Here is a 71,687-nt window from a genome sequence, read left to right on the forward strand (position 1 = left end):
TCTCGTGGTGTCATTCAGTTGTGGCTCCGATGTTCTGTGGAATTCATACGTATAACCTCTTGTTTCTGTCTCTACATGGGAGCTTGTCATTTCTCCGCAGCTGGGTTCCATCGTTGCCTGTACTCACTGTGACATATGGACCCCGTGATCAATAGACCCAATGGATGTACAAGAGCTGATTCGATATCAGTCAGCTGGAGGTGAGGGTGCCTTCTTTAGTCAGTTTATATCCCAAGACTATGTTCTGAGTGTCCCAAGTCTACGTTCAAGAATTTTTCCATGTTTCTGTGCATCGATAAGTTTGTTAGTTCTCCTATGGTATTCAATTTTTCCAAATTTTATTTGCAATGTCCTGAGTTTACCAGTCCTGGCTCAAGACTGTCAGATCTGTTTCAAATTTTTCCATCCCCATCTGAAGAGCATCAGACCTGTTTCAAACTTCTTCAGCCCTGTCTTGAGAGCATTAGGTCTGTTTTAAATTTTTTCAGCCCTGTCTCGAGAATATCAAGCCCGTTTCAAATTTTTCCAACCCTGTCTTGAGAGCATTAGGTCCATCTCAGGTATACTAGCCCTATATCAAGTTCCCCAGGGCTCCCTAGGCCATCAGGTGCTGCCCTTAGGGAGGGATGTATTGTCATGAGCTCTACAGACCTCTACAGTGTTGCGTGTTGGAATTCTAGGTTTCTCGAGCAACTGCATTTACTAATTGTCATTACATTCGGATATGGCCCAAGTGCGGAGTGTGAGATGCTGAAGCAGGTCAATAGATCTTAGGCTTTAATGCGAGCAGAGTTAGAGGGAAAAAACGCAATAAATGCTAGGCCAAACAGGGTTGTTAACTAAAACTCTCAAATGGAAAGTGAAGCCAACACTACAGCTGAAAGGAGCAATTAAATATAAAACGAATACTGCTTGTCTCCAGAGTCAGTTGACTTGACAGCCCAATTTCTCAAGCGAGGCCAAATGCAAGCAGGCAGCAAAATATTGCTGTGCTTTACTCAAGCCTCAACATGCACTATGACAAAAAGAATGGAGTTAAGTACCATCACAATAAAATCATCATAATTAGCTGAAAACTGCATATTCATGAACATAATTGCTGTATTTACTGCACTGCTGAATCTATGGTTGTGACATAACGAAGTTCATTAAGCCCTGGTGCTTTCTGCTTAATCTTGTTAAGTTAATTGTGACTGGCATTCTGCATTCTGTGATATAGATAAAGTGGACTCCTGCAAAGTGCCTTTTGTGGGGTCCTTGTGTTAAGAATGATTTGACTTGCAGTGTTGCTCATTCGAGCCGCCAATGTTCAGTTGGAATTCCTATGTATAAACTTTTGTTTCCATCTCTGCATGGGAGTCTGCCATTAGTCCGCACCTTGGTTCAGTCATTGCCATTTGGCAAGGATTTAAAAACACATCCTCCAACGTCACGTATTCTTGCAACCGTCCAGCTGGTGCACAGTCAGTGTTCTCTGGGGTTATAAAAAGTAATTTGCCGCTTCATTTGGCAGGTAAAGATAATCATTGTGCATCATTTATTCTGAGTTCGATTCAAAGAATCAGATGACATTGTATGACCGTGCCAGCAAAAATTTTTACGCTTGCCATGGGAACACCTACCCTCTGTGCACATGGCTATCTAGGATTCCTATTTCCAAGTTATTTAACTCTTCTCTCCATTGCCACGCCCACCTGACTATCCTCAACCTTCTCCATGATGAGACCAAACACAAGTTTGAAGAGCGGGACATCCCATCTTCTGTTTGGGAGCTACTAACCAATGGTATGAACATTGAATGTTCTAGTTTCAGCTAGCCGTGCTTTGTGGGCATGCAATTTAGGTGATGGAAGCATGGCAACACTTGCACACTGACTCCAGCACATCATTTGCTGGTAAAAATTATGTACTTCACTGTATGTTTCCATGTAAAATGACAAAGAAAGCAAATCTTTATCTTTAAAAGACAGCTGTCAGATGCATAAATAGGAAAGGTTGAGGAGATTATGGGCAAGATGCAAGTAAATGGGGCCACCTTGGATTGGAACTCTGGGCTGGCACGGACAATTTGGGCCAAAGGTCCTGTTTCCTTGCTGTATGACTCTATGATTCTATTAGACATTAATAACAGCTTTCATGAGTTAACCAGAGATAATAGAATAGAAATGTTAAGAGAGATGAAACCAACTCACCATCATAGTCATTGTCACAGTCACAGTCATAGTCATACTTTATTGACTGTAACTGTTTTCGTTACAGTTGCATCATAAATAATTAAATAGTAATAAAACCATAAATAGTTAAATAGTAATATGTAAATTATGCCAGGAAATAAGTCCAGGACCAGCATATTGGCTCAGGGTGTCTGATCCTCCAAGGGAGGAGTTGTAAAGTTTGATAGCCACAGGCAGGAATGACTTCCTATGACGCTCAGTGTTGCATCTCGGTGGAATGAGTCTCTGGCTGAATGTACTCCTGTGCCCACCCAGTACATTATGTAGTGGATGGGAGACATCGTCCAAGATGGCATGCAACTTGGACAGTATCATTTAACTATATTGCAAAAAGTTCATCTTTGTGTGTGTCGAATATCTCCCCACCACTGTAGTATTGAATGTAACAGAGCTTCGATTTCCAAGACAGGAACACAACCATGAAAGTGCAAAACTACAGTGGGAACATGAAAGTTTGGTGAACACAGGGGTGGGTCTCGTGAAGGGTGGTGACAGGAGATGATTAGTTCTGATTCAGTGGTTTGAACAGGCACTGTGCACATTGATCCACTTACTGCAGTGTTTCATATCAGTGGGGACGGTATAAAAACAGAACATTCGGTGGAGCTTGGATGCAGTACTTTGAGGCCTCACCAATGGGTGTGAATAGCGCCACAGATCAAGCAGGAGCTGTACTGCAGGTGAGGAGGAGGGCCGAGCACAGCCAGGTATGTGGTTTAATACTTCACACACACACACAAAAGAAAAAGGAACTGGAACTCTGGTAATATGCATCTCATGATTAAATTTTATTCAACATTGTTACGAACTATTTATAGATATATCCCACAGGGTAGAGCAATAGGCTGTGTGATGTTCAGCTCACATTTACATCAAATAGATTTCACTCCATGAGAAAGGTTCTGGAGTGAATCACTAGAACCCACAGCTGAAGAGGAAAATCAGGAAAGAAGAGAGGAAAAGTACTACACAATCTGAGAAGAGGCATAATTACACGATGTCAATATTTGCATATCTAGCCCAGACCCAAAATTCGTAGATTGGTCCTTTAAAATCCCATCCTGGCTGGGCGTTTTTTTCAGTTCTCCCGCTTTTTGCATTTTCCTTTCAGTAAAACCCCAGCATTCAATAGGGTATCTTCACCTTCAGGATTCTGAAAGTGACTCCCTGATCTTTGATACTGACGGGTCAGATGAAAAATCAGATGGCTTAAGTCAACCTGCAAATACGAACTTGGATGGACCTTCAATGGGAACATTCAGGGGCAAGTTAGACGGCCTTAGCCAATCCCACTCGGTTGTTTCCTCTGTCGAAGATGGAGTAATACTCTCTAATGAAGACATCTCCCAGAATCCAGAGGTTTCCACCAGTGCCGCTAAATCCACTGTCGCAGCTATTGTAATCCATCTGGAAGGAAATGGAGAGCAATTAACACCAGGTCAAGTGTCCACTCAATAAATGATCATTATAACATGTGTCATTAATCCGTGCAAAGTTAATGAATGTATCCCTTGAAATTCTCATCCCCCATATGTCTGATGAATCCCGTACCTTCAGTGTGTAGGCTGAGGCAGGAAGAGTGAAGTCATATCCATTGATGGTGAAGACCACATCAGGCATATTGCCAATGTTGTTGCAATTGATGGAGTACTGTGAAAGAAGAGCAACAACATTTAGACTATAAGACATAGGAGCAGAACTCAGCCATTCGGCCCATCGAGTCCTCTCTGCCATTTGATCGTAGCTGACTTATATTCCCTCTCAACCCCATTCTTCTGCCTTCCTCTTAATCAAGAAACTATCTACTCTGCTTTAAATATACCCACAGCCATCTTTGGCAAAGACTTCCACTGATTCACCACACTCTGGCTAAAGAAATTCCTCTTCTTAACGGTTCTAAAAGGACATTCTTCTATTCTGAGGCTGTGTCTTCTGGTCCTAGACTCTCTCAATATTGAAAACATCCTCTCCATATTTTTTTTTAAATTAAGTGCATTGCCTGTTCATTATGTGGCCTCATCTACACCAGAGAAAGCAGAGGCAGATAGGGTACCCACTTTGCATAGCACTTAATTCTAACTGTAGGGATGACCCTAAGTTCCTGGATAGTTGTTATTTTAAATTTCCATCCCATTCCTACTCTGACTTTGTTTTCCTTCACCTTACAACAGTAAGACTACATCATCCAATAATTAGATTTGTTGCAGTCCTCAGAAATCATCGGTGAAATCACTCATCTCTGATAGACAGACTTTCCAGAACTGGCCAGTTCTGATGTAAAGTCATTGATGTGTATGACTACTTTATTTCTCCCTCACTCAAAATGCTGGGGCAACTCAAATGGTCAGGTAGACTCAATGGAGATGAATAAACAGTTGATGTTTCAGGCAAAGACGCTTCATCAGGATTTTCAGCATCCAAAGGCAGTCTTTTCTTTATTTCTCTCTCCACAGGTGCTGCCTGACCCATTGAGTATTTCCATGGTTTAATGCTCTTACTACTAATAGAGAAAGGTTGAATGTACAATGAGGATAAAACACAATAAGTTATTTCCAAATAATAGTGCTAATCTAAATGTTTATTCTTTTCGAAAGAAGCTGCCCGGCCTGCTGAGTTCCTCCAGTGTTTCGTGATTGTTACATTGTGAATGGAGATGTTAATCCTAGCTATTTCTAACAGAATGCATTCTTTCCGCAATTCCTGCTGCCTGCATGACATATAATTTCATTAACTCAATGTGCTGACTGCATAATGCATTAACAGCTGCCAGCTGAGTATACACCACTGGTCAGTCAGCCCCTACCTGGCCATAATAATTTGGAGTTGCTCCGATGCTTTGCTGAATATTGCGGATGTAATTTCCGCCAACAGCGATAAGAGAAGTTCCAGTATCAACGATGGCAGGGCAACCTTGAGCGCAAGCCACAATCTCGCCGTTGACTGTCACTCTGAGCGAGAAACATCATAGTGTTCACCAAAAATGCTAATTTGGATTTATTGCCAAAATCAGTGTCAAATTAAATTTATTATCAATGTACATATATGTCACCATGTGCTGTACTACCCTGAGATTCAGTGACAGACAAATAAAGAAGCTCAATAGATATTATGAAAACTATCAATAAACCAAGACTGACAAACAACCAATGTGCAAAAATGACAAATTGTTCCAATTACAATAAATAAAACTGAGAATATGAGTTGTAGAGTCCTTGATGGTGATTCTGTAATTGTAGAATCAGTTCAGAATTGAGTCCAGAATTCAAGAAAATAATTCAGAAAATCTGGCCTTCAAGCTGAAGTATTCATCATGTCTGGTTCGATTGCACTTGGAATATTGTGATCAGTTCTGGTTGCCTCATTATAGGAAGGATGAGGAAGTTTTAGAAAGTGTGCAGAGGAGATCTACCAGGGTGCTGCCAGGATTAGAGAGCATTCTACAATTTCTAAAGCTTTGAAAATTAATTTACAACCTAATACATTGACTGTTCTATTTGGAATAGTTCCGCATCATATTCAGGGTATTTTATTTTCAAACCAATATGTAATTGCATTCGTTACATTGTTGGCAAGAAGAGCTATTTTATTGAAGTGGAAAGATACCTCTGCTCCAACACTAACTCAATGGTTTTCCTAAGTAATGTTATGTCTAGTTTGGAAAGAATTAGAATTAGAACTTTCAATCCTCAATTTGTTTTTGAGAGAAGGTGGTTCTCTTTTGCTAAATATTATCATTTAATTTGAATCAATTTACATGGTTTCCTTCCAATTTTATGTTAAATAAATGTGATTTGGTGGTTGTTGTTTTCTTTTTCTTTATATATATATATATATATATATATATATATACATAAATGATTGTAAGATGTATCGCTCCGGGAGCTGATTCTTAATGGGTTTTTTTTCCTCTTTTTTTTATATAGTTAGTGGGTTTTTTTAGTTAGCTGGGGTTCTCTTTTTTCCTTCTTTTTCTTATATAAATGTTTTTTCATTAGCATATATGTTTTTTTCTTCAGCTTTTTTAATTATATATATACTAATTTCTTGAATTTCTGTATTGTATAGCTGTAGATGATTATATTAATAAAAAGATTTAGAAATGAAATGAAATGAGAGCATACCTCATGAGGTAAATTGAGTGAGCTAGGGATTTTCTCTTTGGACCAAAGGCGGATGAGAGATGACGTGTGAGATGTAAGGAGAAGAGAAGGGGTGAGAGGGGAACCAAAACATGTAATGGATAAAGAGAGAAGGGGGAATGGGGAAAAATTATCGGAAGTTAGAAAAATCAATGTTCATGCCAGCAGATTATGGAGGCTGCCCAGATGGAATATCAGGTGTTGCTCCTCTATCCTGATTGTAGCCTCATTATGACTGTAACAGTTGTTTTCTCCTGTAAGTTCTAACTATATAACTGGTTCAACTCACTGAAAGTAAATCTTCAACGGCTGAGAATACCTCAGATGGAGATACCACTTACCTCTCGACCTCAATCTGCCAGTAGGCCTCATGGGTAACAGGGAGCCAGTAGATTGGGCCGGTGTAGTGGTTTGAGTCAACTCCACCAAACAGGACTTCACTTCCAGATTCACCATTTGTCCTGGAAAACAACATTCAATAAGAATATCTCAGACTTCAACACTCAAAAGACATTCAGATATTGATTAGTAAGTTGTAGGCATGATGTGCTGTCACCAGCAGTGTGGTGACACTCGTAGGCTGTCACCAACACATCCCTAAAACAAACAGCAAGTTTCAATATACATGAAACTAATAAAGCTCATCTTTCAATCTTTAAAGGAATAATTTCATGAATATTGCAAGAAAAACGTGCATTTGCAGAGTTAGAGTCTCACAGCATGGAAATGGGGCCTTCAGTCTAACTCATCCATGCTCACCATTTACACCAATCCCACCTGCCCCGTTTGTTCCATGTCTTCCTAAACCTTTCCTAGCCACGTATTCAAGTCATTCTAGACCTTAAATGAGCTGTGCAAGCTGAAGTAAAAATAAAACTCTGAGAATGATGGGCATCTTTATCAGACTGGAGACCAAAATATCTTCAAGTTCCAGTTCAATTAATGGCATCAGCACTGACCTGACATGTTGCACCTGACCCGGTAAATTTCATCTGCTTTTAAGTTTTCAACATTATCGTTATTTTGTATTCATGATTTAATTCCTAGAATCCCATTGAACTACAATAAGTAACCAGAATCATCAGAAGAAGAAGCAATGATGGTACCAAGCAAATTAACAAGCGACATGACAGATTCTCCAGTAGTGAAGGAAGGTGTTACAACGTGCTAACCTTGTCAAGTAGACAGAAAAGAGTGGCTGTGAAACCAGATGCTGAGACATTATGTTGTCGAAGACTGTAGTGGCTCCTTCTGCCGCAAGTGATGGGTAGCCCAAGCCCAAAATACCATCGAAATTACAGTAGGTAAAGAAACTGCCGGGTTCAGTCATACTTAATCCAAACTCTTGTCCATTGATCACAAGATTAGAAAGCTGGTGAGACAGATTTAAAGAGAAATTAATCAGTTACTTATCCCGTCAGGCTGCACATGGGCACAGCTCATGGAGCTGCTGCCTCACAATGCCAGTGACCCAGGTTCAATCCCGGCCTTTGGTATTCCCCGCATGACGTTTGCAGATCGGCCCCTGTGTTCAGGTGGGTTCATTCTGGGTGATCGGATTTTCTCCCATTTCCCAAAGACATGCTGATTGATTGGTTAATTGGTCACCGTCAATTATCCTGGTGGTAGAATCTGGAGGGTGCTGACAAGACTAAAAGATGATTCATGTTGGACGAATACGTGGTCAGCATGGTTTGGGCCCAAAATTCGACTGTCATCTTTCCCTAGATGCTGCCTGGCCTGCTGAGTTCCCCCAGCATTTTTTGTGTGTAACTTTTTATTCTGTTAATTTGTACTACTTATTTCTAATTAACATTAATAAACATATATAAACTGAGAGTAACACAGTTCTTTCTCCCTAGATTTATTCATCATGTATTTCATTGCACCACCTCTGTAAACTGAACAATTTTCACAATGTATGCCGGTGATATTAAATCTGATTCTGCTATGAGGTGATTTCGTTAACTTTCTGTTAGCAGTACAATGGAATACATAATAATAGAGAAGAAACTACAGATTATAGTAAATGTGTATGAGTTAAATTAAATAACTAGTGCAAAAAAATAGTATTAATGCAAATTAGTGAGGTTGTGTTCATGGGTTCAACGTCCATTCAAAAGTCGGAAGGCAGGTGAGGGGAAGATGCTGTATTGAAGTATGATTCCAGCCTAATCATCGCAGATAATGATGCTCGGAAGGAAGATTTAATCTGAATGTGGGGAGAATACAAAGAGTAGATCAAGGTAGGCAGAGACTTAAATGGTTGTTGATGCACCAAGGAGCCTGTGTCCATGCTGTAAAGATTTGTGGTGAAAATCATGATTGGACCTAATTTCCTAAGCATAGTTTCAATGATTGTGTGATATCCGGTGGCAGGGGCCCCAGATCTCCAACTCCACAGAGGTCAAAGGTGGCCAGTCCTAGGGAGAGAGGGCTGTGTGTTTGTGGGTGTGTGGGTAGGAAGGTGGTGGTGGGGGGGGGGAGGAATGGAGCTTCTTTCACTGTTGCTGCATGTTCTGTTCAGATTGTCAAGCTCTGTGTTTCTGTGGATCTGCTATGTTGGCACAGGAATACATGCCCCCAGTTCATCCTTGGGTACGTTCATTTGTGAACACAAACAAACCATTTCAAAACATAATTCGATATACAGGAATCCAAATCTGAATATTTACAAATATGCCATTCCATATCCACTTATCAGTTTCATTCCCTGAGATTCATTTTCTTGTACGCATTCAGAGTAGAACACAAATTTAACGGAAAAAAACTGCACAGAAAGATGGGCAAACAAGCAATGTGAAAATGAGGACAAGAAAAGCAATGCCAAAAAATAACAATAAATAAATACATCAAAATAATATTGAGAATGTTTATCAGTTAGGATCTCTAAGTTTTGGAATACAGGTATTAGTGTGGTTTGAGTTATAAGGGTGAAGAGTTCACTTACTCTCAGAGTATCGTATCCCAGAATACCGGTCATACTTCCTGTCCCATACTGGATGGACAGATACTGATAATTCGTGCTGAAGGTTGAGGACTGGGATGGGTTGAATCTGTTGTGCTTCTCTGCAAAGAAACATCCATTTCATCAACGAAACAAAAAGTTTCAACATATCACCCTGCGCCAAACAAGCCCCTGCCAATAGTTTCCTAAATCTTGTCAAAACACACCAAGCATTGCAAGGCTGGCAGACTCCTAGATTTCTCCTTGAGCCAAGTTGCAAATGTTCTACCCCTCACCAGACCAGTGCCCCGGTTTCCACCCACCTTCCAAAGACATGAGGGCGACTAAGTTGTGGTCACGCTACACCGGTGGCAGAAGCAAGTCAACACTTTGCAGGCTGTCCGCTGCACGTCTTTGGAAGCGACACATTTTAACGTATGTTTCAATGGTGCGACACTCACATGACATATAATATACACTGAGTCCCAGCAACATGCATAGAGTTGAAGGTGATGTGTTAACAAGGATAGAGGATCAGTTAACTAATAGAAAGCAGGGAGTTGGGATACAGGGGTGTTACTCTGGTCAGTAATCAGTGGAGAGTGGTGTGCCACAGCGGTCGGGACTGGGCCCGTAAATGTTCATGATCTACATTAATGATCTGGAAGAGGGGACCGACTGTAGTGTATCCAAGTTTGCTAATGATAATAAATTGAGAAGAAAGACAAATTGTGCAGAAGATGTGGAGAGCCTGCAAGAAGATATAGTTTGGTTAGGTAAGTGGGCAAAGGTCAGGCAGATGGAATACAATGTTGGTAAATGTGAGGTCATCCACTTTAGAAGGAAAAATGAAAGAGCAGATTATTATTTAAATGGTAAAACAATGCAGCATACTGTTTTGCAGAGGGACTTGGGAGTGCTTGTGCATGAATCACAAAAGGTTGGTTTGCAGGTGCAGCAGGCTGTCAGGAAGGCAAATGGAATGTTGGCCTTCATTGCCAGAGGGATTGAATTTAAGAGCAGGGAGGTCATGCTGCAACTGTACAGGGTACTGGTGAGGCTCCACCTGGACTACTGCGTGCAGTTCGAGTCTTCGTACTTGAGGAAGGGTAGACTGGCTTTGGAGGCTCTGAAGAAGAGGCTCACCAGGTTGATTCCAGAGATGAAGGAGTTAGTCTATGAGGAGAGATTGAGTTGCCCGGGATTGTACTTGCTGGAATTCATAAGAATGAGAGGAGATCTTATAGAAACACATAAAATTATGGAAGAGATAGATATGATAGAGGATGGAAAGTTGTTTCCACTGGTAGGTGATACTGGAAATAGCCTCAAAATTCGGGGGTGTAGATTTAGGACGGAGATGAGGAGGAACTGCTTTACCCAGAGGGTGGTGAATTTGTGCAATTCTCTGCCCAAAGAAGCAGTGGAGGCAACCTCAGTAAATAACTTTAAGGCATGGTTGGATAGGTTTTTGAATATTAGGGGAATTAAGAGTTATGAGGAAAAGGTAGGTAGGTGGAGATGAGTCCATGGCCAGATCAGCCATGATCTTATTGAATAACGGAGCAGGTTCAATGGGCCAGATGACCTACTGCTGCTCATATTTCTTATGTTCTTTTGGGATATGTGAGAGCTTCAATGTATTTGAGAGCAAGGGAACATGTTCTTACCGCATGGTGTCTGGTCGCAGTAGACTGACGGGACCCAGAGGTTGGATGAGCCAGTATCAAAGACGACTGTGAAGCTCTGTGGGGGGTTACCGAGGCTGATGGCTCCATAGTATGACAGCTGTCGGCAAAAACAAAATCTCCTTGGTTAGTCTGATTTAGTGTGATTGCCTTCATGATGACTGGAGAGGAAAGGGGACAAGACAGAAGTAAGAGAGTGGGGGGAGAGTCTGGAGTACAGACTAGCAGGTGATACATACGTCCAGCTGAGAGGGAAGGATGGTGGGTGGGCGAATGAGCGGGGATGAAGTGAGAAACTGGGAGGTGATAGGTGGAATTTTACTAATCGTAAAACAATTCACCATGTTAGCAATTGACCACTTCTGATCACACCACCCTCTTCCCAGCAGGAACCGGCGTTGGGTTCCTCTTGTCCTCAACCTCCACCTGACTAGCCTCTGCATACAATAGATCCTACCCCATCATTTCTATCAGTCTCCACAGGATCCCTCCACTGGACTCATCTCCCCACCACTGCTCCCCCTATCAGCATTCTGAAGGGACTATTCCTTCCGCACCTCTCTGTTTTTCCCTTCAAATAGGAACTAGCTATAAAAACAATAGAAATATTACAGCATTTTCATTACGAAGGTCAAGAGACCCTTCACCCAACGTTTCGGCTCATAGCAGTCAAGAATTACTTACATCCATGTAGTTGGTCATTGGCTCCAGTGATGCCAAAGTTCCAATGGAACAAGCACCTTTGAACTTTGTGCAGGGATCATAGGGATGATTCTTGAGGTAATCTGCCAACAATCCCTTCTCCCGAAGAATATCTCGGGCAGATTTTCCTTTATATAAAGGAACTCTGTAAAGTGGGAAATGGGTTAGGAATGTCATCATCTGTTATTGTTCCTTGGGGAGAAAACTTACTTGCTACAACTGTTAACTTTTGGTTAAACTGTTCCTACCTGGTCAAGGCGGCATCAGAGAGCTGGATGCATACGAAGGCGAGGAGTAACCACTTCATGTTGAATCGATTGGATTCCTTTCAGAATCTGACATCGGGCTTGTGAGCCCTAATACTTATACTCAAGGAATCATTGTCACGTGGACACAGAGACAATCATTCCATATGAAAAGTAAATATTCTGGTACTCGTGATCAGTTTCTCTCTGATAAAATACATTCTATTAAGGACACCCTTCAATGTAGAAGTTGATAACAAAGTATGTTAAGTGCTGTGAAATTAAAGATAATTCTTATCATAGATAACACAATCTGAAATTAGGTTCAAAACTGTTTTATCAAATGACTGAGACCTAAACAGTCCTTCCAGGTGAGGTAGCCCTTTACTTGTGAACCCACCAGTGTCATTTATTGTATCTGGTTTTCCCCTTGAGGCCTCCTCTACATCAGTGAGACCTGACACAGAATGGACGATGGTGTCATTGACTGGCTACTCTGTCTATGTCTCTCATAATTTTGTGAAGTCCAACTGAAGTTCAAAGACCAGAGTATATTTGAATATCCACTGTTTATTCACTTCCACAGACGCTGCCTGACCTGCTGAGTTCCTCCAGCATTTTAAGTGTGTTGCTTTGGATTTCCAGCATCTGCAGACTTTTTCATGTGCAGTGAAACCCACATGGTCACGGAGAGAACGCACAAACTCCTTACAGACAGCGGGGGAAATCGATCCCTAATTTACTGCAGGTTCTGTAAAGCGCTGTGCTTACCACTGCATTACTGTGCTGCCCGACATGTGCTTTCAGCATGTTGACCTTCATAAATCAGAGAACCGGGCTGTTATCTCGAAGTTGTCTCAGACGTGCGTGAGGCCAAATTTGGAGTATTGTGTGCAGTTCTGGTCACCTATCTACTGGAAAGATATCAGGAATATTGAAAGAGGACAGAGAAAATTTACAAGGATATTGCTGGGACTTGAGGACCTGAGGTAGAGGGAAAGGTTGCATAGACATGGACTTCATTCCCTGCAGCGAAGGAGAATGTGAGGAAATTTGATAGATGTGTACAAAATGTTGATGGGTATGGATATTGTCAATGGAAACAGGCTTCTTCTGTTGAGGTTGGTTAAGACAAGAGGTACAGGTAATAGGTTAAGGGTGAAAGATGAAATATTTAAGAAAAATTTGAGAAGAGACCACCATGACTCCGAGGGTGGTGAGAGTGTGGAATGAGCTGTCAGACGAAGTGGTGAACTCCAGTTTGATTGCAACATTTAAGAGAAGTTTGGATAAGTACATGGATGAGGAGGATCATGGTCCAGGTGAGAGTCGATGACACGAGCAGTTCAGCCTGGCCTAGGTGGGCAGAAGTGCCTGTGTCTGATCTTGCGGGAATGGAACCCACTCTAAGGACCTCACGAACAGCCGCTTATTAATATCCCCAAGGACACGGCTTGGAAGACGAGCGTGCTTACAGGGTTCCAGAGATTTCATGGCTCTGGGGACATGCTGATTCCAGGCCGGTGCCATAAATTGAAGCATCGCGGGAGAACGCGGAACATCGGGAGCAGCGGGTTGGCTGCCAGGGGTTGTGTGCTCGGGGAGCTGCAGCTTTTTGCTGCCAAATCTCTGGGCGCAGAGCTCAGAAAAAGCCAAGCAACAGACTTTTAACATCGTAAATCAGTGAGTTGTTTGTTATGTCTCCTGTCTCACTGTGAAATGGGACACCCTTTTTTCCCTTATTAAGGAGAGTGAGAGCCTGTGGTATGTCAAATTATCGGGTGAACGAGTAGTCTTTGGGGTACTGCAAGTCTGTGTCTTTATTGATGCTTTGCTGCATGCTTGAGTGCTCGGTGGGCAGTGTTGATGCATTTTTGCTGGTGGGGGTGGGGGGCTGGATGTTGCCTTGTTGCTGCTTGTGCAGGGGAGGGGGAGTTGCGGGGGGGAGCTTTGGGGCTCTAAGTTTTAACTGTCAATCATTCCTTGGGGCACTCCTCTGCTTTTGTGGATGTCTGCGAAGAAAATAAATTTCAGGATCAATGTATCGTATACATTTCTCTGACATTAAATGCACTTATTGAAACCTGTTGTAGTGTTCTGTAACTCTGACTCCAAACCCATCCTATTGTTGTACTTGTCTAATTGTCCCTCCCTCCACCACTACTTCTGGCAGCTCATTCCATGTACCCACCACACTCCATGGGGGAAAATATTGCCCCTCAGGTGCCCTTTAAATCTTTCCCATCTCACCTTAAATCCTTACCTTTTATTTTTAGACCATGAAAAGGACTGTGACCATTCACTTTATGTACACAGCTCGTGATTTTATAAACCTTGAGAAGGTCACCTCTCAGCCTCCTTCACTCCAGGGAAAACAGACACAACCTGTCCAGTCTCACGAACCAACAACGAAACAAAAAGAACCGTAGCAGGATCATCAACCCCTAAATACCTACTCCCCGCACGCAGAAATGGACAAAAATGGAGCAGTCACATCAACCTCCAAATCTCCCTCTCCACACACAACGAATGAGAAACATCAGGCAAAAAACACAGAATATAAAATACTGTAAGACTGACCAAAAATCTACAGTCCAAGTCCAAATCCAAAACGCAGAAAACCTGGGTAAACCAGCCGCTGTCCTTTCCCTCTCTGACAGCAGCGTGATCCCACCAGTGTTCAAAAGGCAGTATCCCTTCTCTGACAGCGGACAATCCCACCAGCGATCAAAAGCCTGGCAGTGGGTGTTCACCTTCCGTTTTCACTCGATATTTCACCCTCTCTCCTTGTTTTAATCGGCGAACAATGGAAGCTTTAATCCACAAAATGGAGCCGAACATCGGCTTGAGGCCCATGCTGCAGTCTTCCCGCCACGATCCTCTCAGAGACTACAGAGCATGAAAACACCCTGACGATTTCCAAAATGGAAATCACAGGCTCAAACAGTCTCAGAATCACATTCAAGACAAAAAACAAACATAAAAGAAGCGAAATATATGGTTTCATAATCTATCCACAGTCATGAGTCTAACTGTCATCGATACTGTGGATACTGAACTTTTTACTGTTGGACTTCGGCCATATTCCACTGAGATACAACACTGGGCGGCAGGGAAGGTCGGTCCTGCCTGTGGCCATCGAACTTGCAGCTTCTCCTGTGGAGGGTCAGACACTCTGAGCCAATAGACTGGTCCTGGATTTAATTTCCATCTGGCATAGTTTGCATATTGTTTGATTGTTTGTGGTTTTTGTATTGCTATATTTATGCTCTATTCTTGGTTGGTGCGGCTGTAACGAAACCCAATTTCCCTCGGGATCAATAAAGTATATCTATCTATCTATCTATCTATACTACGGTAGGAAGAGTCATAAGTCCAATTGTCATTGACACCACACTACAGTCATGAGTCTGATTGTCATCGACACTACAGTGTGAAGAGCCATGAGTCCGATTGTCATCGATAGTACTCTACGAGGAGTCATGAGTCCGATTGTCCTTGACACTACAGTACGAACAGTCTTGATTCCGATTGTCACCAACACCTCAGTACGAGGAGTTATGAGTCCGACTGTCATGGGCACTGCAGTACCAACAGACATGAGTCCGACTGTCATATACACTTGTCTTGAGTCCGATTGTCACAGACACTACAGCACAGAAACAGGCCCTTCATCCAATCCAGCCCATGCCAGTCTAGTCTTCTGTCTGATTCCAGCTCCTGCGCCCACATCAATGCCCTCTGGAACCCACACATCCATATACCTATCCTAACCTCTTAAAGACTCACTCTTAACAATTTAAGAACACCTTCTTCCTCTTCACCGTCAGATGTCTGAACAGTCTATAAACCCATGAATGGCAAAGCACAGGAACATTCTCTTCAGCCTTCAATGTTCCCTTGGGGCTCATTCCAAGCATCTAACACTCTCCATGTAAAAAACTTGCCCCACGCATCTGCTATAAACTTACGCTCTCTCAACTGAACTGCATGCCCTCTGGAATTAGATAATTCAACCCTGGGAATTGAACTGAATTGAATTGACTTTATTACGCGCATCCTTCATATACATGAGGAGTAAAAATCTTTACAGTAGGTCTCTGTCTAAATGTGCAATAAGCAATTTATATAAATTTATAATAAATAGTATGTACAACAAATATAACATGGAAATACAGTTGTATCAGCATGAATTAATCAGTCTCATGGCCTGGTGGAAGAAGCCGTCCCAGAGCCTGTTGGTCCTGGCTTTTACGCTGCGGTACCGCTTCCCGGATGGTAGCAGCTGGAACGGTTTGTGGTTGGGGCGACTCAGGTCCCCAATGACTCTTTGGGCCCTTTATACATACCTGTCCTGAATAGTGGGAAGTTCCCATCTACAGATGCGCTGGGCTGTCCACACCACTCTCTGCAGAGTCCTGCGATTGAAGGAAGTACAGTTCCTATACCAGGCAGGGATGCAGCCAATCAAGATGCTCTCAATTGTGCCCCTGTAGAAAGTTCTTTGGATTTGGAGGCCCATACCAAATTTCTTCAACTGAAAGAGGCGCTGTAGTGCCTTTTTCACCACACAGCCGGTATGTACAGACCATGTGAGATCCTTGGAGATGTGTATGTCGAGGACCTTAAATCTGTTCACCCTCTCAGCTCCAGATCCATTGATGTCAATAGCGGCTCTACTGTCTCCATACCTCCTGTAGTCCATAACCAGCTCCTTCCTTTTTGTGACATTGAGGGAGAGGTTGTCTTCTTGACATGATTGTGTCAGCGTGATGATTTCTTCTCTGTAGGAAGCCTCATTATTATTTGAGATTAGGCCAATCAGTGCAGTATCGTCAGCAAATTTAATTAGCAGATTGGAGCTGTGAGTGACGACACACTCGCCAGCTATCTATCCCTCTCATACTCTCAGAGGCCTTTTTATCAGCTACACCCATGCACCTGCTCATTAATGCCAATCATGTAGCTGCCACTCACTGCATAAAAGCATGCAGACATGGGCAAGAGGTTCAGCTGTTCTTCAGACCAAAACTCAGAATGGGGAAGTAAAGTATTCGGACTGTGTTGGTCATTGACACAAACAATGCATTTCACAGTATGTTTCAATGTTTCCATGTACTGTCTTTGTGACATATAAAACTGGTCCGTCTCTTCAAAAACTCAGTGAAATTAACCAAGACCTTCAGAAATACAGGATGAAACATGGAACAGGACAAATAATTTCAAGCTATTTTTATAATAGTTTCAAGGGTATTCATACCTGGGGAATTGTTCAATCAAATGGATAATAAGCAGATTTGTAAACATATTAAAAATGCTCTGTCAACAAAAGAGAATCAGTAATAAGTGCCTATTATTGACTATTAATTGATAAGGTGAGCAATTAAACATGACTTCTGTTAATAAAATTAACCTCTTGTGTTTCGCTTTGCTCTCACTGCTGATCAAAGACAACAGTGAAAACAAATTCAAGTGAAAATCTTCAAATTCTGGAAATCCAAGCAACGCACACAAATTACTCGATGATCTCACAGGCCAGGCAGCGTTTATGGAAAAGAGTACAATCGATGTTTAGGGCCAAGACCCTTCATCAAAACAAAATATTTGCCCGCAAGAATGCCCTCGGTTCCATTTCAATTCTGAAGTCAATTGTAGACAGTCAGCACAATCATGAGTACTCGCCACCGTAGTATCTGTGACGTCTTGAAGAAGCCGAGCCTCAAAGGCTGTGTCCATCATTGAGGACCCCCACCACACAGGCCATGCCCCCTTCTCATTGTGACTGTCAGGAGGAGGGACAGAAGCCTGAAGGCACACACTCAGCAATTCAGAAACAGCTTGCCATCCAGTTTCTAAATTGACATTGAACTTATGAACACCACCTCACCACATTTGTATTATTTATTTCCATTTCTGCACAAGTTACTTTAACTTAACCATTTAATATATAAATATACACTTACTGGAATTCAGCTTTTTCAATATTTTTCATGAATTGCACTGTACAGCTAACACAAATTTAACAAATTTCACAACATATGCCGGTGATATTAGTCTTGATCATGCTTGCTGTATATTTTGCATCGATATAAGAAAGATTTTGCATTTATGCTGCACTTCTAGTAGCCTTATTTTCTCGATAACGTTTCACACTCTTCAATTGACAGATTTGAAAGGTCAGGGTGTCGGGGCCTGAGGCGAGAGACGGGCTGGTTCAGCTCACTTCTCCGTGATACTTACTCAGCTCCGCACCGAACTGAGAGTCTGCGGCTTCACGTCTGTGGACAGACTCTCTTTTGTGGACATCAGTTCTGATCACTGTTTGCTTGCTTCGATTGTTTGCATGATCTGTTTTTCTTCTCTCTGCTCGTTGGGTGTTTGACAGTCTGCTTTTTTAATGGATTCTTTTGTGTTTCTTTGTTTTATGGCTACCTGTAAGGAGACATATCGTTAGATCGTATATGTGTACATACTGTGATCATAAGCATACTTTGAACTTTGAACATCTTCTGAAGTATATTATAATTGGTAATTTGGTTTACTACTGTCACATTCACTGGAGTGCAACAACAATGAACCAATTTACCAGTTAGAATGAACTTCAGAAGATGACAATGTCGGTAAGGAGTTATTATTGTCACAAAAGGGGTGAGGGGTATATGGGGTGTCCAGGGATGGGTAGCACCTCTGGCAAAGGGGCTTGTTGTGTCCATTCTAGGGCAGATGACTCACCTTTCAGACACACAGCTCTCACCTGTGGCTCCTAGTATCTGTTTGTATGTGACAGCAGCCAAACCCAATACAGCGCTTCACCAGGTGGGGAAAACCAGGTGGGGGTACCAGACCTGCCCTAGCATGCAAAGTCTGCTCTGGTAGACTGAGATCTGTAGTGAGATCCAACAACTAGGAAGGTGGTTCTGCATCGCTCTGAGGAGAGCGAACGGCATGAAAAGGCATGGAAGTTGTCATGGTTGTCCACTGCAACCAAGGAATACCTCAGCTTGTGACGCTTGTTTCTACCACTGGGCCTGGACTGCTGATGTCTAGAAAGTGGAACTGACCCAGTGCGATAGATTTTCCACTTTAAAAACTCTCCCACACAGGTATCTATCACTGTTGGCCACGATGAACAAGAACCACTTGCGGTGCAATGATACACCTTGTTTTACATGTCACCCGTACAGATCAATTCATCACATCAGTACATATGATGGGAATCAGGATGATCGAGCTGAGGGTGAGCCAGCAGGTTTACAAGTAGATGATGGGTGTAACATGAATGTAATGAAGGACAAGCCAATGATGGGGTACAAATGCAGACAGAGCAAAGAACTCAACTGGACCACAGAGTCAAAATTCATCAGGGCGAAGGCTGCCGGACTGAAGCTGCGATATTTAAATCGGCGTAGCATCCGGAATAAGGTGGGTGAACTCGTGGAACAATTAGAGGTTGGTTGGTGTGACATTGTGGGCATCACTGAGTCGTGGCTGGAAGACCATAGTTGTGAGTTTAACATCAAAGGATATACTCAGTAAAGTAAGGACAGGCAAGAAGGTACAGGCGGTGCTCTGGCTATATTAGTAAGAGATGGAATTACATCTGTAGATGGAGATGACGTAGGGTCTGAGAACATTGAATCTTTGTCGGTGGAGTTAAGAAACAGCAAAGGTGAAAAAAAACATTCTGAGAATCTTATAGGCCTCTTAATAATAGCCAATATGTGGGGTTGAGTTTGTAAAGAGTGTTGGAAAAGGCATGTGAAAAGGATAATGATACAGTGGTATTGGGGGACCTCAATATGCAAGTGGATTGGGAAAATTAGGTTTTTCCCCAGGAAAAAGAGAGGGAATTTATTGAATGCCGATGAGAGGGCTTTTCAGAGCATCTTGTGCTTGAGCCTACTTGGGGAAAGGCTTTTGGGTGTTGTGTCATGACCCAGATCTCATTAGGGAGCTTAATGTTAAAGGAACCATTAGGAGACAGTGATCATAATATGATTGAATTCATACTGCAAACTGAAAGGGAGAAGCATAAGTCACAGGTAATGCCGGTCGTGCATGCGGCCTGTTACAGAATCAAAACTCATTTGTAAGGCCAGTGATGTTGTGGGGATGGAACTGGACTCTCTCACGGTGGTGTCTGAAAAGAGGATGCTGTCCAAGTTGCATGCCATCTTGGACAATGTCTCCCATCCACTACGTAATGTACTGATTGGGCACAGGAGTATATTCAGCCAGAGACTCATTCCACCGAGATGCAACACAGAGCGTCATAGGAAGTCATTCCTGCCTGTGGCCATCAAACTTTACAACTCCTCCCTTGGAGAGTCAGACACCCTGAGCCAATAGGCTGGTCCTGGACTTATTTCCATCTGGCATAATTTACATATTATTATTTAATTATTTATGGTTTTATATTGCTATATTTATACTCTATTCTTGGTTGGTGCAACTGTAACGAAACTCAATTTCCCTCGGGATCAATAAAGTATGTCTATCTATCTATCTATCTACCTAACAGTATAGCAATGGAATAAAGAAAATTACAGAGGCAAGAGACAGGAGGTTACCCCGGTGGATCAAAGGAAGATTCGTTGTTGCCGGTCACGTGACAGAAGATACTGGCGGGGATGATGGTAGAGCAGAAGCAGCTGAAGTTTCTGAGAATAATTCACAAGGCACAGGATAGATATGTCCCATAGAAGAAGTAGTTCTCAAATAGCAGGGCTAGCCAACCGTGGATGACAAGGGAAGTTAAGGTCTGCATGAATGCCAAGGAAAGGGCATATAAGGTAGCGAAAGTGAGTGGGAAACTGGATGATTGGGAAGCTTTTAAAATCCTAGAGAGCTCGAGGTCTGTGAGTGTCAGGCAGCAGGAGTGAGTGACACAAAGGTCTTAAGGTGCTTAAGTCACTCACAATTCCTAGAGTCATTCCTAGACTCTCTCAAATGAACTACATCCCAGACTCCTAAGAGACATTGCTGAACAAATAATGGATGCTTTTGGCGTGATCTTTCAAGAATCCCTTAACTCTGGCATGGTCCTGGAGGACTGGAAGATAGTAAACGTCACACCACTCTTTAAGAAGGGAGGAAAGTGAAAGAAAGGAAATTATAGGCCAGTTAGCCTAACTTCAATGTTTGGAAAAGTGTTGGAGTCTATTGTTAAGAATCAGGTTTTGGGGTACTTGGAGATTGATGATAAAAATTTCAAGGGGAATAGAATATAACAGCAAGGAGATAATGTTAGGCTTTAAAAGGCACTAGTCAGGTGCACTTGGAGTATTGTCAACAGTTTTGAGTCTCATATCTCAGAAAGGATGTGTTGTCATTGCAGAGAGTAGAGAGGATGATTCTGAGAATGAAGGGGTTAACATATGAGGAGCATTTGGCAGCTTTGGGCCTGTACTCACTGGAACTTAGAAGCATGCATGGGGATCTGATTGAAATCGACCAAATGTTGAAAAGTCTAGACAGGGTGGATGTGGAGAGGATGTTTCCACTGGTGGAGGTATCCAAACTAGAGAGTTCAGCCTCAAAATTGAGGGCCAAACTTTTAGAACAGAATTAAAGGAAGCTTTTCTTTAGCCAGAGAGTCGTGAATCGGTGGAATACTCTGCCACAGACTGTGGTGGAGGCCATCTCCAAAGGTATATCTGAGGCGGATGTTGCTAGTTTTCTGATCTCTCAGGGCGTCAAAGAAAATGGCGAAAGGGCAGTTGTATGGGGTTGAGTGGGATCCGGGATCAGCCATGATGGAACAGTGGGACAGACTCAATGGGCTGAGTGGCCTAATTCTGCTTCTATATCTTATGGTCTTACATGGAGGTTGTACAAGGGAAAGGCAATAGCAGAATACAGATTATAGTGTAACAGTTACAGAGAATGTGCATTGCAGGTATTAATAACTTTACATAGATAGACACTTTATGATACCAAAGGAAATTACAGTGTCACAGTAGCATTATAAGTGTACAGATTTACAAATATGAGAAGAGAAGTAAGAAAGAATTAACAGAAGTGACCTTAAAAATAAGATGTACAAGATTTACAAATCAGAGATTACAAGATTTTCAAGATTTCCAAATTCACACTGATAAGATGGTAGTGCAAGAATTGCTGTAATATTATAAAGTAATGGGTGCATCTTCACACCATCAAGATAAGAACTGGTGGTGGTATTGCACAGTATTGCACGATAGCAGGAGTGGTAAACAGAGCTAAACAGATTGAAAGCAGAGCTCTAGTAATCAGAGGTAAATAGCAGTCGAACACGAGGGGTCATCACTTCCCTGGCAAAAGGTTGGCTATTGACCAAGGTTAAGAATGACCTCATGTCGTGCTCTTTGCAGCAGTGCAGTTGTCTTAGTCTATTACTGAAAGTGTTCCTTCGATCCGCCAAGGTGGTATGCAGAAGGTGAGAAACATTATCCAGAATTGCCAGGATTTTCCAAAGGGTTCCTTGTTCTACCACAGCCTCCAGTGTGTGCAGTTTGACACCTATAACAGAGCCAGCCTTTCTAATCAAATCAGCCAGTTTGCATCACCTGTGCTGATGCCATTGCCCCAGCACACCACTGCACAGAATATTCTACTGGAGGCAGCAGACGAGTAAAATATGTGCAGCAGAGGCCTCCGTTCTCCAAAGGACCGCGATCTTCTCAGGAAACAGAGGTGACTCTGGTCCTTCTTGTACACAGCCTCTGTGTGGGTGCTCCTTTCAAGTCCGCAATCCACGTGCAAACCTGGGTACTTGTAGGTCCCACCACACCCACATTCTCACCATCAATTGTAACAGACAGAGGGGCTGGCTTAGTCTTCCTAAAGTCCATCTCCATCTCCTTTGTCTTACTGATGTTGAGCTGCAAATGATTCCGTTTGCACTGTTTGACAATGTCCTCCGCCAGGGCCCTGTATTCATCCTCCCATCCTCCCTTTAAAAACCCAACTATTGCTGAGTCATCGGAGATTTCTGCAGATGACATGACTCAGAGTTGTACCTAAAGTCTGAGGTATACAGAGTACAGGTGAAGGGAGCCAATTCCATCCCCTGTGGAGTCCCAGTGCAGCTTTTAGCCACGTCTGACACACAGCTCTGAAGCTGCACAAACTGTGGTCTGCCAGTCAGGTCAGCCATTATCCAGGATCCAATGGAAGTGCTAACCTGCTTTGAACAGAGATTCTCCCCCAGCAAGGAGCGTTGTATGGTATTGATGGCACTTGAGAAATCAAACAACATGATCCTCACAGTACTGCCTTGTTTATCAAAATGGGAGTAGGCTCTGTTCAGTGGGTAAATGACACCATCGTCAACTGCAATGTGCTCCTGGTAGGTAAACTGCAGGAGATCGAGGTCTGATCTGACCAGGGGTCAAAGGTAAGCCAGGAACAGCCTCTCTAAGGACTTCATGATGTGTGAGGTCAGGGCCACAGGATGGCAGTTATTCAAGATTATTTGGTCAGCCCTTCTTGGGCACTGAGACCAAATATGATGTTAGCCAGATTGAAAATTCACTGGAGAACTCCACACAGCTGCTCAGCACACTCCTTCTGAACCTTGGGGTTCACACCATCCAGTAGTAATTCTTTGCTATGTCTGAGTTTCCACAGAGTTTCCCTTCACATCTGCTCAGTAGTGAAGGTCAGTCCATGATGACTGTGGAATTGGTGTAAGTAGGGGGCTGGGGAGGAGAGGTTTGGGATAATAGAAGATAATTGTTCATTATAAATTGTTTTTTGGGTAGGCTCGGAAATTGAAGGATTGCTGGACAGTATGACTCGAAGGGCCAAAATAGGCTATTCCTCACTGTATCGCAGTAAAATAAAAAATGAAGTTAGAACAACAGAATTCAGAATAAAGAGTGACAGTCACAGAGAAAGAGCAGTGCAGGTTGACATTAAGGGGAAAGATCATAACGAGGTAGATTATGAGCTCAAGAATCTATCTCATTTTGCTAGGGAACCATTCAATAGTCTGAAAACAGCAGGGAATTGCTGTCCTTGAGCCTGGTGGTACCTGCTTTCAGGGTTTTGTAGATTCTGCCCTCTGAGAGAGGAGAGAAGAGACATTGTCTCAGGTGGATGAGTCCTTGATTATTCTGGCTGCTCACCAAAGTAATCCAGAGCTAAAAGAGAATGCTGGATGGCTCAGGTGAGGCAAATGATTCCTTGAACCTCTTCCACCCTGGTTAACATCATTCGGTATTGATGACGTGGCCTCCTTGACATTGGTGAAGCCAAGCATAGATTAGACCAGTGGTGGAGAACCATTTTGAGAGAGTGTGTCCAAATTGGCGAGAATCATCTAAAGAAATTCTGCTGTGCAGCAGGGTAAGTTTGAGGAGAAATGATCATTAATTAATGCATTAGTGACAATAATCATGAACATTTTTAAAGGAAAAAGGATGTGTCCTCTTTATTTATGTGTATTTATTCAGTTATTATTAATAAAAGTCTAAGAGAGATTGAAATAAATGAGGCATTTTAGAAAACCTCTTCAAAAATGTATTAATATTCATCTGTAAAAAGATATGTGAAAAATAACTTCATTTTAAATAATAATGATTTTGTAACCATTTGTCATGCAAATACTGATGGGTATACCAGGTCTGCTGTCATGAGATCTGCTGGCCTTTGTGACATGCCAGAGAGCGTTAGGCTTCTGCCTTTCTGTAACACCTGTATTTACTAATTGTTGTTTTAAATAGAGTCGTTCAGCCCTTGCGCTTTCTGTTTAATCTTGTTCAGTTAATTGTGACTGGGAAGGGTTTTCCGCATTTTGTGGTTATTTACAGCGGTCTCCTGAATACCATTCAACACAGGGTCCTTGTGTTGAGAACGACTTGTCTCGCGGTGTCGCTGGATTGTGCCTCCGATGTTCTATGCAATTCCTACCTATAACCTCTTGCTTTTGTCTCTGAATGTGAATCTGCCATTTCTCCACACCAGAGTTGAGTCTTTTCCAGCACTCACCATGACATAAGGACCCCGTAATCAATGGACCCATCAGATGTTCAAGAGCGGCTTGGACATCGGTCACCCGGAGACAAGGGTGGCCTCCTTACTGAGTTTCTGATTTCCATGATGGAAAAATAACCTTGAAAATGCAAAACCGCAGTGGCAACATGAAAGTTTGGGAAATGCAGGGCTGGGCTTCTTGAAGAGTGGTGACAGGAGATGATTAGTTCTGATTCAGTGGCTTCACCTGGCACTGTGTATTGGTCCACTTACTGCAGTGTTTCTTATCTCTGGGGACTGTATAAAAAGAGAGCATTCAGTGGGACTTGGACGTAATACTTTGAGGTCTCACCGACAGGATTGAGTAGGAGGTGTGTTGCAGTGGGAGGGGCCTGGGCACACCCAGGTAAGTTTTTTAATACTTGCTCTGTTCTGTCCACTAAACAGAGTTTGCACTTCCAGAAGATTTTAAACACACACACACACACACACACACACACACTGAAAGAAAAAAGGAACTGGAATTCTGGTAATATGCATCTCATGATTAAATTTTATTCAACAAACTATTTATAGATATATCCCACAGGGTAGAGCAATAGGCTGTGTGATGTTCAGCTCACATTTACATCAAATAGATTTCACTCCATGAGAAAGGTTCTGGAGTGAATCACTGGAAACCACAGCTGAAGAGGAAAATCAGGAAAGAAGAGAGGAAAAGAGAGGAATCTGAGAAGAGGCATAATTACATGATGTCAATATTTGCATATCCAGTCCAGATCCAAAATTCGTAGATTGGTCCTTTAAAATCCCATCCTGGCTGGGCGTTTATTTCAGTTCTCCCGCTTTTTGCATTTTCCTTTCAGTAAAACCCCAGCATTCAATAGGGTGTCTTCACCTTCAGGATTCTGAAAGTGACTCCCTGATCTTTGATACTGACGGGTCAGATGAAAAATCAGATGGCTTAAGTCAACCTGCAAATATGAACTTGGATGGACCTTCAATGGGAACATTCAGGGGCAAGTTAGACGGCCTTAGCCAATCCCACTCGGTTGTTTCCTCTGTCGAAGATGGAGTAATACTCTCTAATGAAGACATCTCCCAGAATCCAGAGGTTTCCACCAGTGCCGCTAAATCCACTGTCGCAGCTATTGTAATCCATCTGGAAGGAAATGGAGAGCAATTAACACCAGGTCAAGTGTCCACTCAATAAATGATCATTATAACATGTGTCATTAATCCGTGCAAAGTTAATGAATGCATCCCTTGAAATTCTCATCCCCCATATGTCTGATGAATCCTGTACCTTCAGTGTGTAGGCTGAGGCAGGAAGAGTGAAGTCATATCCATTGATGGTGAAGACCACATCAGGCATATTGCCAATGTTGTTGCAATTGATGGAGTACTGTGAAAGAAGAGCAACAACATTTAGACCATAAGACATAGGAGCAGAACTCAGCCATTCGGCCCATCGAGTCCTCTCTGCCATTTGACCATAGCTAACTTATATTCCCTCTCAACCCCATTCTTCTGCCTTCCCCTTAATCAAGAAACTATCTACTCTGCTTAAATATACCCACAGCCATCTTTGGCAATGACTTCCACTGATTCACCACACTCTGGCTAAAGAAATTCCTCTTCTCAACGGTTCTAAAAGGACATTCTTCTAATCTGAGGCTGTGTCCTCTGGTCCGAGACTCTCTCAATATTGAAAACATCCTCTCCATACCTTTTTTTTAAAACTTACTGCATTGGGTGTTCATTTTGTGGCCTCATCTACACCAGAGAAAGCAGAGGCAGATAGGGTAGCCACTTTGCATAGCACTTAATTCTGGCTACAGGGATGACCCTAAGTTCCTGGATAGTTGTTATTTTAAATTTCCATCCCATTCCTACCCTGACTTTGTTTTCCCTGAGCTTACATTGGTAAGCTGACATCATCTAATAATTAGGTTTGTTACAGTCCTCAGAAATCATCGGTGAAGTCAGTCATTTCTGATAGACAGACTTTCCAGAAATGGCCACTTCTGATGTAAAGTCATCGGTGTGAATCACTACTTTATTTCCCCATCACTCAAAATGCTGATCTCCTTAACTGCCCATCACCTCCCGGTGGTGTTCCTTCCCCTTCACCCTTTCCAATGGTCTTCTGTCCTTTCTCCAGCCCTTTATCTCTTTCTCCAATCAACTTCCTATCTCTTTATTTCACCCCTCTCCCCCCAACTTCACCTATCACCTACTGCTTTCTACTTCTTCTTTCCCTCGCCCCCACCTTCTTACTCTGACTTCTCTTTCTTTCCAGTCCTGATGAAGGGACTCGCTATGAAACATTGACTTGTTATTCTTTTCTATAGAAGCTGCCTGGCCTGTTGAGTTCCTCCAGCGTTTTCTGCTTGTTACGTTGTGAATGGAGATGTTAATCCTAGCCATTTCTAACAGAATGCATTCTTTCCGCAATTCCTGTTGCCTGCATGACATATAATTTCATTAACTCCATGTGCTGACTGCATAATACATTAACAGCTGCCAGCTGAGTATACACCACTGGTCAGTCAGCCCCTACCTGGCCATAATAATTTGGAGTTGCTCCGATGCTTTGCTGAATATTGCGGATGTAATTTCCGCCAACAGCGATAAGAGAAGTTCCAGTATCAACGATGGCAGGGCAACCTTGAGCGCAAGCCACAATCTCGCCGTTGACTGTCACTCTGAGTGAAAAAAATCATCGTTTTTGCCAAGAATGCTCATTTGAATTTATTGCCAAAATAAAAATCAGAGTCAAATTAAATTTATCATCAATGTACATATATGTCACAATGTGCTGTACTGCCCTGAGATTCAATGACAGACAAATAAAGAAACTCAATAGATATTATGAAAACTATCAATAAACCAAGACTGACAAACAACCAATGTGCAAAAACGACAAATTGTTCCCATTACAATAAATAAAACTGAGAATATGAGTTGTAGAGTCCTTGACGGTGATTCTGTAAGTTGTAGAATCAGTTCAGAATTGAGTCCAGAATTCAAGAAAATAATTTGGAAAAGCTGGCCTTCAAACTGAAATATTCATTATATCTGGTTTGACTGGACTTGGAGTAATGTGATCAGTTCTGATTGCCTCATTATAAGAAGGATGAGGAAGTTTTAGAAAGTGTGCAGAGGAGATTTAACAGGGTGCTGCCAGGATTAGAGAGCATATCTCATGAGGTAAGTTGACTGAGCTAGGGATTTTCTCTTTGGTCCAAAGGCGGATGAGAGATGACTTGTGAGAGGTAAGGAGAAGAGAAGGGGTGAGACGGGAACCAGAACAGGTAATGGATAAAGAGAGAAGGGGGAATGGGGAAAAATTATCAGAAGTTAGAAAAATCAATATTCAGGTAGGCAGATTGGAGGTTGGCCAGATCAGGTATTGCTCCTCCATCTTGACTGTAGCCTCATCATGACTGTAACAATTGCTTTCTCCTATAAATTCTAACTATATAACTGGTTCAACTCACTGAAAGTAAATCTTCAACGGCTGAGAATACCTCAGATGGAGATACCACTTACCTCTCGACCTCAATCTGCCAGTAGGCCTCATGGGTAACAGGGAGCCAGTAGATTGGGCCGGTGTAGTGGTTTGAGTCAACTCCACCAAACAGGACTTCACTTCCAGATTCACCATTTGTCCTGGAAAACAACATTCAATAAGAATATCTCAGACTTCAACACTCAAAAGACATTCAGATATTGATTAGTAAGTTGTAGGCATGATGTGCTGTCACCAGCAGTGTGGTGACACTCGTAGGCTGTCACCAACACATCCCTAAAACAAACAGCAAGTTTCAATATACATGAAACTAATAAAGCTCATCTTTCAATCTTTAAAGGAATAATTTCATGAATATTGCAAGAAAAACGTGCATTTGCAGAGTTAGAGTCTCACAGCATGGAAAAGGGGCCTTCAGTCTAACTCATCCATGCTCACCATTTACACCAATCCCACCTGCCCCGTTTGTTCCATGTCTTCCTAAACCTTTCCTAGCCACGTATTCAAGTCATTCTAGACCTTAAATGAGCTGTGCAAGCTGAAGTAAAAATAAAACTCTGAGAATGATGGGCATCTTTATCAGACTGGAGACCAAAATATCTTCAAGTTCCAGTTCAATTAATGGCATCAGCACTGACCTGACATGTTGCACCTCACCCGGTAAATTTCATCTGCTTTTAAGTTTTCAACATTATCGTTATTTTGTATTCATGATTTAATTCCTAGAATCCCATTGAACTACAATAAGTAACCAGAATCATCAGAAGAAGAAGCAATGATGGTACCAAGCAAATTAACAAGCGACATGACAGATTCTCCAGTAGTGAAGGAAGGTGTTACAACGTGCTAACCTTGTCAAGTAGACAGAAAAGAGTGGCTGCGAAACCAGATGCTGAGACATTATGTTGTCGAAGACTGTAGTGGCTCCTTCTGCCGCAAGTGATGGATAGCCCAAGCCCAAAATACCATCGAAATTACAGTAGGTAAAGAAACTGCCGGGTTCAGTCATACTTAATCCAAACTCTTGTCCATTGATCACAAGATTAGAAAGCTGGTGAGACAGATTTAAAGAGAAATTAATCAGTTAGTTATCCCGTCAGGCTGCACATGGGCACAGCTCATGGAGCTGCTGCCTCACAATGCCAGTGACCCAGGTTCAATCTCAGCCTCTGGTATTCCACGCATGACGTTTGCAGATCGGCCCCTGTGTTCAGGTGGGTTCATTCTGGGTGATCGGATTTTCTCCCATTTCCCAAAGACATGCTGATTGATTGGTTAATTGGTCACCGTCAATTATCCTAGCGGTAGAATCTGGAGGGTGCTGACAAGACTAAAAGATGATTCATGTTGGACAAATACGTGGTCAGCATGGTTTGGGCCCAAAATTCGACTGTCATCTTGCCCTAGATGCTGCCTGGCCTGCTGAGTTCCCCCAGCATTTTTTGTGTGCAACTTTTTATTCTGTTAATTTGTACTACTTATTTCTAATTAACATTAATAAAAATATATAAACTTAGAGCAACACAATTCTTTCTCTCTAGATTTATTCATCATGTATTTCATTGCACTACCTCTGTAAACTGAACAATTTTCACAATGTATGCCGGTGATATTAAATCTGATTCTGCTATGAGGTGAAATTCGTTAACTTTCTGTTAGCAGTACAATGGAATACATAATAATAGAGAAGAAACTACAGATTATAGTAAATGTGTATGAGTTAACTTAAATAACTAGTGCAAAAAAATATTATTAATGCAAATTAGTGAGGTTGTCTTCATGGGTTCAACGTCCATTCAAAAGTCGGATGGCAGGTGAGGGGAAGATGCTGTATTGAAGTATGATTCCAGCCTAATCATCGCAGATAATGACGCTCGGAAGGAAGATTTAATCTGAATGTGGGGAGAATTACAAAGAGTAGATCAAGGTAGGCAGAGACTTAAATGGTTGTTGATGCACCAAGGAGCCTGTGTCCATGCTGTAAAGATTTGTGGTGAAAATCATGATTGGACCTAATTTCCTAAGCATAGTTTCAACGATTGTGTGATATCCGGTGGCAGGGACCCCAGATCTCCAACTCCACAGAGGTCAAAGGTGGCCAGTCCTGGGGAGAGAGGGCTGTGTGTTTGTGGGTGTGTGGGTAGGAAGGTGGTGGTGGTGGGGGGGAGGAATGGAGCTTCTTTCACTGTTGTTGCATGTTCTGTTCAGATTGTCAAGCTCTGTGTTTCTGTGGGTCTGCTATGTTGGCACAGGGATACATGCCCCCAGTTCATCCTTGGGTACGTTCATTTGTGAACACAAACAAACCATTTCAAAACATAATTCGATATACATGAATCCAAATCTGAATGTTTACAAATATGCCATTCCATATCCACTTATCAGTTTCATTCCCTGAGATTCATTTTCTTGTACGCATTCAGAGTAGAACACAAATTTAACGGAAAAAAACTGCACACAAAGATGGGCAAACAAGCAATGTGAAAATGAGGACAAGAAAAGCAATGCCAAAAAATAACAATAAATAAATACATCAAAATAATATTGAGAATGTTTATCAGTTAGGATCTCTAAGTTTTGGAATACAGGTATTAGTGTGGTTTGAGTTATAAGGGTGAAGAGTTCACTTACTCTCAGAGTATCGTATCCCAGAATACCGGTCATACTTCCTGTCCCATACTGGATGGACAGATACTGATAATTCGTGCTGAAGGTTGAGGACTGGGATGGGTTGAATCTGTTGTGCTTCTCTGCAAAGAAACATCCATTTCATCAACGAAACAAAAAGTTTCAACATATCACCCTGCGCCAAACAAGCCCCTGCCAATAGTTTCCTAAATCTTGTCAAAACACACCAAGCATTGCAAGGCTGGCAGACTCCTAGATTTCTCCTTGAGCCAAGTTGCAAATGTTCTACCCCTCACCAGACCAGGGCCCCGGTTTCCACCCACCTTCCAAAGACATGAGGGCGACTAAGTTGTGGTCACGCTACACCGGTGGCAGAAGCAAGGCAACACTTTGCAGGCTGTCCGCTGCACGTCTTTGGAAGCGACACATTTTAACGTATGTTTCAATGGTGCGACATTCACATGACATATAATATACACTGAGTCCCAGCAGCATGCATAGAGTTGAAGGTGATGTGTTAACAAGGATAGAGGATCAGTTAACTAATAGAAAGCAGAGAGTTGGGATACAGGGGTGTTACTCTGGTCAGTAATCAGTGCAGAGTGGTGTGCCACAGCGGTCGGGACTGGGCCCGTAAATGTTCATGATCTACATTAATGATCTGGAAGAGGGGACCGACTGTAGTGTATCCAAGTTTGCTAATGATAATAAATTGAGAAGAAAGACAAATTGTGCAGAAGATGTGGAGAGCCTGCAAGGAGATATAGTTTGGTTAGGTAAGTGGGCAAAGGTCAGGCAGATGGAATACAATGTTGGTAAATGTGAGGTCATCCACTTTAGAAGGAAAAATGAAAGAGCAGATTATTATTTAAATGGTAAAACAATGCAGCATACTGTTTTGCAGAGGGACTTGGGAGTGCTTGTGCATGAATCACAAAAGGTTGGTTTGCAGGTGCAGCAGGCTGTCAGGAAGGCAAATGGAATGTTGGCCTTCATTGCCAGAGGGATTGAATTTAAGAGCAGGGAGGTCATGCTGCAACTGTACAGGGTACTGGTGAGGCTCCACCTGGACTACTGCGTGCAGTTCGAGTCTTCGTACTTGAGGAAGGGTAGACTGGCTTTGGAGGCTCTGAAGAAGAGGCTCACCAGGTTGATTCCAGAGATGAAGGAGTTAGTCTATGAGGAGAGATTGAGTTGCCCGGGATTGTACTTGCTGGAATTCATAAGAATGAGAGGAGATCTTATAGAAACACATAAAATTATGGAAGAGATAGATATGATAGAGGATGGAAAGTTGTTTCCACTGGTAGGTGATACTGGAAATAGCCTCAAAATTCGGGGGTGTAGATTTAGGACGGAGATGAGGAGGAACTGCTTTACCCAGAGGGTGGTGAATTTGTGCAATTCTCTGCCCAAAGAAGCAGTGGAGGCAACCTCAGTAAATAACTTTAAGGCATGGTTGGATAGATTTTTGAATATTAGGGGAATTAAGAGTTATGAGGAAAAGGTAGGTAGGTGGAGATGAGTCCATGGCCAGATCAGCCATGATCTTGTTGAATAACGGAGCAGGTTCAATGGGCCAGATGACCTACTGCTGCTCATATTTCTTATGTTCTTTTGGGATATGTGAGAGCTTCAATGTATTTGAGAGCAAGGGAACACGTTCTTACTGCATGGTGTCTGGTCGCAGTAGACTGACGGGACCCAGAGGTTGGATGAGCCAGTATCAAAGACGACCGTGAAGCTCTGTGGGGGGTTACCGAGGCTGATGGCTCCATAGTATGACAGCTGTCGGCAAAAACAAAATCTCCTTGGTTAGTCTGATTTAGTGTGATTGCCTTCATGATGACTGGAGAGGAAAGGGGACACGACAGAAGTAAGAGAGTGGGGGGAGAGTCTGGAGTACAGACTAGCAGGTGATACATACGTCCAGCTGAGAGGGAAGGATGGTGGGTGGGCGAATGAGCAGGGATGAAGTGAGAAACTGGGAGGTGATAGGTGGAATTTTACTAATCGTAAAACAATTCACCTTGTTAGCAATTGACCACTTCTGATCACACCACCCTCTTCCCAGCAGGAACCGGCGTTGGGTTCCTCTTGTCCTCACCCTCCACCTGACTAGCCTCTGCATACAATGGATCCTACCCCATCATTTCTATCAGTCTCCACAGGATCCCTCCACTGGACTCATCTCCCCACCACTGCTCCCCCTATCAGCATTCTGAAGGAACTATTCCTTCTGCACCTCTCTGTTTTTCCCTTCAAATAGGAACTAGCTATAAAAACAATAGAAATATTACAGCATTTTCATTACGAAGGTCAAGAGACCCTTCACCCAACGTTTCGGCTCATAGCAGTCAAGAATTACTTACATCCATGTAGTTGGTCATTGGCTCCAGTGATGCCAAAGTTCCAATGGAACAAGCACCTTTGAACTTTGTGCAGGGATCATAGGGATGATTCTTGAGGTAATCTGCCAACAATCCCTTCTCCCGAAGAATATCTCGGGCAGATTTTCCTTTATATAAAGGAACTCTGTAAAGTGGGAAATAGGTTAGGAATGTCATCATCTATTATTGTTCCTTGGGGAGAAAACTTAATTGCTACAACTGTTAACTTTTGGTTAAACTGTTCCTACCTGGTCAAGGCGGCATCAGAGAGCTGGATGCATACGAAGGCGAGGAGTAACCACTTCATGTTGAATCGATTGGATTCCTTTCAGAATCTGACATCGGGCTTGTGAGCCCTAATACTTATACTCAAGGAATCATTGTCACGTGGGCACAGAGACAATCATTCCATATGAAAAGTAAATATTCTGGTACTCGTGATCAGTTTCTCTCTGATAAAATACATTCTATTAAGGACACCCTTCAATGTAGAAGTTGATAACAAAGTATGTTAAGTGCTGTGAAATTAAAGATAATTCTTATCATAGATAACACAATCTGAAATTAGGTTCAAAACTGTTTTATCAAATGACTGAGACCTAAACAGTCCTTCCAGGTGAGGTAGCCCTTTACTTGTGAACCCACCAGTGTCATTTATTGTATCTGGTTTTCCCCTTGAGGCCTCCTCTACATCAGTGAGACCTGACACAGAATGGACGATGGTGTCATTGACTGGCTACTCTGTCTATGTCTCTCATAATTTTGTGAAGTCCAACTGAAGTTCAAAGACCAGAGTATATTTGAATATCCACTGTTTATTCACTTCCACAGACGCTGCCTGACCTGCTGAGTTCCTCCAGCATTTTAAGTGTGTTGCTTTGGATTTCCAGCATCTGCAGACTTTTTCATGTGCAGTGAAACCCACATGGTCACGGGGAGAACGCACAAACTCCTTACAGACAGCGGGGGAAATCGATCCCTAATTTACTGCAGGTTCTGTAAAGCGCTGTGCTTACCACTGCATTACTGTGCTGCCCGACATGTGCTTTCAGCATGTTGACCTTCATAAATCAGAGAACCGGGCTGTTATCTCGAAGTTGTCTCAGACGTGCGTGAGGCCAAATTTGGAGTATTGTGTGCAGTTCTGGTCACCTATCTACTGGAAAGATATCAGGAATATTGAAAGAGGACAGAGAAAATTTACAAGGATATTGCTGGGACTTGAGGACCTGAGGGAGAGGGAAAGGTTGCATAGACATGGACTTCATTCCCTGCAGCGAAGGAGAATGTGAGGAAATTTGATAGATGTGTACAAAATGTTGATGGGTATGGATATTGTCAATGGAAACAGGCTTCTTCTGTTGAGGTTGGTTAAGACAAGAGGTACAGGTAATAGGTTAAGGGTGAAAGATGAAATATTTAAGAAAAATTTGAGAAGAGACCACCATGACTCCGAGGGTGGTGAGAGTGTGGAATGAGCTGTCAGTCGAAGTGGTGAACTCCAATTTGATTGCAACATTTAAGAGAAGTTTGGATAAGTACATGGATGAGGAGGATCATGGTCCAGGTGGGAGTCGATGACACGAGCAGTTCAGCCTGGCCTAGGTGGGCAGAAGTGCCTGTGTCTGATCTTGCGGGAATGGAACCCACTCTAAGGACCTCACGAACAGCCGCTTATTAATATCCCCAAGGACACGGCTTGGAAGACGAGCGTGCTTACAGGGTTCCAGAGATTTCATGGCTCTGGGGACATGCTGATTCCAGGCCGGTGCCAGAAATTGAAGCATCGCGGGAGAACGCGGAACATCGGGAGCAGCGGGTTGGCTGCCAGGGGTTGTGTGCTCGGGGAGCTGCAGCTTTTTGCTGCCAAATCTCTGGGCGCAGAGCTCAGAAAAAGCCAAGCAACAGACTTTTAACATCGTAAATCAGTGAGTTGTTTGTTATGTCTCCTGTCTCACTGTGAAATGGGACACCCTTTTTTCCCTTATTAAGGAGAGTGAGAGCCTGTGGTATGTCAAATTATCGGGTGAACGAGTAGTCTTTGGGGTACTGCAAGTCTGTGTCTTTATTGATGCTTTGCTGCATGCTTGAGTGCTCGGTGGGCAGTGTTGATGCATTTTTGCTGGTGGGGGTGGGGGGCTGGATGTTGCCTTGTTGCTGCTTGTGCAGGGGAGGGGGAGTTGCGGGGGGGAGCTTTGGGGCTCTAAGTTTTAACTGTCAATCATTCCTTGGGGCACTCCTCTGCTTTTGTGGATGTCTGCGAAGAAAATAAATTTCAGGATCAATGTATCGTATACATTTCTCTGACATTAAATGCACTTATTGAAACCTGTTGTAGTGTTCTGTAACTCTGACTCCAAACCCATCCTATTGTTGTACTTGTCTAATTGTCCCTCCCTCCACCACTACTTCTGGCAGCTCATTCCATGTACCCACCACACTCCATGGGGGAAAATATTGCCCCTCAGGTGCCCTTTAAATCTTTCCCATCTCACCTTAAATCCTTACCTTTTATTTTTAGACTATGAAAAGGACTGTGACCATTCACTTTATGTACACAGCTCGTGATTTTATAAACCTTGAGAAGGTCACCTCTCAGCCTCCTTCACTCCAGGGAAAACAGACACAACCTGTCCAGTCTCACGAACCAACAACGAAACAAAAAGAACCGTAGCAGGATCATCGACCCCTAAATACCTACTCCCCGCACGCAGAAATGGACAAAAATGGAGCAGTCACATCAACCTCCAAATCTCCCTCTCCACACACAACGAATGAGAAACATCAGGCAAAAAACACAGAATATAAAATACTGTAAGACTGAACAAAAATCTACAGTCCAAGTCCAAATCCAAAACGCAGAAAACCTGGGTAAACCAGCGGCTGTTCTTTCCCTCTCTGACAGCAGAGTGATCCCACCAGTGTTCAAAAGGCAGTATCCCTTCTCTGACAGCGGACAATCCCACCAGCGATCAAAAGCCTGGCAGTGGGTGTTCACCTTCCGTTTTCACTCGATATTTCACCCTCTCTCCTTGTTTTAATCGGCGAACAATGGAAGCTTTAATCCACAAATTGGAGCCGAACATCGGCTTGAGGCCCATGCTGCAGTCTTCCTGCCACGATCCTCTCAGAGACTACAGAGCATGAAAACACCCTGACGATTTCCAAAATGGAAATCACAGGCTCAAACAGTCTCAGAATCACATTCAAGACAAAAAACAAACATAAAAGAAGTGAAATATATGGTTTCATAATCTATCCACAGTCATGAGTCTAACTGTCATCGATACTGTGGATACTGAACTTTTTACTGTTGGACTTCGGCCATATTCCACCGAGATACAACACTGGGCGGCACGGAAGGTCGTTCCTGCCTGTGGCCATCGAACTTGCAGCTTCTCCTGTGGAGGGTCAGACACTCTGAGCCAATAGACTGGTCCTGGATTTAATTTCCATCTGGCATAGTTTGCATTTTGTTGTTTGATTGTTTGTGGTTTCTGTATTGCTATATTTATGCCCTATTCTTGGTTGGTGCGGCTATAACGAAACCCAATTTCCCTTGGGATCAATAAAGTATATCTATCTATCTATCTATCTATCTATACTACGGTAGGAAGAGTCATAAGTCCAATTGTCATTGACACCACACTACAGTCATGAGTCTGATTATCATCGACACTACAGTGTGAAGAGCCATGAGTCCGATTGTCATCGATCGTACTCTACGAGGAGTCATGAGTCCAATTGTCCTTGACACTACAGTACGAACAGTCTTGATTCCGATTGTCACCAACACCTCAGTACGAGGAGTTATGAGTCCGACTGTCATGGGCACTGCAGTACCAACAGACATGAGTCCGACTGTCATATACACTTGTCTTGAGTCCGATTGTCACGGACACTACAACACAGAAACAGGCCCTTCATCCAATCCAGCCCATGCCAGTCTAGTCTTCTGTCTGATTCCAGCTCCTGCACCCACATCAATGCCCTCTGGAACCCACACATCCATATACCTATGCTAACCTCTTAAAGACTCACTCTTAACAATTTAAGAACACCTTCTTCCTCTTCACCGTCAGATGTCTGAACAGTCTATAAACCCATGAATGGCAAAGCACAGGAACATTCTCTTCAGCCTTCAATGTTCCCTTGGGGCTCATTCCAAGCATCTAACACTCTCCATGTAAAAAACTTGCCCCACGCATCTGCTATAAACTTACGCTCTCTCAACTGAACTGCATGCCCTCTGGAATTAGATAATTCAACCCTGGGAATTGAATTGACTTTATTACGCACATCCTTCATATACATGAGGAGTAAAACTCTTTACAGTAGGTCTCTGTCTAAATGTGCAATAAGCAATTTATATAAATTTATAATAAATAGTACGTACAACAAATATAACATGGAAATACAGTTGTATCAGCATGAATTAATCAGTCTCATGGCCTGGTGGAAGAAGCCGTCCCAGAGCCTGTTGGTCCTGGCTTTTACGCTGCGGTACCGCTTCCCGGATGGTAGCAGCTGGAACAGTTTGTGGTTGGGGCGACTCAGGTCCCCAATGACTCTTTGGGCCCTTTATACATACCTGTCCTGAATAGTGGGAAGTTCCCATCTACAGATGCGCTGGGCTGTCCACACCACTCTCTGCAGAGTCCTGCGATTGAAGGAAGTACAGTTCCCATACCAGGCAGGGATGCAGCCAATCAAGATGCTCTCAATTGTGCCCCTGTAGAAAGTTCTTTGGATTTAGAGGCCCATACCAAATTTCTTCAACTGAAAGAGGCGCTGTAGTGCCTTTTTCACCACACAGCCGGTATGTACAGACCATGTGAGATCCTTGGAGATGTGTATGTCGAGGACCTTAAATCTGTTCACCCTCTCAGCTCCAGATCCATTGATGTCAATAGCGGCTCTACTGTCTCCATACCTCCTGTAGTCCATAACCAGCTCCTTCCTTTTTGTGACATTGAGGGAGAGGTTGTCTTCTTGACATGATTGTGTCAGCGTGATGATTTCTTCTCTGCAGGAAGCCTCATTATTATTTGAGATTAGGCCAATCAGTGCAGTATCGTCAGCAAATTTAATTAGCAGATTGGAGCTGTGAGTGACGACACACTCGCCAGCTATCTATCCCTCTCATACTCTCAGAGGCCTTTTTATCAGCTACACCCATGCACCTGCTCATTAATGCCAATCATGTAGCTGCCACTCACTGCATAAAAGCACGCAGACATGGGCAAGAGGTTCAGCTGTTCTTCAGACCAAAACTCAGAATGGGGAAGTAAAGTATTCGGACTGTGTTGGTCATTGACACAAACAATGCATTTCACAGTATGTTTCAATGTTTCCATGTACTGTCTTTGTGACATATAAAACTGGTCCATCTCTTCAAAAACTCAGTGAAATTAACCAAGACCTTCAGAAATACAGGATGAAACATGGAACAGGACAAATAATTTCAAGCTATTTTTATAATAGTTTCAAGGGTATTCATATCTGGGGAATTGTTCAATCAAATGGATAATAAGCAGATTTGTAAACATATTAAAAATGCTCTGTCAACAAAAGAGAATCAGTAATAAGTGCCTATTATTGACTATTAATTGATAAGGTGAGCAATTAAACATGGCTTCTGTTAATAAAATTAACCTCTTGTGTTTCGCTTTGCTCTCACTGCTGATCTAAGACAACAGTGAAAACAAATTCAAGTGAAAAACTTCAAATTCTGGAAATCCAAGCAACGCACACAAATTACTCGATGATCTCACAGGCCAGGCAGCGTTTATGGAAAAGAGTACAATCGATGTTTAGGGCCAAGACCCTTCATCAAAACAAAATATTTGCCCGCAAGAATGCCCTCAGTTCCATTTCAATTCTGAAGTCAATTGTAGACAGTCAGCACAATCATGAGTACTCGCCACCGTAGTATCTGTGACGTCTTGAAGAAGCCGAGCCTCAAAGGCTGTGTCCATCATTGAGGACCCCCACCACACAGGCCATGCCCCCTTCTCATTGTGACTGTCAGGAGGAGGGACAGAAGCCTGAAGGCACGCACTCAGCAATTCAGAAACAGCTTGCCATCCAGTTTCTAAATTGACATTGAACTTATGAACACCACCTCACCACATTTGTATTATTTATTTCCATTTCTGCACAAGTTACTTTAACTTAACCATTTAATATATAAATATACACTTACTGGAATTCAGCTTTTTCAATATTTTTCATGTATTGCACTGTACAGCTAACACAAATTTAACAAATTTCACAACATATGCCGGTGATATTAGTCTTGATCATGCTTGCTGTATATTTTGCATCGATATAAGAAAGATTTTGCATTCATGCTGCACTTCTAGTAGCCTTATTTTCTCGATAACGTTTCACACTCTTCAATTGACAGATTTGAAAGGTCAGGGTGTCGGGGCCTGAGGCGAGAGACGGGCTGGTTCAGCTCACTTCCCCGTGATACTTACTCAGCTCCGCACCGAACTGAGAGTCTGCGGCTTCACGTCTGTGGACAGACTCTCTTTTGTGGACATCAGTTCTGATCACTGTTTGCTTGCTTCGATTGTTTGCATGATCTGTTTTTCTTCTCTCTGCTCGTTGGGTGTTTGACAGTCTGCTTTTTTAATGGATTCTTTTGTGTTTCTTTGTTTTATGGCTACCTGAAAGGAGACATATCTCTAGAACGTATATGTATACATACTGTGATCATAAGCATACTTTGAACTTTGAACATCTTCTGAAGTATATTATAATTGGTAATTTGGTTTACTACTGTCACATTCACTGGAGTGCAACAACAATGAACCAATTTACCAGTTAGAATGAACTTCAGAAGATGACAATGTCGATAAGGAGTTATTATTGTCACAAAAGGGGTGAGGGGTATATGGGGTGTCCAGGGATGGGTAGCACCTCTGGCAAAGGGGCTTGTTGTGTCCATTCCAGGGCAGATGACTCACCTTTCAGACACTCAGCTCTCACCCGTGGCTCCTAGTATCTGTTTGTATGTGACAGCAGCCATACCCAATACAGCGCTTCACCAGGTGGGGAAAACCAGGTGGGGGTACCAGACCTGCCCTAGCATGCAAAGTCTGCTCTGGTAGACTGAGATCTGTAGTGAGATCCAACAACTAGGAAGGTGGTTCTGCATCGCTCTGAGGAGAGCGAACGGCATGAAAAGGCATGGAAGTTGTCATGGTTGTCCACTGCAACCAAGGAATACCTCAGCTTGTGACGCTTGTTTCTACCACTGGGCCTGGACTGCTGATGTCTAGAAAGTGGAACTGACCCAGTGCGATAGATTTTCCACTTTAAAAACTCTCCCACACAGGTATCTATCACTGTTGGCCACGATGAACAAGAACCACTTGCGGTGCAATGATACACCTTGTTTTACATGTCACCCGTACAGATCAATTCATCACATCAGTACATATGATGGGAATCAGGATGATCGAGCTGAGGGTGAGCCAGCAGGTTTTCAAGTAGATGATGGGTGTAACAAGAATGTAATGAAGGACAAGCCAATGATGGGGTACAAATGCAGACAGAGCAAAGAACTCAACTGGACCACAGAGTCAAAATTCATCAGGGCGAAGGCTGCCGGACTGAAGCTGCGATATTTAAATCCGCGTAGCATCCGGAATGAGGTGGGTGAACTCGTGGAACAATTAGAGGTTGGTTGGTGTGACATTGTGGGCATCACTGAGTCGTGGCTGGAAGACCATAGTTGTGAGTTTAACATCAAAGGATATACTCAGTAAAGTAAGGACAGGCAAGAAGGTACAGGCGGTGGTCTGGCTATATTAGTAAGAGATGGAATTACATCTGTAGATGCAGATGACGTAGGGTCTGAGAACATTGAATCTTTGTTGGTGGAGTTAAGAAACAGCAAAGGTGAAAAAAAACATTCTGAGAATCTTATAGGCCTCCTAATAATAGCCAATATGTGGGGTTGAGTTTGTAAAGAGTGTTGGAAAAGGCATGTGAAAAGGATAATGATACAGTGGTATTGGGGGACCTCAATATGCAAGTGGATTGGGAAAACCAGGTTCTTCCCCAGGAAAAAGAGAGGGAATTTGTTGAATGCCGATGAGAGGGCTTTTCAGAGCATCTTGTGCTTGAGCCTACTTGGGGAAAGGCTTTTGGGTGTTGTGTCATGACCCAGATCTCATTAGGGAGCTTAATGTTAAAGGAACCATTAGGAGACAGTGATCATAATATGATTGAATTCATACTGCAAACTGAAAGGGAGAAGCATAAGTCACAGGTAATGCCGGTCGTGCATGCAGCCTGTTACAGAATCAAAACTCATTTGTAAGGCCAGTGATGTTGTGGGGATGGAACTGGACTCTCTCACGGTGGTGTCTGAAAAGGATGCTGTCCAAGTTGCATGCCATCTTGGACAATGTCTCCCATCCACTACGTAATGTACTGGGTGGGCACAGGAGTATATTCAGCCAGAGACTCATTCCACCGAGATGCAGCACAGAGCGTCATAGGAAGTCATTCCTGCCTGCAGACATCAAACTTTACAACTCCTCCCTTGGAGAGTCAGACACCCTGAGCCAATAGGCTGGTCCTGGACTTATTTCCATCTGGCATAATTTACATATTATTATTTAATTATTTATGGTTTTATATTGCTATATTTATACTCTATTCTTGGTTGGTGCAACTGTAACGAAACTCAATTTCCCTCGGGATCAATAAAGTATGTCTATCTATCTATCTATCTACCTAACAGTATAGCAATGGAATAAAGAAAATTACAGAGGCAAGAGACAGGAGGTTACCCCGGTGGATCAAAGGAAGATTCGTTGTTGCCGGTCACGTGACAGAAGATACTGGCGGGGATGATGGTAGAGCAGAAGCAGCTGAAGTTTCTGAGAATAATTCACAAGGCACAGGATAGATATGTCCCATAGAAGAAGTAGTTCTCAAATAGCAGGGCTAGCCAACCGTGGATGACAAGGGAAGTTAAGGTCTGCATGAATGCCAAGGAAAGGGCATATAAGGTAGCGAAAGTGAGTGGGAAACTGGATGATTGGGAAGCTTTTAAAATCCTAGAGTGCTCGAGGTCTGTGAGTGTCAGGCAGCAGGAGTGAGTGACACAAAGGTCTTAAGGTGCTTAAGTCACTCACAATTCCTAGAGTCATTCCTAGACTCTCTCAAATGAACTACATCCCAGAGTCCTAAGAGACATTGCTGAACAAATAATGGATGCTTTTGGCGTGATCTTTCAAGAATCCCTTAACTCTGGCATGGTCCTGGAGGACTGGAAGATAGTAAACATCACACCACTCTTTAAGAAGGGAGGAAAGTGAAAGAAAGGAAATTATAGGCCAGTTAGCCTAACTTCAATGTTTGGAAAAGTGTTGGAGTCTATTGTTAAGAATCAGGTTTTGGGGTACTTGGAGATTGATGATAAAAATTTCAAGGGGAATAGAATATAACAGCAAGGAGATAATGTTAGACTTTAAAAGGCACTAGTCAGGTGCACTTGGAGTATTGTCAACAGTTTTGAGTCTCATATCTCAGAAAGGATGTGTTGTCATTGCAGAGAGTAGAGAGGATGATTCTGAGAGTGAAGGGGTTAACATATGAGAAGCATTTGGCAGCTTTGGGCCTGCACTCACTGGAACTTAGAAGCATGCGTGGGGATCTGATTGAAATCGACCAAATGTTGAAAAGTCTAGATAGGGTGGATGTGGAGAGGATGTTTCCACTGGTGGAGGTATCCAAACTAGAGAGTTCAGCCTCAAAATTGAGGGCCAAACTTTTAGAACAGAATTAAAGGAAGCTTTTCTTTAGCCAGAGAGTCGTGAATCGGTGGAATACTCTGCCACAGACTGTGGTGGAGGCCATCTCCAAAGGTATATCTGAGGCGGATGTTGCTAGTTTTCTGATCTCTCAGGGCATCAAAGAAAATGGCGAAAGGGCAGTTGTATGGGGTTGAGTGGGATCCGGGATCAGCCATGATGGAACAGTGGGACAGACTCAATGGGCTGAGTGGCCTAATTCTGCTTCTATATCTTATGGTCTTACATGGAGGTTGTACAAGGGAAAGGCAATAGCAGAATACAGACTATAGTGTAACAGTTACAGAGAATGTGCATTGCAGGTATTAATAACTTTACATAGATACACACTTTATGATACCAAAGGAAATTACAGTGTCACAGTAGCATTACAAGTGTACAGATTTACAAATATGAGAAGAGAAGTAAGAAAGAATTAAATAAAGTGACCTTAAAAATAAGATGTACAAGATTTACAAATCAGAGATTACAAGATTTTCAAGATTTCCAAATTCACACTGATAAGATGGTAGTGCAAGAATTGCTGTAATATTATAAAGTAATGGGTGCATCTTCACACCATCAAGATAAGAACTGGTGGTGGTATTGCACAGTATTGCACGATAGCAGGAGTGGTAAGCAGAGCTAAACAGATTGAAAGCAGAGCTCTAGTAATCAGAGGTAAATAGCAGTCGAACACGAGGGGTCATCACTTCCCTGGCTATAGGTTGGCTATTGACCAAGGTTAAGAATGACCTCATGTCGCGCTCTTTGCAGCAGTGCAGTTGTCTTAGTCTATTACTGAAAGTGTTCCTTCGATCCGCCAAGGTGGTATGCAGAAGGTGAGAAACATTATCCAGAATTGCCAGGATTTTCCAAAGGGTTCCTTGTTCTACCACAGCCTCCAGTGTGTGCAGTTTGACACTTATAACAGAGCCAGCCTTTCTAATCAAATCAGCCAGTTTGCATCACCTGTGCTGATGCCATTGCCCCAGCACACCACTGCACAGAATATTCTACTGGAGGCAGCAGACGAGTAAAATATGTGCAGCAGAGGCCTCCGTTCTCCAAAGGACCGCGATCTTCTCAGGAAACAGAGGTGACTCTGGTCCTTCTTGTACACAGCCTCTGTGTGGGTGCTCCTTTCAAGTCCGCAATCCACGTGCAAACCTGGGTACTTGTAGGTCCCACCACACCCACATTCTCACCATCAATTGTAACAGACAGAGGGGCTGGCTTAGTCTTCCTAAAGTCCATCTCCATCTCCTTTGTCTTACTGATGTTGAGCTGCAAATGATTCCGTTTGCACTGTTTGACAATGTCCTCCGCCAGGGCCCTGTATTCATCCTCCCATCCTCCCTTTAAAAACCCAACTATTGCTGAGTCATCGGAGATTTCTGCAGATGACATGACTCAGAGTTGTACCTAAAGTCTGAGGTATACAGAGTACAGATGAAGGGAGCCAATTCCATCCCCTGTGGAGTCCCAGTGCAGCTTTTAGCCACGTCTGACACACAGCTCTGAAGCTGCACAAACTGTGGTCTGCCAGTCAGGTCAGCCATTATCCAGGATCCAATGGAAGTGCTAACCTGCTTTGAACAGAGATTCTCCCCCAGCAAGGAGCGTTGTATGGTATTGATGGCACTTGAGAAATCAAACAACATGATCCTCACAGTACTGCCTTGTTTATCAAAATGGGAGTAGGCTCTGTTCAGCGGGTAAATGACACCATCGTCAACTGCAATGTGCTCCTGGTAGGTAAACTGCAGGAGATCGAGGTCTGATCTGACCAGGGGTCAAAGGTAAGCCAGGAACAGCCTCTCTAAGGACTTCATGATGTGTGAGGTCAGGGCCACAGGATGGCAGTTATTCAAGATTATTTGGTCAGCCCTTCTTGGGCACTGAGACCAAATATGATGTTAGCCAGATTGAAAATTCACTGGAGAACTCCACACAGCTGCTCAGCACACTCCTTCTGAACCTTGGGGTTCACACCATCCAGTAGTAATTCTTTGCTATGTCTGAGTTTCCACAGAGTTTCCCTTCACATCTGCTCAGTAGTGAAGGTCAGTCCATGATGACTGTGGAATTGGTGTAAGTAGGGGGCTGGGGAGGAGAGGTTTGGGATAATAGAAGATAATTGTTCATTATAAATTGTTTTTTGGGTAGGCTCGGAAATTGAAGGATTGCTGGACAGTATGACTCGAAGGGCCAAAATAGGCTATTCCTCACTGTATCGCAGTAAAATAAAAAATGAAGTTAGAACAACAGAATTCAGAATAAAGAGTGACAGTCACAGAGAAAGAGCAGTGCAGGTTGACATTAAGGGGAAAGATCATAACGAGGTAGATTATGAGCTCAAGAATCTATCTCATTTTGCTAGGGAACCATTCAATAGTCTGAAAACAGCAGGGAATTGCTGTCCTTGAGCCTGGTGGTACCTGCTTTCAGGGTTTTGTAGATTCTGCCCTCTGAGAGAGGAGAGAAGAGACATTGTCTCAGGTGGATGAGTCCTTGATTATTCTGGCTGCTCACCAAAGTAATCCAGAGCTAAAAGAGAATGCTGGATGGCTCAGGTGAGGCAAATGATTCCTTGAACCTCTTCCACCCTGGTTAACATCATTCGGTATTGATGACGTGGCCTCCTTGACATTGGTGAAGCCAAGCATAGATTAGACCAGTGGTGGAGAACCATTTTGAGAGAGTGTGTCCAAATTGGCGAGAATCATCTAAAGAAATTCTGCTGTGCAGCAGGGTAAGTTTGAGGAGAAATGATCATTAATTAATGCATTAGTGACAATAATCATGAACATTTTTAAAGGAAAAAGGATGTGTCCTCTTTATTTATGTGTATTTATTCAGTTATTATTAATAAAAGTCTAAGAGAGATTGAAATAAATGAGGCATTTTAGAAAACCTCTTCAAAAATGTATTAATATTCATCTGTAAAAAGATATGTGAAAAATAACTTCATTTTAAATAATAATGATTTTGTAACCATTTGTCATGCAAATACTGATGGGTATACCAGGTCTGCTGTCATGAGATCTGCTGGCCTTTGTGACATGCCAGAGAGCGTTAGGCTTCTGCCTTTCTGTAACACCTATATTTACTAATTGTTGTTTTAAATAGAGTCGTTCAGCCCTTGTGCTTTCTGTTTAATCTTGTTCAGTTAATTGTGACTGGGAAGGGTTTTCCGCATTTTGTGGTTATTTACAGCGGTCTCCTGAATACCATTCAACACAGGGTCCTTGTGTTGAGAACGACTTGTCTCGCGGTGTCGCTGGATTGTGCCTCCGATGTTCTATGCAATTCCTACCTATAACCTCTTGCTTTTGTCTCTGAATGTGAATCTGCCATTTCTCCACACCAGAGTTGAGTCTTTTCCAGCACTCACCATGACATAAGGACCCCGTAATCAATGGACCCATCAGATGTTCAAGAGCGGCTTGGACATCGGTCACCCGGAGACAAGGGTGGCCTCCTTACTGAGTTTCTGATTTCCATGATGGAAAAATAACCTTGAAAATGCAAAACCGCAGTGGCAACATGAAAGTTTGGGAAATGCAGGGCTGGGCTTCTTGAAGAGTGGTGACAGGAGATGATTAGTTCTGATTCAGTGGCTTCACCTGGCACTGTGTATTGGTCCACTTACTGCAGTGTTTCTTATCTCTGGGGACTGTATAAAAAGAGAGCATTCAGTGGGACTTGGACGTAATACTTTGAGGTCTCACCGACAGGATTGAGTAGGAGGTGTGTTGCAGTGGGAGGGGCCTGGGCACACCCAGGTAAGTTTTTTAATACTTGCTCTGTTCTGTCCACTAAACAGAGTTTGTACTTCCAGAAGATTTTACACACACACACACACACATACACACACACACACACAATGAAAGAAAAAAGGAACTGGAATTCTGGTAATATGCATCTCATGATTAAATTTTATTCAACAAACTATTTATAGATATATCCCACAGGGTAGAGCAATAGGCTGTGTGATGTTCAGCTCACATTTACATCAAATAGATTTCACTCCATGAGAAAGGTTCTGGAGTGAATCACTGGAAACCACAGCTGAAGAGGAAAATCAGGAAAGAAGAGAGGAAAAGAGAGGAATCTGAGAAGAGGCATAATTACATGATGTCAATATTTGCATATCCAGTCCAGATCCAAAATTCGTAGATTGGTCCTTTAAAATCCCATCCTGGCTGGGCGTTTATTTCAGTTCTCCCGCTTTTTGCATTTTCCTTTCAGTAAAACCCCAGCATTCAATAGGGTGTCTTCACCTTCAGGATTCTGAAAGTGACTCCCTGATCTTTGATACTGACGGGTCAGATGAAAAATCAGATGGCTTAAGTCAACCTGCAAATATGAACTTGGATGGACCTTCAATGGGAACATTCAGGGGCAAGTTAGACGGCCTTAGCCAATCCCACTCGGTTGTTTCCTCTGTCGAAGATGGAGTAATACTCTCTAATGAAGACATCTCCCAGAATCCAGAGGTTTCCACCAGTGCCGCTAAATCCACTGTCGCAGCTATTGTAATCCATCTGGAAGGAGATGGAGAGCAATTAACACCAGGTCAAGTGTCCACTCAATAAATGATCATTATAACATGTGTCATTAATCCGTGCAAAGTTAATGAATGCATCCCTTGAAATTCTCATCCCCCATATGTCTGATGAATCCCGTACCTTCAGTGTGTAGGCTGAGGCAGGAAGAGTGAAGTCATATCCATTGATGGTGAAGACCACATCAGGCATATTGCCAATGTTGTTGCAATTGATGGAGTACTGTGAAAGAAGAGCAACAACATTTAGACCATAAGACATAGGAGCAGAACTCAGCCATTCGGCCCATCGAGTCCTCGCTGCCATTTGACCATAGCTAACTTATATTCCCTCTCAACCCCATTCTTCTGCCTTCCCCTTAATCAAGAAACTATCTACTCTGCTTAAATATACCCACAGCCATCTTTGGCAATGACTTCCACTGATTCACCACACCCTGGCTAAAAAAATTCCTCTTCTCAACGGTTCTAAAAGGACATTCTTCTAATCTGAGGCTGTGTCCTCTGGTCCTAGGCTCTCTCAATATTGAAAACATTCTCTCCATACCTTTTTTTTAAAACTTACTGCATTGGGTGTTCATTTTGTGGCCTCATCTACACCAGAGAAAGCAGAGGCAGATAGGGTAGCCACTTTGCATAGCGCTTAATTCTGGCTACAGGGATGACCCTAAGTTTCCAGATAGTTGTTATTTTAAATTTCCATCCCATTCCTACTCTGACTTTGTTTTCCCTGAGCTTACGTTGGTAAGCTGACATCATCTAATAATTAGGTTTGTTACAGTCTCAGAAATCATCGGTGAAGTCAGTCATTTCTGATAGACAGACTTTCCAGAAATGGCCACTTCTGATGTAAAGTCATCGGTGTGAATCACTACTTTATTTCCCCATCACTCAAAATGCTGAGGGAACTCAACCGGTCAGGCAGAGTCTGTGGCGAGGAATAAACAGTTAATATTTCAGGCAAAGACCCTTCATCAGGATTTTCAGCATCTCTTTTCTTTATTTCTCTCTCCACAGGTGCTGCCTGACCCACTGACTATCTCCATGGTTTAATGCTTTTACTACTAATAGACAAAGGTTGAATATACAGTGATGATAAAACACAATAAGTTATTTTGAAATAATAGTGCTAATCTAAATGTTAAGCAGGAAAAGAATTGTGGTTTGTGCATCTTTACTGAATTTCTTTTGAATGAAGCGATTTCAAAATATAAAGAAACGTAACCATGAACTCAGTGTTTACAGGTACACCTCCCCCCTCACCACCACTCAGGGCCCAAAACAATGCTTCCAGCTGAGGCAACACTTCATTTGTGAGCCTGTCTGGGTCATCTACTGCATCTGCTGCTCCCAGTGTGCTCTCCTGTATATCAGTGAGACCTGACATAGCTTGGGAGACAGTTTCGCCAAGTACCTCACATCATCCACCATGAAAAACAAGGACTTCCAGGGGCCTCCTATTTTAATTCCACTCCCCAATCACATTCCGACATGTCAATCGATGGCTCCTCTTCTGTTGCGATAAGGCCACAATCAGTTGGAGGAGCAATATTTTATATTCCATCTGGGCAGCCTCCAACCTGATGGCATGAACACTGGTTTCTCGCACTTCCGGAAATTGCCCCACCCACCCACCACTCCTTCACCATTCCTCATTCCCGTTTCCCTCCTTCACCTGATCTCCTTAACTGCCCATCACCTCCCGATGGTGTTCCTTCCCCTTCACCCCTTCCAATGGTCTTCTGTCCTTTCTCCAGCCCTTTATCTCTTTCTCCAATCAACTTCCTATCTCTTTATTTCACCCCTCTCCCCCCAACTTCACCTATCACCTACTGCCTTCTACTTCTTCTTTCCCTCGCCCCCACCTTCTTACTCTGACTTCTCTTTCTTTCCAGTCCTGATGAAGGGACTCGCTATGAAACATTGACTTGTTATTCTTTTCTATAGAAGCTGCCTGGCCTGTTGAGTTCCTCCAGCGTTTTCTGCTTGTTACGTTGTGAATGGAGATGTTAATCCTAGCCATTTCTAACAGAATGCATTCTTTCCGCAATTCCTGTTGCCTGCATGACATATAATTTCATTAACTCCATGTGCTGACTGCATAATGCATTAACAGCTGCCAGCTGAGTATACACCACTGGTCAGTCAGCCCCTACCTGGCCATAATAATTTGGAGTTGCTCCGATGCTTTGCTGAATATTGCGGATGTAATTTCCGCCAACAGCGATAAGAGAAGTTCCAGTATCAACGATGGCAGGGCAACCTTGAGCGCAAGCCACAATCTCGCCGTTGACTGTCACTCTGAGTGAAAAAAATCATCGTTTTTGCCAAGAATGCTCATTTGAATTTATTGCCAAAATAAAGATCAGAGTCAAATTAAATTTATCATCAATGTACATATATGTCACCATGTGCTGTATTATCCTGAGATTCAATGACAGACAAATAAAGAAACTCAATAGATATTATGAAAACTATCAATAAACCAAGACTGACAAACAACCAATGTGCAAAAACAACAAATTGTTCCCATTACAATAAATAAAACTGAGAATATGAGTTGTAGAGTCCTTGACGGTGATTCTGTAAGTTGTAGAATCAGTTCAGAATTGAGTCCAGAATTCAAGAAAATAATTTGGAAAAGCTGGCCTTCAAGCTGAAATATTCATTATATCTGGTTTGACTGGACTTGGAGTAATGTGATCAGTTCTGATTGCCTCATTATAAGAAGGATGAGGAAGTTTTAGAAAGTGTGCAGAGGAGATTTACCTGGGTGCTGCCAGGATTAGAGAGCATATCTCATGAGGTAAGTTGACTGAGCTAGGGATTTTCTCTTTGGTCCAAAGGCGGATGAGAGATGACTTGTGAGAGGTAAGGAGAAGAGAAGGGGTGAGACGGGAACCAGAACAGGTAATGGATAAAGAGAGAAGAGGGAATGGGGAAAAATTATCGGAAGTTAGAAAAATCAATATTCAGGTAGGCAGATTGGAGGTTGGCCAGATCAGGTATTGCTCCTCCATCTTGACTGTAGCCTCATCATGACTGTAACAATTGCTTTCTCCTATAAATTCTAACTATATAACTGGTTCAACTCACTGAAAGTAAATCTTCAACGGCTGAGAATACCTCAGATGGAGATACCACTTACCTCTCGACCTCAATCTGCCAGTAGGCCTCATGGGTAACAGGGAGCCAGTAGATTGGGCCGGTGTAGTGGTTTGAGTCAACTCCACCAAACAGGACTTCACTTCCAGATTCACCATTTGTCCTGGAAAACAACATTCAATAAGAATATCTCAGACTTCAACACTCAAAAGACATTCAGATATTGATTAGTAAGTTGTGGGCATGATGTGCTGTCACCAGCAGTGTGGTGACACTCGTAGGCTGTCACCAACACATCCCTAAAACAAACAGCAAGTTTCAATATACATGAAACTAATAAAGCTCATCTTTCAATCTTTAAAGGAATAATTTCATGAATATTGCAAGAAAAACGTGCATTTGCAGAGTTAGAGTCTCACAGCATGGAAATGGGGCCTTCAGTCTAACTCATCCATGCTCACCATTTACACCAATCCCACCTGCCCCGTTTGTTCCATGTCTTCCTAAACCTTTCCTAGCCACGTATTCAAGTCATTCTAGACCTTAAATGAGCTGTGCAAGCTGAAGTAAAAATAAAACTCTGAGAATGATGGGCATCTTTATCAGACTGGAGACCAAAATATCTTCAAGTTCCAGTTCAATTAATGGCATCAGCACTGACCTGACATGTTGCACCTCACCCGGTAAATTTCATCTGCTTTTAAGTTTTCAGCATTATCATTATTTTGTATTCATGATTTAATTCCTAGAATCCCATTGAACTACAATAAATAACCAGAATCATCAGAAGAAGAAGCAATGATGGTACCAAGCAAATTAACAAGCGACATGACAGATTCTCCAGTAGTGAAGGAAGGTGTTACAACGTGCTAACCTTGTCAAGTAGACAGAAAAGAGTGGCTGCGAAACCAGATGCTGAGACATTACGTTGTCGAAGACTGTAGTGGCTCCTTCTGCCGCAAGTGATGGATAGCCCAAGCCCAAAATACCATCGAAATTACAGTAGGTAAAGAAACTGCCGGGTTCAGTCATACTTAATCCAAACTCTTGTCCATTGATCACAAGATTAGAAAGCTGGTGAGACAGATTTAAAGAGAGATTAATCAGTTAGTTATCCCGTCAGGCTGCACATGGGCACAGCTCATGGAGCTGCTGCCTCACAATGCCAGTGACCCAGGTTCAATCTCAGCCTCTGGTATTCCACGCATGACGTTTGCAGATCGGCCCCTGTGTTCAGGTGGGTTCATTCTGGGTGATCGGATTTTCTCCCATTTCCCAAAGACATGCTGATTGATTGGTTAATTGGTCACCGTCAATTATCCTAGCGGTAGAATCTGGAGGGTGCTGACAAGACTAAAAGATGATTCATGTTGGACAAATACGTGGTCAGCATGGTTTGGGCCCAAAATTCGACTGTCATCTTGCCCTAGATGCTGCCTGGCCTGCTGAGTTCCCCCAGCATTTTTTATGTGTAACTTTTTATTCTGTTATTTTGTACTACTTATTTCTAATTAACATTAATAAACATATATAAACTTAGAGTAACACAGTTCTTTCTCTCTAGATTTATTCATCATGTATTTCATTGCACTACCTCTGTAAACTGAACAATTTTCACAATGTATGCCGGTGATATTAAATCTGATTCTGCTATGAGGTGAAATTCGTTAACTTTCTGTTAGCAGTACAATGGAATACATAATAATAGAGAAGAAACTACAGATTATAGTAAATGTGTATGAGTTAAATTAAATAACTAGTGCAAAAAAATAGTATTAATGCAAATTAGTGAGGTTGTCTTCATGGGTTCAACGTCCATTCAAAAGTCGGATGGCAGGTGAGGGGAAGATGCTGTATTGAAGTATGATTCCAGCCTAATCATCGCAGATAATGACGCTCGGAAGGAAGATTTAATCTGAATGTGGGGAGAATTACAAAGAGTAGATCAAGGTAGGCAGAGACTTAAATGGTTTTTGATGCACCAAGGAGCCTGTGTCCATGCTGTAAAGATTTGTGGTGAAAATCATGATTGGACCTAATTTCCTAAGCATAGTTTCAACGATTGTGTGATATCCGGTGGCAGGGGCCCCAGATCTCCAACTCCACAGAGGTCAAAGGTGGCCAGTCCTGGGGAGAGAGGGCTGTGTGTTTGTGGGTGTGTGGGTAGGAAGGTGGTGGTGGTGGGGGGGGGAGGAATGGAGCTTCTTTCACTGTTGTTGCATGTTCTGTTCAGATTGTCAAGCTCTGTGTTTCTGTGGGTCTGCTATGTTGGCACAGGGATACATGCCCCCAGTTCATCCTTGGGTACGTTCATTTGTGAACACAAACAAACCATTTCAAAACATAATTCGATATACATGAATCCAAATCTGAATGTTTACAAATATGCCATTCCATATCCACTTATCAGTTTCATTCCCTGAGATTCATTTTCTTGTACGCATTCAGAGTAGAACACAAATTTAACGGAAAAAAACTGCACACAAAGATGGGCAAACAAGCAATGTGAAAATGAGGACAAGAAAAGCAATGCCAAAAAATAACAATAAATAAATACATCAAAATAATATTGAGAATGTTTATCAGTTAGGATCTCTAAGTTTTGGAATACAGGTATTAGTGTGGTTTGAGTTATAAGGGTGAAGAGTTCACTTACTCTCAGAGTATCGTATCCCAGAATACCGGTCATACTTCCTGTCCCATACTGGATGGACAGATACTGATAATTCGTGCTGAAGGTTGAGGACTGGGATGGGTTGAATCTGTTGTGCTTCTCTGCAAAGAAACATCCATTTCATCAACGAAACAAAAAGTTTCAACATATCACCCTGCGCCAAACAAGCCCCTGCCAATAGTTTCCTAAATCTTGTCAAAACACACCAAGCATCGCAAGGCTGGCAGACTCCTAGATTTCTCCTTGAGCCAAGTTGCAAATGTTCTACCCCTCACCAGACCAGGGCCCCGGTTTCCACCCACCTTCCAAAGACATGAGGGCAACTAAGTTGTGGTCACGCTACACCGGTGGCAGAAGCAAGTCAACACTTTGCAGGCTGTCCGCTGCACGTCTTTGGAAGCGACACATTTTAACGTATGTTTCAATGGTGCGACATTCACATGACATATAATATACACTGAGTCCCAGCAACATGCATAGAGTTGAAGGTGATGTGTTAACAAGGATGGAGGATCAGTTAACTAATAGAAAGCAGGGAGTTGGGATACAGGGGTGTTACTCTGGTCAGTAATCAGTGCAGAGTGGTGTGCCACAGCGGTCGGGACTGGGCCCGTAAATGTTCATGATCTACATTAATGATCTGGAAGAGGGGACCGACTGTAGTGTATCCAAGTTTGCTAATGATAATAAATTGAGAAGAAAGACAAATTGTGCAGAAGATGTGGAGAGCCTGCAAGGAGATATAGTTTGGTTAGGTAAGTGGGCAAAGGTCAGGCAGATGGAATACAATGTTGGTAAATGTGAGGTCATCCACTTTAGAAGGAAAAATGAAAGAGCAGATTATTATTTCAATGGTAAAACAATGCAGCATACTGTTTTGCAGAGGGACTTGGGAGTGCTTGTGCATGAATCACAAAAGGTTGGTTTGCAGGTGCAGCAGGCTGTCAGGAAGGCAAATGGAATGTTGGCCTTCATTGCCAGAGGGATTGAATTTAAGAGCAGGGAGGTCATGCTGCAACTGTACAGGGTACTGGTGAGGCTCCACCTGGACTACTGCGTGCAGTTCGAGTCTTCATACTTGAGGAAGGGTAGACTGGCTTTGGAGGCTCTGAAGAAGAGGCTCACCAGGTTGATTCCAGAGATGAAGGAGTTAGTCTATGAGGAGAGATTGAGTTGCCCGGGATTGTACTTGCTGGAATTCATAAGAATGAGAGGAGATCTTATAGAAACACATAAAATTATGGAAGAGATAGATATGATAGAGGATGGAAAGTTGTTTCCACCGGTAGGTGATACTGGAAATAGCCTCAAAATTCGGGGGTGTAGATTTAGGACGGAGATGAGGAGGAACTGCTTTACCCAGAGGGTGGTGAATTTGTGCAATTCTCTGCCCAAAGAAGCAGTGGAGGCAACCTCAGTAAATAACTTTAAGGCATGGTTGGATAGATTTTTGAATATTAGGGGAATTAAGAGTTATGAGGAAAAGGTAGGTAGGTGGAGATGAGTCCATGGCCAGATCAGCCATGATCTTATTGAATAACGGAGCAGGTTCAATGGGCCAGATGACCTACTGCTGCTCATATTTCTTATGTTCTTTTGGGATATGTGAGAGCTTCAATGTATTTAAGAGCAAGGGAACACGTTCTTACCGCATGGTGTCTGGTCGCAGTAGACTGACGGGACCCAGAGGTTGGATGAGCCAGTATCAAAGACGACCGTGAAGCTCTGTGGGGGGTTACCGAGGCTGATGGCTCCATAGTATGACAGCTGTCGGCAAAAACAAAATCTCCTTGGTTAGTCTGATTTAGTGTGATTGCCTTCATGATGACTGGAGAGGAAAGGGGAAACGACAGAAGTAAGAGAGTGGGGGGAGAGTCTGGAGTACAGACTAGCAGGTGATACATACGTCCAGCTGAGAGGGAAGGATGGTGGGTGGGCGAATGAGCGGGGATGAAGTGAGAAACTGGGAGGTTATAGGTGGAATTTTACTAATCGTAAAACAATTCACCTTGTTAGCAATTGACCACTTCTGATCACACCACCCTCTTCCCAGCAGGAACCGGCGTTGGGTTCCTCTTGTCCTCACCCTCCACCTGACTAGCCTCTGCATACAATGGATCCTACCCCATCATTTCTATCAGTCTCCACAGGATCCCTCCACTGGACTCATCACCCCACCACTGCTCCCCCTATCAGCATTCTGAAGGGACTATTCCTTCTGCACCTCTCTGTTTTTCCCTTCAAATAGGAACTAGCTATAAAAACAATAGAAATATTACAGCATTTTCATTACGAAGGTCAAGAGACCCTTCACCCAACGTTTCGGCTCATAGCAGTCAAGAATTACTTACATCCATGTAGTTGGTCATTGGCTCCAGTGATGCCAAAGTTCCAATGGAACAAGCACCTTTGAACTTTGTGCAGGGATCATAGGGATGATTCTTGAGGTAATCTGCCAACAATCCCTTCTCCCGAAGAATATCTCGGGCAGATTTTCCTTTATATAAAGGAACTCTGTAAAGTGGGAAATAGGTTAGGAATGTCATCATCTATTATTGTTCCTTGGGGAGAAAACTTAATTGCTACAACTGTTAACTTTTGGTTAAACTGTTCCTACCTGGTCACGGCGGCATCAGAGAGCTGGATGCATACGAAGGCGAGGAGTAACCACTTCATGTTGAATCGATTGGATTCCTTTCAGAATCTGACATCGGGCTTGTGAGCCCTAATACTTATACTCAAGGAATCATTGTCACGTGGACACAGAGACAATCATTCCATATGAAGAGTAAATATTCTGGTACTCGTGATCAGTTTCTCTCTGATAAAATACATTCTATTAAGGACACCCTTCAATGTAGAAGTTGATAACAAAGTATGTTAAGTGCTGTGAAATTAAAGATAATTCTTATCATAGATAACACAATCTGAAATTAGGTTCAAAACTGTTTTATCAAATGACTGAGACCTAAACAGTCCTTCCAGGTGAGGTAACCCTTTACTTGTGAACCCACCAGTGTCATTTATTGTATCTGGTTTTCCCCTTGAGGCCTCCTCTACATCAGTGAGACCTGACACAGAATGGACGATGGTGCCATTGACTGGCTACTCTGTCTATGTCTCTCATAATTTTGTGAAGTCCAACTGAAGTTCAAAGACCAGAGTATATTTAAATATCCACTGTTTATTCACTTCCACAGACGCTGCCTGACCTGCTGAGTTCCTCCAGCATTTTAAATGTGTTGCTTTGGATTTCCAGCATCTGCAGACTTTTTCATGTGCAGTGAAACCCACATGGTCACGGGGAGAACGTACAAACTCCTTACAGACAGCGGGGGAAATCGATCCCTAATTTACTGCAGGTTCTGTAAAGCGCTGTGCTTACCACTGCATTACTGTGCTGCCCGACATGTGCTTTCAGCATGTTGACCTTCATAAATCAGAGAACCGGGCTGTTATCTCGAAGTTGTCCAAGACGTGCGTGAGGCCAAATTTGGAGTATTGTGTGCAGTTCTGGTCACCTATCTACTGGAAAGATATCAGGAATATTGAAAGAGGACAGAGAAAATTTACAAGGATATTGCTGGGACTTGAGGACCTGAGGTAGAGGGAAAGGTTGCATAGACATGGACTTCATTCCCTGCAGCGAAGGAGAATGTGAGGAAATTTGATAGATGTGTACAAAATGTTGATGGGTATGGATATTGTCAATGGAAACAGGCTTCTTCTGTTGAGGTTGGTTAAGACAAGAGGTACAGGTAATAGGTTAAGGGTGAAAGATGAAATATTTAAGAAAAATTTGAGAAGAGACCACCATGACTCCGAGGGTGGTGAGAGTGTGGAATGAGCTGTCAGTCGAAGTGGTGAACTCCAGTTTGATTGCAACATTTAAGAGAAGTTTGGATAAGTACATGGATGAGGAGGATCATGGTCCAGGTGGGAGTCGATGACACGAGCAGTTCAGCCTGGCCTAGGTGTGCAGAAGTGCCTGTGTCTGACCTTGCGGGAATGGAACCCACTCTAAGGACCTCACGAACAGCCGCTTATTAATATCCCCAAGGACACGGCTTGGAAGACGAGCGTGCTTACAGGGTTCCAGAGATTTCATGGCTCTGGGGACATGCTGATTCCAGGCCGGTGCCATAAATTGAAGCATCGCGGGAGAACGCGGAACATCGGGAGCAGCGGGTTGGCTGCCAGGGGTTGTGTGCTCGGGGAGCTGCAGCTTTTTGCTGCCAAATCTCTGGGCGCAGAGCTCAGAAAAAGCCAAGCAACAGACTTTTAACATCGTAAATCAGTGAGTTGTTTGTTATGTCTCCTGTCTCACTGTGAAATGGGACACCCTTTTTTCCCTTATTAAGGAGAGTGAGAGCCTGTGGTATGTCAAATTATCGGGTGAACGAGTAGTCTTTGGGGTACTGCAAGTCTGTGTCTTTATTGATGCTTTGCTGCATGCTTGAGTGCTTGGTGGGCGGTGTTGATGCATTTTTGCTGGTGGGGGTGGGGGGCTGGATGTTGCCTTGTTGCTGCTTGTGCAGGGGAGGGGGAGTTGTTGGGGGGAGCTTTGGGGCTCTAAGTTTTAACTGTCAATCATTCCTTGGGGCACTCCTCTGCTTTTGTGGATGTCTGCGAAGAAAATAAATTTCAGGATCAATGTATCGTATACATTTCTCTGACATTAAATGCACTTATTGAAACCTGTTGTAGTGTTCTGTAACTCTGACTCCAAACCCATCCTATTGTTGTACTTGTCTAATTGTCCCTCCCTCCACCACTACTTCTGGCAGCTCATTCCATGTGCCCACCACACTCCATGGGGGAAAATATTGCCCCTCAGGTGCCCTTTAAATCTTTCCCATCTCACCTTAAACCTTTACCTTTTATTTTTAGACCATGAAAAGAACTGTGACCATTCACTTTATGTACACAGCTCGTGATTTTATAAACCTTGAGAAGGTCACCTCTCAGCCTCCTTCACTCCAGGGAAAACAGACACAACCTGTCCAGTCTCACGAACCAACAACGAAACAAAAAGAACCGTAGCAGGATCATCGACCCCTAAATACCTACTCCCCGCACGCAGAAATGGACAAAAATGGAGCAGTCACATCAACCTCCAAATCTCCCTCTCCACACACAACGAATGAGAAACATCAGGCAAAAAACACAGAATATAAAATACTGTAAGACTGACCAAAAATCTGCAGTCCAAGTCCAAATCCAAAACGCAGAAAACCTGGGTAAACCAGCGGCTGTTCTTTCCCTCTCTGACAGCAGAGTGATCCCACCAGTGTTCAAAAGGCAGTATCCCTTCTCTGACAGCGGACAATCCCACCAGCGATCAAAAGCCTGGCAGTGGGTGTTCACCTTCCGTTTTCACTCGATATTTCACCCTCTCTCCTTGTTTTAATCGGCGAACAATGGAAGATTTAATCCACAAAATAGAGCCGAACATCGGCTTGAGACCCATGCTGCAGTCTTCCCGCCACGATCCTCTCAGAGACTACAGAGCATGAAAACACCCTGACGATTTCCAAAATGGAAATCACAGGCTCAAACAGTCTCAGAATCACATTCAAGACAAAAAACAAACATAAAAGAAGCGAAATATATGGTTTCATAATCTATCCACAGTCATGAGTCTAACTGTCATCGATACTGTGGATACTGAACTTTTTACTGTTGGACTTCGGCCATATTCCACCGAGATACAACACTGGGCGGCAGGGAAGGTCGGTCCTGCCTGTGGCCATCGAACTTGCAGCTTCTCCTGTGGAGGGTCAGACACTCTGAACCAATAGACTGGTCCTGGATTTAATTTCCATCTGGCATAGTTTGCATATTGTTTGATTGTTTGTGGTTTTTGTATTGCTATATTTATGCTCTATTCTTGGTTGGTGCGGCTGTAACGAAACCCAATTTCCCTCGGGATCAATAAAGTATATCTATCTATCTATCTATACTACGGTAGGAAGAGTCATAAGTCCAATTGTCATTGACACCACACTACAGTCATGAGTCTGATTGTCATCGACACTACAGTGTGAAGAGCCATGAGTCCGATTGTCATCGATAGTACTCTACGAGGAGTCATGAGTCCGATTGTCCTTGACACCACAGTACGAACAGTCTTGATTCCGATTGTCACCAACACCTCAGTACGAGGAGTTATGAGTCCGGCTGTCATGGGCACTGCAGTACCAACAGACATGAGTCCGACTGTCATATACACTTGTCTTGAGTCCGATTGTCACAGACACTACAGCACAGAAACAGGCCCTTCATCCAATCCAGCCCATGCCAGTCTAGTCTTCTGTCTGATTCCAGCTCCTGCGCCCACATCAATGCCCTCTGGAACCCACACATCCATATACCTATCCTAACCTCTTAAAGACTCACTCTTAACAATTTAAGAACACCTTCTTCCTCTTCACCGTCAGATGTCTGAACAGTCTATAAACCCATGAATGGCAAAGCACAGGAACATTCTCTTCAGCCTTCAATGTTCCCTTGGGGCTCATTCCAAGCATCTAACACTCTCCATGTAAAAAACTTGCCCCACGCATCTGCTATAAACTTACGCTCTCTCAACTGAACTGCATGCTCTCTGGAATTAGATAATTCAACCCTGGGAATTGAATTGACTTTATTACGCACATCCTTCATATACATGAGGAGTAAAAATCTTTACAGTAGGTCTCTGTCTAAATGTGCAATAAGGAATTTATATAAATTTATAATAAATAGTATGTACAACAAATATAACATGGAAATCAGTTGTATCAGCATGAATTAATCAGTCTCATGGCCTGGTGGAAGAAGCCGTCCCAGAGCCTGTTGGTCCTGGCTTTTACGCTGCGGTACCGCTTCCCGGATGGTAGCAGCTGGAACAGTTTGTGGTTGGGGCGACTCAGGTCCCCAATGACTCTTTGGGCCCTTTATACATACCTGTCCTGAATAGTGGGAAGTTCCCATCTACAGATGCGCTGGGCTGTCCACACCACTCTCTGCAGAGTCCTGCGATTGAAGGAAGTACAGTTCCCATACCAGGCAGGGATGCAGCCAATCAAGATGCTCTCAATTGTGCCCCTGTAGAAAGTTCTTTGGATTTAGAGGCCCATACCAAATTTCTTCAACTGAAAGAGGCGCTGTAGTGCCTTTTTCACCACACAGCCGGTATGTACAGACCATGTGAGATCCTTGGAGATGTGTATGTCGAGGACCTTAAATCTGTTCACCCTCTCAGCTCCAGATCCATTGATGTCAATAGCGGCTCTACTGTCTCCATACCTCCTGTAGTCCATAACCAGCTCCTTCCTTTTTGTGACATTGAGGGAGAGGTTGTCTTCTTGACATGATTGTGTCAGCGTGATGATTTCTTCTCTGCAGGAAGCCTCATTATTATTTGAGATTAGGCCAATCAGTGCAGTATCGTCAGCAAATTTAATTAGCAGATTGGAGCTGTGATGACGACACACTCGCCAGCTATCTATCCCTCTCATACTCTCAGAGGCCTTTTTATCAGCTACACCCATGCACCTGCTCATTAATGCCAATCATGTAGCTGCCACTCAATGCATAAAAGCACGCAGACATGGGCAAGAGGTTCAGCTGTTCTTCAGACCAAAACTCAGAATGGGGAAGTAAAGTATTCGGACTGTGTTGGTCATTGACACAAACAATGCATTTCACAGTATGTTTCAATGTTTCCATGTACTGTCTTTGTGACATATAAAACTGGTCCATCTCTTCAAAAACTCAGTGAAATTAACCAAGACCTTCAGAAATACAGGATGAAACATGGAACAGGACAAATAATTTCAAGCTATTTTTCTAATAGTTTCAAGGGTATTCATACCTGGGGAATTGTTCAATCAAATGGATAATAAGCAGATTTGTAAACATATTAAAAATGCTCTGTCAACAAAAGAGAATCAGTAATAAGTGCCTATTATTGACTATTAATTGATAAGGTGAGCAATTAAACATGACTTCTGTTAATAAAATTAACCTCTTGTGTTTCGCTTTGCTCTCATTGCTGATCTAAGACAACAGTGAAAACAAATTCAAGTGAAAAACTTCAAATTCTGGAAATCCAAGCAACGCACACAAATTACTCGATGATCTCACAGGCCAGGCAGCGTTTATGGAAAAGAGTACAATCGATGTTTAGGGCCAAGACCCTTCATCAAAACAAAATATTTGCCCGCAAGAATGCCCTTGGTTCCATTTCAATTCTGAAGTCAATTGTAGACAGTCAGCACAATCATGAGTACTCGCCACCGTAGTATCTGTGACGTCTTGAAGGAGCCGAGACTCAAAGGCTGTGTCCATCATTGAAGACCCCCACCACACAGGCCATGCCCCCTTCTCATTGTGACTGTCAGGAGGAGGGACAGAAGCCTGAAGGCACGCACTCAGCAATTCAGAAACAGCTTGCCATCCAGTTTCTAAATTGACATTGAACTTATGAACACCACCTCACCACATTTGTATTATTTATTTCCATTTCTGCACAAGTTACTTTAACTTAACCATTTAATATATAAATATACACTTACTGGAATTCAGCTTTTTCAATATTTTTCATGTATTGCACTGTACAGCTAACACAAATTTAACAAATTTCACAACATATGCCGGTGATATTAGTCTTGATCATGCTTGCTGTATATTTTGCATCGATATAAGAAAGATTTTGCATTCATGCTGCACTTCTAGTAGCCTTATTTTCTCGATAACGTTTCACACTCTTCAATTGACAGATTTGAAAGGTCAGGGTGTCGGGGCCTGAGGCGAGAGACGGGCTGGTTCAGCTCACTTCCCCGTGATACTTACTCAGCTCCGCACCGAACTGAGAGTCTGCGGCTTCACGTCTGTGGACAGACTCTCTTTTGTGGACATCAGTTCTGATCACTGTTTGCTTGCTTCGATTGTTTGCATGATCTGTTTTTCTTCTCTCTGCTCGTTGGGTGTTTGACAGTCTGCTTTTTTAATGGATTCTTTTGTGTTTCTTTGTTTTATGGCTACCTGAAAGGAGACATATCTCTAGAACGTATATGTATACATACTGTGATCATAAGCATACTTTGAACTTTGAACATCTTCTGAAGTATATTATAATTGGTAATTTGGTTTACTACTGTCACATTCACTGGAGTGCAACAACAATGAACCAATTTACCAGTCAGAATGAACTTCAGAAGATGACAATGTCGGTAAGGAGTTATTATTGTCACAAGAGGGGTGAGGGGTATATGGGGTGTCCAGGGATGGGTAGCACCTCTGGCAAAGGGGCTTGTTGTGTCCATTCTAGGGCAGATGACTCACCTTTCAGACACTCAGCTCTCACCCGTGGCTCCTAGTATCTGTTTGTATGTGACAGCAGCCAAACCCAATACAGCGCTTCACCAGGTGGGGAAAACCAGGTGGGGAAAACCAGGTGGGGGTACCAGACCTGCCCTAGCATGCAAAGTCTGCTCTGGTAGACTGAGATCTGTAGTGAGATCCAACAACTAGGAAGGTGGTTCTGCATCGCTCTGAGGAGAGCGAACGGCATGAAAAGGCATGGAAGTTGTCATGGTTGTCCACTGCAACCAAGGAATACCTCAGCTTGTGACGCTTGTTTCTACCACTGGGCCTGGACTGCTGATGTCTAGAAAGTGGAACTGACCCAGTGCGATAGATTTTCCACTTTAAAAACTCTCCCACACAGGTATCTATCACTGTTGGCCACGATGAACAAGAACCACTTGCGGTGCAATGATACACCTTGTTTTACATGTCACCCGTACAGATCAATTCATCACATCAGTACATATGATGGGAATCAGGATGATCGAGCTGAGGGTGAGCCAGCAGGTTTACAAGTAGATGATGGGTGTAACATGAATGTAATGAAGGACAAGCCAATGATGGGTCACAAATGCAGACAGAGCAAAGAACTCAACTGGACCACAGAGTCAAAATTCATCAGGGCGAAGGCTGCCGGACTGAAGCTGCGATATTTAAATCGGCGTAGCATCCGGAATAAGGTGGGTGAACTCGTGGAACAATTAGAGGTTGGTTGGTGTGACATTGTGGGCATCACTGAGTCGTGGCTGGAAGACCATAGTTGTGAGTTTAACATCAAAGGATATACTCAGTAAAGTAAGGACAGGCAAGAAGGTACAGGCGGTGGTCTGGCTATATTAGTAAGAGATGGAATTACATCTGTAGATGGAGATGACGTAGGGTCTGAGAACATTGAATCTTTGTCGGTGGAGTTAAGAAACAGCAAAGGTGAAAAAAAACATTCTGAGAATCTTATAGGCCTCCTAATAATAGCCAATATGTGGGGTTGAGTTTGTAAAGAGTGTTGGAAAAGGCATGTGAAAAGGATAATGATACAGTGGTATTGGGGGACCTCAATATGCAAGTGGATTGGGAAAATTAGGTTTTTCCCCAGGAAAAAGAGAGGGAATTTATTGAATGCCGATGAGAGGGCTTTTCAGAGCATCTTGTGCTTGAGCCTACTTGGGGAAAGGCTTTTGGGTGTTGTGTCATGACCCAGATCTCATTAGGGAGCTTAATGTTAAAGGAACCATTAGGAGACAGTGATCATAATATGATTGAATTCATACTGCAAACTGAAAGGGAGAAGCATAAGTCACAGGTAATGCCGGTCGTGCATGCAGCCTGTTACAGAATCAAAACTCATTTGTAAGGCCAGTGATGTTGTGGGGATGGAACTGGACTCTCTCACGGTGGTGTCTGAAAAGAGGATGCTGTCCAAGTTGCATGCCATCTTGGACAATGTCTCCCATCCACTACGTAATGTACTGGGTGGGCACAGGAGTATATTCAGCCAGAGACTCATTCCACCGAGATGCAACACAGAGCATCATAGGAAGTCATTCCTGCCTGCGGACATCAAACTTTACAACTCCTCCCTTGGAGAGTCAGACACCCTGAGCCAATAGGCTGGTCCTGGACTTATTTCCATCTGGCATAATTTACATATTATTATTTAATTATTTATGGTTTTATATTGCTATATTTATACTCTATTCTTGGTTGGTGCAACTGTAACGAAACTCAATTTCCCTCAGGATCAATAAAGTATGTCTATCTATCTATCTATCTATCTAACAGTATAGTGATGGAATAAAGAAAATTACAGAGGCAAGAGAGAGGAGTTTACCCCGGTGGATCAAAGGAAGATTCGTTGTTGCCGGTCACGTGACAGAAGATACTGGCGGGGATGATGGTAGAGCAGAAGCAGCTGAAGTTTCTGAGAATAATTCACAAGGCACAGGATAGATATGTCCCATAGAAGAAGTAGTTCTCAAATAGCAGGGCTAGCCAACCGTGGATGACAAGGGAAGTTAAGGTCTGCATGAATGCCAAGGAAAGGGCATATAAGGTAGCAAAAGTGAGTGGGAAACTGGATGATTGGGAAGCTTTTAAAATCCTAGAGAGCTCGAGGTCTGTGAGTGTCAGGCAGCAGGAGTGAGTGACACAAAGGTCTTAAGGTGCTTAAGTCACTCACAATTCCTAGAGTCATTCCTAGACTCTCTCAAATGAACTACATCCCAGAGTCCTAAGAGACATTGCTGAACAAATAATGGATGCTTTTGGCGTGATCTTTCAAGAATCTCTTAACTCTGGCATGGTCCTGGAGGACTGGAAGATAGTAAACGTCACACCACTCTTTAAGAAGGGAGGAAATTGAAAGAAAGGAAATTATAGGCCAGTTAGCCTAACTTCAATGTTTGGAAAAGTATTGGAGTCTATTGTTAAGAATCAGGTTTTGGGGTACTTGGAGATTGATGATAAAAATTTCAAGGGGAATAGAATATAACAGCAAGGAGATAATGTTAGGCTTTAAAAGGCACTAGTCAGGTGCACTTGGAGTATTGTCAACAGTTTTGAGTCTCATATCTCAGAAAGGATGTGTTGTCATTGCAGAGAGTACAGAGGATGATTCTGAGAGTGAAGGGGTTAACATATGAGGAGCATTTGGCAGCCTTGGGCCTGTACTCACTGGAACTTAGAAGCATGCGTGGGGATCTGATTGAAATCGACCAAATGTTGAAAAGTCTAGATAGGGTGGATGTGGAGAGGATGTTTCCACTGGTGGAGGTATCCAAACTAGAGAGTTCAGCCTCAAAATTGAGGGCCAAACTTTTAGAACAGAATTAAAGGAAGCTTTTCTTTAGCCAGAGAGTCGTGAATCTGTGGAATACTCCGCCACAGACTGTGGTGGAGGCCATCTCCAAAGGTATATCTGAGGCGGATGTTGCTAGTTTTCTGATCTCTCAGGGCGTCAAAGAAAATGGCGAAAGGGCGGTCGTATGGGGTTGAGTGGGATCCGGGATCAGCCATGATGGAACAGTGGGACAGACTCAATGGGCTGAGTGGCCTAATTCTGCTTCTATATCTTATGGTCTTACCTGGAGGTTGTACAAGGGAAAGGCAATAGCAGAATACAGATTATAGTGTAACAGTTACAGAGAATGTGCATTGCAGGTATTAATAACTTTACATAGATAGACACTTTATGATACCAAAGGAAATTACAGTGTCACATTAGCATTATAAGTGTACAGATTTACAAATATGAGAAGAGAAGTAAGAAAGAATTTAAAAAAGTGACCTTAAAAATAAGATGTACAAGATTTACAAATCAGAGATTACAAGATTTTCAAGATTTCCAAATTCACACTGATAAGATGGTAGTGCAAGAATTGCTGTAATATTATAAAGTAATGGGTGCATCTTCACACCATCAAGATAAGAACTGGTGGTGGTATTGCACAGTATTGCACGATAGCAGGAGTGGTAAACAGAGCTAAACAGATTGAAAGCAGAGCTCTAGTAATCAGAGGTAAATAGCAGTCGAACACGAGGGGTCATCACTTCCCTGGCTATAGGTTGGCTATTGACCAAGGTTAAGAATGACCTCATGTCGTGCTCTTTGCAGCAGTGCAGTTGTCTTAGTCTATTACTGAAAGTGTTCCTTCGATCCGCCAAGGTGGTATGCAGAAGGTGAGAAACATTATCCAGAATTGCCAGGATTTTCCAAAGGGTTCCTTGTTCTACCACAGCCTCCAGTGTGTGCAGTTTGACACCTATAACAGAGCCAGCCTTTCTAATCAAATCAGCCAGTTTGCATCACCTGTGCTGATGCCATTGCCCCAGCACACCACTGCACAGAATATTCTACTGGAGGCAGCAGACGAGTAAAATATGTGCAGCAGAGGCCTCCGTTCTCCAAAGGACCGCGATCTTCTCAGGAAACAGAGGTGACTCTGGTCCTTCTTGTACACAGCCTCTGTGTGGGTGCTCCTTTCAAGTCCGCAATCCACGTGCAAACCTGGGTACTTGTAGGTCCCACCACACCCACATTCTCACCATCAATTGTAACAGACAGAGGGGCTGGCTTAGTCTTCCTAAAGTCCATCTCCATCTCCTTTGTCTTACTGATGTTGAGCTGCAAATGATTCCGTTTGCACTGTTTGACAATGTCCTCCGCCAGGGCCCTGTATTCATTCCCCCATCCTCCCTTTAAAAACCCAACTATTGCTGAGTCATCGGAGATTTCTGCAGATGACATGACTCAGAGTTGTACCTGAAGTCTGAGGTATACAGAGTACAGATGAAGGGAGCCAATACCATCCCCTGTGGAGTCCCAGTGCAGCTTTTAGCCACGTCTGACACACAGCTCTGAAGCTGCACAAACTGTGGTCTGCCAGTCAGGTCAGCCATTATCCAGGATCCAATGGAAGTGCTAACCTGCTTTGAACAGAGATTCTCCCCCAGCAAGGAGCGTTGTATGGTATTGATGGCACTTGAGAAATCAAACAACATGATCCTCACAGTACTGCCTTGTTTATCAAAATGGGAGTAGGCTCTGTTCAGCGGGTAAATGACACCATCGTCAACTGCAATGTGCTCCTGGTAGGTAAACTGCAGGAGATCGAGGTCTGATCTGACCAGGGGTCAAAGGTAAGCCAGGAACAGCCTCTCTAAGGACTTCATGATGTGTGAGGTCAGGGCCTCTTGATGGCAGTTATTCAAGATTATTTGGTCAGCCCTTCTTGGGCACTGAGACCAAATATGATGTTAGCCAGATTGAAAATTCACTGGAGAACTCCACACAGCTGCTCAGCACACTCCTTCTGGACCTTGGGGTTCACACCATCCAGTAGTAATTCTTTGCTATGTCTGAGTTTCCACAGAGTTTCCCTTCACATTTGCTCAGTAGTGAAGGTCAGTCCATGATGACTGTGGAATTGGTGTAAGTAGGGGGCTGGGGAGGAGAGGTTTGGGATAATAGAAGATAATTGTTCATTATAAATTGTTTTTTGGGTAGGCTCGGAAATTGAAGGATTGCTGGACAGTATGACTCGAAGGGCCAAAATAGGCTATTCCTCACTGTATCGCAGTAAAATAAAAAATGAAGTTAGAACAACAGAATTCAGAATAAAGAGTGACAGTCACAGAGAAAGAGCAGTGCAGGTAGACATTAAGGGGAAAGATCATAACGAGGTAGATTATGAGCTCAAGAATCTATCTCATTTTGCTAGGGAACCATTCAATAGTCTGGAAACAGCAGGGAATTGCTGTCCTTGAGCCTGGTGGTACCTGCTTTCAGGGTTTTGTAGATTCTGCCCTCTGAGAGAGGAGAGAAGAGACATTGTCTCAGGTGGATGAGTCCTTGATTATTCAGGCTGCTCACCAAAGTAATCCAGAGCTAAAAGAGAATGCTGGATGGCTCAGGTGAGGCAAATGATTCCTTGAACCTCTTCCACCCTGGTTAACATCATTCGGTATTGATGACATGGCCTCTTTGACATTGGTGAAGCCAAGCATAGATTAGACCAGTGGTGGAGAACCATTTTGAGACAGTGTGTCCAAATTGGCGAGAATCATCTAAAGAAATTCTGCTGTGCAGCAGGGTAAGTTTGAGGAGAAATGATCATTAATTAATGCATTAGTGACAATAATCATGAACATTTTTAAAGGAAAAAGGATGTGTCCTCTTTATTTATGTGTATTTATTCAGTTATTATTAATAAAAGTCTAAGGGAGATTGAAATAAATGAGGCATTTTAGAAAACCTCTTCAAAAATGTATTAATATTCATCTTTAAAAAGATATGTGAAAAATAACTTCATTTTAAATAATAATGATTTTGTAACCATTTGTCATGCAAATACTGATGGGTATACCAGGTCTGCTGTCATGAGATCTGCTGGCCTTTGTGGCTTGCCAGAGAGCGTTAGGCTTCTGCCTTTCTGTAACACCTATATTTACTAATTGTTGTTTTAAATAGAGTCGTTCAGCCCTTGTGCTTTCTGTTTAATCTTGTTCAGTTAATTGTGACTGGGACGGGTTTTCCGCATTTTGTGGTTATTTACAGCGGTCTCCTGAATACCATTCAACACAGGGTCCTTGTGTTGAGAATGACTTGTCTCGCGGTGTCGCTGGATTGTGCCTCCGATGTTCTATGCAATTCCTACCTATAACCTCTTGCTTTTGCCTCTGAATGTGAATCTGCCATTTCTCCACACCAGAGTTGAGTCTTTTCCAGCACTCACCATGACATAAGGACCCCGTAATCAATGGACCCATCAGATGTTCAAGAGCGGCTTGGACATCGGTCACCCGGAGACAAGGGTGGCCTCCTTACTGAGTTTCTGATTTCCATGATGGAAAAATAACCTTGAAAATGCAAAACCGCAGTGGCAACATGAAAGTTTGGGAAATGCAGGGCTGGGCTTCTTGAAGAGTGGTGACAGGAGATGATTAGTTCTGATTCAGTGGCTTCACCTGGCACTGTGTATTGGTCCACTTACTGCAGTGTTTCTTATCTCTGGGGACTGTATAAAAAGAGAGCATTCAGTGGGACTTGGACGTAATACTTTGAGGTCTCACCGACAGGATTGAGTAGGAGGTGTGTTGCAGTGGGAGGGGCCTGGGCACACCCAGGTAAGTTTTTTAATACTTGCTCTGTTCTGTCCACTAAACAGAGTTTGTACTTCCAGAAGATTTTACACACACACACACACACACACATACACACACACACATACACACACACACACACAATGAAAGAAAAAAGGAACTGGAATTCTGGTAATATGCATCTCATGATTAAATTTTATTCAACAAACTATTTATAGATATATCCCACAGGGTAGAGCAATAGGCTGTGTGATGTTCAGCTCACATTTACATCAAATAGATTTCACTCCATGAGAAAGGTTCTGGAGTGAATCACTGGAAACCACAGCTGAAGAGGAAAATCAGGAAAGAAGAGAGGAAAAGAGAGGAATCTGAGAAGAGGCATAATTACATGATGTCAATATTTGCATATCCAGTCCAGATCCAAAATTCGTAGATTGGTCCTTTAAAATCCCATCCTGGCTGGGCGTTTATTTCAGTTCTCCCGCTTTTTGCATTTTCCTTTCAGTAAAACCCCAGCATTCAATAGGGTGTCTTCACCTTCAGGATTCTGAAAGTGACTCCCTGATCTTTGATACTGACGGGTCAGATGAAAAATCAGATGGCTTAAGTCAACCTGCAAATATGAACTTGGATGGACCTTCAATGGGAACATTCAGGGGCAAGTTAGACGGCCTTAGCCAATCCCACTCGGTTGTTTCCTCTGTCGAAGATGGAGTAATACTCTCTAATGAAGACATCTCCCAGAATCCAGAGGTTTCCACCAGTGCCGCTAAATCCACTGTCGCAGCTATTGTAATCCATCTGGAAGGAAATGGAGAGCAATTAACACCAGGTCAAGTGTCCACTCAATAAATGATCATTATAACATGTGTCATTAATCCGTGCAAAGTTAATGAATGCATCCCTTGAAATTCTCATCCCCCATATGTCTGATGAATCCCGTACCTTCAGTGTGTAGGCTGAGGCAGGAAGAGTGAAGTCATATCCATTGATGGTGAAGACCACATCAGGCATATTGCCAATGTTGTTGCAATTGATGGAGTACTGTGAAAGAAGAGCAACAACATTTAGACCATAAGACATAGGAGCAGAACTCAGCCATTCGGCCCATTGAGTCCTCTCTGCCATTTGACCATAGCTAACTTATATTCCCTCTCAACCCCATTCTTCTGCCTTCCCCTTAATCAAGAAACTATCTACTCTGCTTAAATATACCCACAGCCATCTTTGGCAATGACTTCCACTGATTCACCACACTCTGGCTAAAGAAATTCCTCTTCTCAACGGTTCTAAAAGGACATTCTTCTAATCTGAGGCTGTGTCCTCTGGTCCTAGACTCTCTCAATATTGAAAACATCCTCTCCATACCTTTTTTTTAAAACTTACTGCATTGGGTGTTCATTTTGTGGCCTCATCTACACCAGAGAAAGCAGAGGCAGATAGGGTAGCCACTTTGCATAGCACTTAATTCTGGCTACAGGGATGACCCTAAGTTCCTGGATAGTTGTTATTTTAAATTTCCATCCCATTCCTACCCTGACTTTGTTTTCCCTGAGCTTACATTGGTAAGCTGACATCATCTAATAATTAGGTTTGTTACAGTCCTCAGAAATCATCGGTGAAGTCAGTCATTTCTGATAGACAGACTTTCCAGAAATGGCCACTTCTGATGTAAAGTCATCGGTGTGAATCACTACTTTATTTCCCCATCACTCAAAATGCTGATCTCCTTAACTGCCCATCACCTCCCGGTGGTGTTCCTTCCCCTTCACCCTTTCCAATGGTCTTCTGTCCTTTCTCCAGCCCTTTATCTCTTTCTCCAATCAACTTCCTATCTCTTTATTTCACCCCTCTCCCCCCAACTTCACCTATCACCTACTGCTTTCTACTTCTTCTTTCCCTCGCCCCCACCTTCTTACTCTGACTTCTCTTTCTTTCCAGTCCTGATGAAGGGACTCGCTATGAAACATTGACTTGTTATTCTTTTCTATAGAAGCTGCCTGGCCTGTTGAGTTCCTCCAGCGTTTTCTGCTTGTTACGTTGTGAATGGAGATGTTAATCCTAGCCATTTCTAACAGAATGCATTCTTTCCGCAATTCCTGTT

At 42.9% G+C, this 71,687-nt stretch overlaps 4 protein-coding genes across 4 annotated transcripts in view; all 4 read right to left on the reverse strand.

The window, feature by feature from the left end:
- Window positions 1–3,503: 3,503 nt before the first annotated feature.
- LOC140210083 (pepsin A-like) lies at window positions 3,504–12,017 on the reverse strand. Its single transcript, XM_072278879.1, has 9 exons — window positions 11,959–12,017; window positions 11,693–11,855; window positions 10,991–11,108; window positions 9,324–9,442; window positions 7,546–7,745; window positions 6,715–6,834; window positions 5,038–5,182; window positions 3,786–3,884; window positions 3,504–3,641 (listed from the first exon to the last, which is right to left on the reverse strand). The coding sequence occupies exons 1-9, from the start codon at window positions 12,015–12,017 to the stop codon at window positions 3,504–3,506; spliced, it is 1,161 nt and encodes a 386-aa protein (XP_072134980.1).
- A 13,586-nt stretch (window positions 12,018–25,603) lies between these two features.
- Window positions 25,604–33,772, reverse strand: LOC140209546 (pepsin A-like). Its single transcript, XM_072277807.1, has 9 exons — window positions 33,714–33,772; window positions 33,448–33,610; window positions 32,746–32,863; window positions 31,079–31,197; window positions 29,299–29,498; window positions 28,468–28,587; window positions 27,476–27,620; window positions 26,219–26,317; window positions 25,604–26,074 (listed from the first exon to the last, which is right to left on the reverse strand). The coding sequence occupies exons 1-9, from the start codon at window positions 33,770–33,772 to the stop codon at window positions 25,937–25,939; spliced, it is 1,161 nt and encodes a 386-aa protein (XP_072133908.1). The 3' UTR covers window positions 25,604–25,936.
- A 13,587-nt stretch (window positions 33,773–47,359) lies between these two features.
- LOC140209547 (pepsin A-like) lies at window positions 47,360–56,305 on the reverse strand. Its single transcript, XM_072277808.1, has 9 exons — window positions 56,247–56,305; window positions 55,981–56,143; window positions 55,279–55,396; window positions 53,612–53,730; window positions 51,830–52,029; window positions 50,999–51,118; window positions 50,007–50,151; window positions 47,975–48,073; window positions 47,360–47,830 (listed from the first exon to the last, which is right to left on the reverse strand). Exons 1-9 carry the CDS (start codon window positions 56,303–56,305, stop codon window positions 47,693–47,695), a joined length of 1,161 nt encoding a protein of 386 aa, XP_072133909.1. The 3' UTR covers window positions 47,360–47,692.
- Window positions 56,306–69,913: 13,608 nt separating this feature from the next.
- The window catches only part of LOC140209548 (pepsin A-like), an 8,168-nt gene continuing 6,394 nt past the window's right edge, over window positions 69,914–71,687 (reverse strand). The window contains exons 8-9 of the mRNA XM_072277811.1: window positions 70,529–70,627; window positions 69,914–70,384 (exon numbers count right to left, since the gene is read on the reverse strand). Coding sequence (XP_072133912.1) covers window positions 70,247–70,384; window positions 70,529–70,627 — 237 coding nt within the window. The 3' untranslated portion in view covers window positions 69,914–70,246. The remainder of the gene's footprint in view (window positions 70,385–70,528; window positions 70,628–71,687) is intronic.

The sequence above is a fragment of the Mobula birostris genome, chromosome 14 (genome assembly GCF_030028105.1).
Source record: "Mobula birostris isolate sMobBir1 chromosome 14, sMobBir1.hap1, whole genome shotgun sequence".
NCBI lineage: Eukaryota > Metazoa > Chordata > Chondrichthyes > Myliobatiformes > Myliobatidae > Mobula > Mobula birostris.

What these genes read in the sequence shown, in the direction of transcription:
- LOC140209547 (XM_072277808.1), bottom strand. Translation starts at nt 56,305, where the DNA reads ATGAAGTGGTTACTCCTCGCCTTCGTATGCATCCAGCTCTCTGATGCC. An exon ending in CTGCGACCAGACACCATGCG is followed by an intron (nt 53,731 to 55,278) that starts GTAAGAACGTGT and finishes GTTTCTTTGCAG; the next exon opens with AGAAGCACAACAGATTCAAC. An exon ending in TGGGATACGATACTCTGAGA is followed by an intron (nt 52,030 to 53,611) that starts GTAAGTGAACTC and finishes CTGTCTCACCAG; the next exon opens with CTTTCTAATCTTGTGATCAA.
- LOC140210083 (XM_072278879.1), bottom strand. Translation starts at nt 12,017, where the DNA reads ATGAAGTGGTTACTCCTCGCCTTCGTATGCATCCAGCTCTCTGATGCC. An exon ending in TCTGATGCCGCCTTGACCAG is followed by an intron (nt 11,856 to 11,958) that starts GTAGGAACAGTT and finishes CCCACTTTACAG; the next exon opens with AGTTCCTTTATATAAAGGAA. An exon ending in CCTCAGCCTACACACTGAAG is followed by an intron (nt 3,642 to 3,785) that starts GTACGGGATTCA and finishes ATTTCCTTCCAG; the next exon opens with ATGGATTACAATAGCTGCGA.
- LOC140209546 (XM_072277807.1), bottom strand. Translation starts at nt 33,772, where the DNA reads ATGAAGTGGTTACTCCTCGCCTTCGTATGCATCCAGCTCTCTGATGCC. An exon ending in TGGGATACGATACTCTGAGA is followed by an intron (nt 29,499 to 31,078) that starts GTAAGTGAACTC and finishes CTGTCTCACCAG; the next exon opens with CTTTCTAATCTTGTGATCAA. An exon ending in TGGCAGATTGAGGTCGAGAG is followed by an intron (nt 27,621 to 28,467) that starts GTAAGTGGTATC and finishes TTTTTCACTCAG; the next exon opens with AGTGACAGTCAACGGCGAGA.